The 53,079-nt window shown below is 41.0% G+C and overlaps 1 protein-coding gene across 1 annotated transcript; it reads right to left on the bottom strand.

Annotated features, from left to right (window-relative positions):
• Positions 1 to 17,260: 17,260 nt before the first annotated feature.
• On the bottom strand, positions 17,261 to 51,941 carry SMC5 (structural maintenance of chromosomes 5; the record flags this gene model as incomplete). The annotated part of the gene is given in 21 exon segments (XM_008944670.1): positions 17,261 to 17,401; positions 20,226 to 20,321; positions 20,410 to 20,589; positions 23,816 to 23,935; positions 24,146 to 24,250; positions 24,653 to 24,739; positions 24,741 to 24,755; positions 25,420 to 25,545; positions 30,220 to 30,342; positions 33,236 to 33,359; positions 36,510 to 36,679; positions 36,792 to 36,965; positions 38,393 to 38,525; positions 38,734 to 38,828; positions 39,949 to 40,062; positions 41,747 to 41,901; positions 43,011 to 43,266; positions 44,161 to 44,232; positions 47,202 to 47,363; positions 50,590 to 50,730; positions 51,807 to 51,941. Coding segments are annotated over 21 exon segments (2,724 nt in total), but the record flags the coding sequence as incomplete, so codon positions are not given.
• Between the last annotated feature and the right edge of the window lie 1,138 nt (positions 51,942 to 53,079).

The following is a 53,079-nucleotide window of genomic DNA, read 5'->3' as shown; positions in this document are numbered from 1 at the left end:
GTGGCTCTCGTGCTCCAGGGGAGCGTAGCCACTCCACTCTGCTCTGGCAGCAGCCTCAGCTGTGCCTGCATCCCCCTGCATGGCAGCTCTCCAGTCTCTGGCAGGGCAGGGCAGGTCTCTGCCGTGCTTCCCCCACCAAACTTGGGGCTCGTTTGCAGGGGGCGCAGCGCCCGAGAGAACCCCGTGTTTCCCCAGAGCTGCAACGGGTACACGGCGTAACCTACAAGTCCTTTCCCCTGGCCCATGAAATGGGTGTGCGGGGTAGCAGTGGTGGAAGTCACACTGCTCCTGTCATGTTTCAGAGGGCATTCCAGTAACCAGCCTCCATTTTGTCTTCTCTTCTGCAGTTCTGGGAACGGGGTGGGCAGGGAAAGGCTGAGTTTTTTGAGGGCTACATGAGGCCAGATTCAAAACACTGCTTTTAGGCACATGTATTGGATACCACTATGACTCAGCTAGAGATGCTGCACCCCAAAGACTGATCCTTGTTATCCAGCCTGGGCACCTGGTCTCCCTGTAGTACAGCTAGGCATTTCTGCAAGCTTAAAAGCTGTACTGAGGTTGATGGTTGCAAACGTGGCTTCTGGGGATAGAGCAGGATGCCTGAGCTGCTCCTGCTGCTCCGGAGTTTAAGTGCGTGACACAGAGCCATATACTACATGCCTCCACTAGTGCAAGATGTATAGCACTTCTCCCACATTACTGGGGGGATGAAGAAGGTTGTTCTGCACCTCCCACTGCTGCCTATTCCAGAAGTTGTGACAGAAACCATCAGATGGATAGCAAAAGAGCAGCACAAGTGAAATGCTTGCCTTGGATGCCAAGGGCAAGAGCTGGGCAGGGCAAAGCCAGGGGTGGATGGTGGGCTCTGATGGAAGTGCTCTGTGCAGCTCCTGGCGCTGCTCATCCATGTAGCTGCAGTTGCAGCCTTCACACACATGTGAATCTACCTAGTGGTTTAATACATTTCTTTTATACAGGCAGTGGTGGTTTGGAAAGGCTTCCAACCATGTGTAAAAGCACACAGCAGGGAGCCAAGAAACCTGTTCGAAAATAAAATAGCCTCAGGTCAGGATGGCTGGCAGCTGTGCCTCTGCCAGGCTCAGCCACCAGCCTGGCTTGGCCCCCTCTGCTACCTCTGCATCCCTGTCCCCTGACTGAGGACCAGCGTTGCTGCAAGGTGCAGGAAGAAAGCGCAGGGGAATCAGAGGAGCTGTGGCCGCCTGGGGGGCTGCTGTAACCCACAGAGTCCTCCTCATCTGCCTGCAGCTCGACTGCACAACGGTCACTCTGGGGTGGAGCAGCAGCCTGTCGGGGACCACCGTATCCTTAGCAGCCTGAGCTATGAAACCGGCTGCGTTGTTTAAGAGGGGTTCACTAGGGCTTTGAGGGCTCCTGGTGCAGATACATCTCAGCTTACCTGTTCTGTTCTAATCCTTCTGGGCCTTTTGGATGCCACCAGTCACTCTGCTGGACCCCTTTCTCCTCTCTGCAGCTTTGCTGTACTTTCCACTGCCAGCTGTCCTCCTGGCGCCTGGGCTGTTCATGCAAGCCCTTAGCCTTTTGTCACTGCTGTTGTGTCTGGGGAGGACTCCAAGGCACTTGGACTTTCTTCTTAAATGACTTTTTTTTTTTGCCATCTCTAAATGTAAAGTGAGCTCACCTGTTGTGCCAGACTTCACAGTACAAAGAAATACCAGTGTTCCTGAGTCTCTTTCCAACTCTTCCAAGCTGGAAAACTCCTGGGATAGTTTTTATATTTCATGCCTGACTATATATAGCTGTCACATAGCTGTCATTTATATTCCTGTCAGGACACTCTTAAGAAAGGGAATTAAAGCATCAGTCTGCAGCGGTACATGATGTTTGTGACCGAAAGCGTCCATGTGAACTTAAACACCTTTGATTTCCGTCTGTGCCATGGACTAGGGTCAGCCTTGCCAGTCAGGAGGCGTCGGGTCTTGGCGTCAGGTTTGCCTACAGGCAAAGACAGTGCAGCCTGCAGAGGTGAACTGCAGGGATGTGGGCTGCCACAAAAATTACAGTGAGTGCTGTTTGATCCTTGCACCCTAGTTTTTAAAAGCAAAGGTGCAGTGTGGTTTAGGTTAAGGTGTCTGGTTTCATTCTTCACAGTTGTAGCAAACATTTGTACTGACAAAGCTGTGAATAATGAAGTACTTTTCCTGTCATCAAATCAGCCATCTAAGAGACTGAGGGGAGACCTGTACTCTCTGGAGCAGCTTGGATTTCTGGGGGAAGGGAGGAGAGGAGGGCACGGGGCTTCTCTCTGCAGCAGTTTTGATTTACATGTCTGCAACCCCGAGTCTGCACGGCTCTCCCCAGTCCCTGCCTGCTTAGTTCTCCCCAGGCTGGAATGACTTACCCTGAGTGAAAGATTATTTTTGGCTTCTTTTCTAACAGTTACAAATAATTTTATTCAGCAGAAAAGAAGTGTCAGAGGAATAATACTAGTGGTGCTTTCCCAAACTGCTGTAGTGAGCCTGACATGAAAAATGTGCAGGCACAGGCAGAGCTCATCTGTTGTTTTGACAGTCTTCGGGGTCATGTAAGGTTCTGCACCGGAGTGCGAGTTTCGTGCGGTTGGAGGGGTTTTTGGCATCTGCTGGAGGTGAGACTGAAACCTGATGAAGCGAGTCATCAACAACTCCACAGATGCTGGCACCACGGCAGGAAACAAAAGCAGCTTTTTCCCCTCAGCAGCGTGTTCCCCCAGCTCGTAGGTGAGGCTGGTACGTGCTGGTCTGCGTTGCTCTACCCACTCACGTCTCTTGTCATCCTTTCCTCCCTGCAGGCGAGCGACCATTCCCCTGCACATGGCCTGACTGCCTTAAAAAGTTCTCCCGCTCTGACGAGCTCACCCGGCACTACCGAACCCACACCGGCGAGAAGCAGTTTCGATGCCCTCTCTGCGAGAAGCGGTTCATGCGGAGCGACCACCTGACAAAGCACGCCCGCCGCCACACCGAGTTTCACCCCAGCATGATCAAGCGATCCAAAAAGTCCAGCTCCAGCAGCTCCTTGTGAAGGCAGGGCTGGCCTGGGGAAGGGAGCGGGGCCTGGGGAGGCTGGCAAGGATGTGGGCAGCGGTGCTGGAGCGCAAGCCTCTGCTGTGGCACCGGTCACCCTTGCCATCCAAAAGCACATGTAGCCAACATTCAGAAGGAAAAACAAAAAAGAAAGTACTCCGTGCCTCGTCTTCTTGTCCTCCACCTCCCCATCCTGCACCGGGAGCAGCAATCTGAAGCAAGTGGGCTGCAGGGTAAGAGGAAGGAAGGGACGGCCAGCAGAGGAGGAGACCGCGTCCTCTAGCGGTGTACATAACATCTGACTGGATGGTCTGGCCTGTGCCACCACAGTAGTGTGACCCCAAGGTCTTTGTGATTGCTGTGTCATGAACATGTTTTGTTGAACGGTGTAATGCTGCTTGTATTTAGAGTTTGTCGAGTAAAACTGCTTTCCGGGTCACATAAATGACTCAGATGAAAACTCCATAGCACATTGTAGGAGTGGGTTTACTTCTGTCTCAGAATGATCCTGCATTTAAAGAGACTGCTAAGGGAAACGTCACATATATTACTAATAGCGTCTGATTGATATACTGAGATAAGGTGAATTTATACTCAAGAAGGCCCATTAAAGTAAATGGGTCTTTTTAATTTTTCTTTGTATTGACTATACTTTTACATATAAGCTGCACTTTTCCAGTAAAAACATGTACAATTCAAGAAGATACTTAAAGCAAAAAAACCCCACAGCAGCTCAGTCATTTTCTGGCCGTACGTGTAATTAGCTCTGTTATTCACTTCCCTGGAATGGAGAAATACAAGTCAGCCCAGAAAGTGTGGTGGGGGCATGGGAGCAGAAGCATACATCTCTGAGTTGATCCTATACTTCTAATCTGTCAATAAATACAGTACTGTACTATAGAAATGCCACTAAACAGTGCTTTATTCTGTTGTGTTTTGTTTGAATGGATGCTTAACAGCAGCTACCATCTTTATAAACTGCTGCTTTTTAAAAGGCTTTTTCTCATCCTACACTTGCCTTAAAGATTTATTCTCTTCATAGTCTTGCCTAACTCCTACAGAGTCCTATGGGAGTTGTGTGTGCTTACGGAGAGAGTAGACCTTTCCTTAAGAGCACTCTACTAATGGAAACAGCTGAAATTATTTTAAGGAGCACTTTGGAAGGGCTCCTGTATGTCTTGATCGCTGTTTCTGTACAGCATGGGGGAGAGCCGTGCACTAGTTGGGAGTACAGCACAGAAGGTGTGTTGTAGTACTGCTGACGACATAAGCTTCTCTTGGTACTTTGCGTTGTACCTGTGTCGTGCGTGGCACGTCAAACACTGATAAAGGCAATATTACTTTTATTTTAAAGCTATTCTATGCTCTTTAAGAGGAGCAAAAAGATGACTGAAGGAAAACTTTACAGTTGTGGTCATTAGCTGAGTATTTAATTTTTGTGTATATGTGTGTGTTAAAAGCATGAACTGTAAGCAGTTATCAGTGATTTTTCTTTCTTTTCCCCTCCCAGCTGCATAAAGAGGGGGGGGGAGGGAATTCTGTTTACACATTACCTTTTCCAGAAACATTCTTCTCCTGTTTGGTTTTTATCCCTTGCTCCAGAAGAGGAAGGGAAGGTGCAGCCCTACTATAGAGACTTGGGGCCAAATTCATCTTGTGAGTAGTCACGTTGAAACCCAAAGTGTTTCCACTGCAGATGAATTTAGGTAATCTTGTAAAATTCTGTACATAAAAAAAAACCCTTGTTAGTACACCCGCAATTGCAGTATCTTGCCGTTTTACCTGATAAAAAGCTTGCTTCCTAGAAACAAACAAACAAAAAAAACTCAGAGAATAGAGTGTTTTCTTCTACAGTTGTATAAGTCTTTCAGCATTAGAAATCAGTTTGCATATAGTGTTTTTACCTGTGTAGTTCATGATAAATTCCGTCTATGTGAAGAGAACTGCTTTTTTAAGGCATTGGGGATATTGAGCAGTCTGTGGAGTAAAAAGGGATGTGTTTTCTTCAGTGAAGACATCAGGAAACCGAGCACACTTTCTACCTCTGTTTCAGCTTTTTGAAACATTTATTTTAGAAACCAAACTTTTAATTTCTGATGTCCAAATTGAGTCATAGGGACATACGTTCTTCCTAATAAAAATAGGTAGCCTCGGTATTTCTATTGATCTGGAAATACAGAAAGTGTTCTGCTTACCAGTACTGTTAATGCTGCCTTGCTGAGTAGGGTCAGGGCCATGTGTAGCCCGGTGAGATTCAAAGGCGCATGCACGTTCATCATCTTCATTCTTCTCTGTGGAGATCATGCAAACTTTTGAGTCCATCCTGCAGTCTGGATTGTTGCCATTTTGTAGGACAAATGCAGCACTTGGAAAATTAAGGCCTAATCCTGTGAGTTGCAAGACACCCTCACATCCAATCAACCACAGTGGGAAGCCACAGCTGATAGGCAGCGCCTAAACCAGTACATAGATGTTCCAGTCGCTACAGGATTAACCAATACGTGGAATTAAATGGCCAGATTTATGGTTTCCACCTTGTATATTTGGGGTAGAATGCACATTTAAAGAAACATTGTTGTTCCTGCAAATTCTGAAAGAACCAACAGGCAAGGAGTACTGTGGTCCAGGGGACAATGGGACGTACGGATGTGTGTTGTCATTGTGTGTGACAAGGTCCTGTTTCTGAAAAAAACCTTCCTAAATGGTAACCCATTTTTTGTAACATATGCTGTAGTTCAGCATTGGACAGGCGGGATTAATGTGACCCATTAACCACTAACAGTATACGTTGGGAATAGTCAGGTTTGGAGATTTTGTTCTGTTGTGTTTTTTTTTTCATTTGGGGTTTTGGGGCTTTTTCATTTAGTAAAAGCAAACAATGGCTCTAACATATAAACTGCAGGTTAGTGCTTTGCCTCTTGAAGTTTAGTTTTGAACAGTGTTGCAAGTGTTGGGACAGAAATGGAAAATCAGGTGCTCTAATACCATATATACTTGTTGTACTATTTTGGAAGTAATAGTGCTGAAGTTAGGACAGCTCCTCCTTGGTTAAGGAAGCCTGTTGCTATAGAGAAATCATGGCTTTAAACGTATAGCTATACAACATACTTCTTTTCTGAACAGTTTTTCATGACCTGTATTACAGATCTGTTTTTAGTTTGCAGATGGATTTATCCCAGCATACACCAGACTGGACACATACTTCAAAATGCTGTTTTACAGACTAGTGTTCTGTAACACTGTAAAATACCAACTTCCAGCAGTTTAATCAGTTTTATTTTTGTACAGTATTCGTATCCTTTATAAGTTATTTTGCTGTCCTGTTTTGTATATCACATGAAATTGTAAGAAAAATAAAATAAAATTTAAAAAAAGTAGAAATAGATGTTTTTGTACATATGTGTATATATATTGTCCAAATAAAAAAAGAAAAAAAAGAATAAAAAAACCCCATGTTGTTTTGAGTGATTAGAGTGAAGCAGCGGTCACGTAAACCACTCCCAATGATTATGAAAAGAATACTGCTGCACACAATGAAACCTGTGAGTTGGGTGGTGTATGAACCAGCTTCAAAGGGCTTGGTGTTGCTAGTAATTATTTAGCTTGGGCCTTGTTTCTCTACTTTTCCCAGATGTTTTCACTGGTATTCATTCTGTCACCACTGCAGGAAGACAGAGACAGAACTTGAAGCAGGTAAAAAGTGTCCCCTCATCAGCACGATCCAGCCCCCATGAGGTCTCCCAATGCTCAATGGCTTTTGAGCTCAGACTGGTGCTCTCCTTTGCACCCTGCAGCTGCTCCACGAGCCAATCAGCCAGTGCAGACACACTGCTGCCTTGGGATTTCCATGGGTTTGGAGGGGTTGCTGGTATAAGGAGGAAAAATACCCAACATCTGCTCAGCCTATGAGGCCTGTGAAGGGGCGGAATCCAAGGAACCCTCTGCCAAAAAGCTCACTGACATTAACGGTCACTGACATTACAGTTGCTCAAAGCTACTACTGAAATGAACTAACTTAACCTGGTGCATGGGAACAGTGAGAGGGTGTGACTGCAAGATGAGACCCTGGGCCCAAGGGAACGTGTAACCCTCCAGCAATGCAGGCAGAACAGAGTGGTGGAAATGTGCCATCTGCATCAGGAACAAATCTTGTAAACAGCCTCCAGATTTGACGTGATGCTGAGTTCGAGGTTTCTGTCTCAGGATGGATGACCAGAGGACAGATAAAACAAACTCAGAACAGGGTTTTCTTTTTGTCAGCTTGTCATTGATTTTAGGAATAAGGGACACGGGGCTGTGGCATAGGCCTCATTGCCCTGCAATCCCATCATAGCAGACATCCTGTAAATCTGACCATTTGACACCCTGAAACCTTTAATAGTTGTCTAGTGCTCTAATTGGAACTGCTATCAAAATCTTCCTAGTGCAGAGAAGGCCTTAGAGACTTAGGAGGATGCTTCCAGCCATTGAGATCTAATACACTCTACAGAATATTCTTGCCAAAAGTGATGCAAGTTTTGGCTGGAATAGGTGTGACGTGTGAAGACTGGGTCCACCCCAGTGGGTGCTGGCAAATTTCACCAGTGGCATGTGGAGGTGTGGCCCTGAATATAGACCAACTGATTCAGAGGCCACAATTTCTACAAGGTGAAGCTTTAATCTCTCCTCGCTGCCAGGGACAGAAGAAAAGAAACATGCCATAAATTGCCATAAAAGTCCAGTTAAATACCTGTGTAGTGGTTGAGAAAGCTGCATACGAAGGTGGTTTTCTGAACCGGCCTGCTAGGGTGAATAGAATGACGTTGTTGGAGTCCAAAACAATGCTGCTGAGCACTCACTCTTTCAGGGCCACAGAATCAGTGAGGTTTCCTTTATGCATCAGAGTGCCATTAACAACTGCTACTTTCTCAGTGGCTTTTGTTCTGGAAACAAAATCTCTACCAGGTTGAGCTCCTCGCACCTCCCAGCCACATCTGACAAATCACATCACAAAAACTTAATGCCAGGCCACAACTGTCAGAACAATGCACTTACCGAAGTCCTTTTTAATGGACTGCCTTAAAGCAGGGGAAGGTTTCCCAATGGAAAGAATTTTGCCACTACGGTGCTTTCAGCACCATGTTCTCCTCAACTGAGAAACTCCCTGTCCCCTAAAATACCTTCTCAAGCATTTCCACAGGCATTAGGGAAATCTTCCCATTTCAACATGGGAAGGTCTGATTGGCATCAGTTCTAATCCTTCAATAGACACATTTCTGTATTATTACACTGTATCTGGGACACATATATCTCTATATGGAGGTCATATATGCCTTTAGGGGTGAGAGAGACTGGAGTTCCTGTTGATTTCAGCTTGTATTTTTGAAGTTGCTACCACAGTAAAACATCCTGTTGCTTTTCATGGCAAAAGCCACACGTCTCTGTTTTGATATTGCCACACAATGCCAGTCAAAGCAACACCTGAATGTCTTGCACAGCTGACGCAGCTGCATAGTGTTTCCAAGCAGAAAAGGATTTGGGGAGCCTATGAAAAACCCTGTGTAACTGATCTGTCGAAAACCAGAATGCCAGGGAAAGCCACAATTCTGGTGGTTAATCATTGCCTCTTACTAGATTACAGAGAGACAATCCAGGCCTCACCTAGAAGCTAAGCTACATTCAGGTCTCACGTCCAATGAGCCATTCTTCTTAGGGCTATAATTTTTAATGGAGACATTTCAAAGGGGACAGCCTTAATATAAACTCCTTCAAACAGAAATAAGGGAGATTCTCCCAGTGTAACTTACTCCAATAATTTTTCATGAGCATACTGATTTCTGATACACTGGTGGTTGAGGAGCTGCACACACAGTGAAGGCTGTGCCATTTTAATTATACTGGCATCAAAACACTACATTTCAAACAGCAAAGTTTATTTTAAATACAGATTTCTGATTAGAAAAGTCCTTCATGAGAAGCACAATTGCATTCAGAAGCAGACACAAAGTAGATCCAGATTCCTGAGCCACTGAGGCCTATAGAAAACATCAGCGGCTTTTCACCTGAACAGACCTTTAAGCATCATTGAAGCAGCAGCAGCGTAGAGTGGGGCTGATACTGTTGCTAGTGTCTGAGAGCAAGTCACTTTGCACTCCTTCTGCTGGTCTTCTGCTTTAGTAATTAACTTTGTTAATTAATTTACTGTGTTTGTAATCCTTCAGGAAAACCAAAACCAAAGAAAAACGCTAACAAAAATGCCCCAACCAACTAACCCCTGTTGTCCATGACAAGCCTATTACATAACCCAAACTGAGGTAAGCCAGTGCTAGTGGGCTACAGTCAGGATAAAGCAGCATAATGTTCACACTCTACGACTTTGGTGACAAACTGGGGAGAGGGCAATCTGAGACTTTTCACCTTTAAATTGCATGATCCCCATTACCTTAAAGCACGCACTCACTTAAAGCCATCCACACTGCGTGTTACCTGTGCTACCTTCTGCTCTCTGCTCTTTTCCAGGGCTCCTTGGTAACTTCTGCCACCATCTTCTCAGTTACAATCTGTTCCCTCCTTCTTGATTCTAGCAAAATCAGCTTTGCCTGCTTCTGTGTATAGTTCCTTTTCGCCAACAAATTAATTTTGTCATTCCTTTCCAGCTTACTTGCCATGTTCTCATCTCCATGCTTCCCAGAGGCTGTCAGTCTGTGAGCAGATGTCTTGCTCTTCTATGAATATATACTGGACGTATTTGCCAAGATTTCATGTAGCTCTAGGTGCAATATTTGATACAAATAGTCTGCACTAATAGACTCTAGCTAGTGACATGCCTAATGTCATGTCTGGAGACTAACACACACTTACGTCGGGGTCTAACCCTGGGTGCTACCCAGCTAAGCCCACACCCAGCCGCTTGCTCTCTCCCTCTGGTGGGATGCGAGAGAAAATCAGGAGGGTAAAAGTGAGAAAACACTTGTGCCGAGATGAGAGAAATGGGGAAAGCAAAAGCCATGTACACAAGCAAGGCGAAATAAGGAATTAATTCACTACTTCCCATTGGCAGGAAGGGCTTCAGTCATTTCTCCAGAAAAGCAGGGCTCCATCACACAGAGCAGGTGCTTAGGAAGGTAACTCCAAATGCCCCCAGTTCCTCCTTACCCCAGCTTTTACTCCTGAGCACGAAGTCATATGGAATGGGATATCCCCTTGGTCAGTTGAGGTTAGCTGTCCGAGCTGTGTCCCCTCCCAGCTTCTTTTAAACTTCTTATGCTGGTGGAGCAGCATGAGGAACAGGAAAGGCCCTGATGCTGTGCAAGCACTGCTCAGCAATAGCTAAGTAATGCCTATGTTACCAGCAGTGTTCTTGTCAAACACCCAAAACATAGCCACATAAAAGCTACTGTGAAGAAAATTAAATCTCTCCCAGTCAAAACCAGTAACTGTCAAAAAAACACTGGCTTAGTGAGGGTAATAGATCAACAGAAGGAAGGCTGGACAACGGGGGAATTACTTCAAGAGCAACTGAGTTGCAGGAGCATAGTGGTGAAAAGCTGGTGAAAGCACAGAGATGGGAATGGCACCACTAGAAAAGAGCTGAGCCACAGGAGAGGACGTTGGTGGGTAGGCTGCTATCGTGCCGGTTATCACCTCTTTTTACCTTCTACCTCTGCTGTTGCTGCTTGGCTTTATTTTTCTGTATTTCCTCTGCTGGCTTTCAACACTCTCACAGTGGTGCCTGAAGAGCTTTCAGTGGCTAAACACATCTGGTTCCTGCACTTGCCTCCCTTCCCCCTGGTTAGCAGTTCAGCCTTGTCAAGGGCTACAGCTAGCACTGAAGTAAAGCAAAGCATAGCAACTACTGAATCACCCCCTGCTCACAGAACCCACCTTTCATCCAGGCTGCCCTAACACAGCAAGGACAGCTGGATCACTGACCCTCACAGGAGCAGCATGGCTCCTGGCAAGCCTAGTCTGTCTGTGCAACAGCAGAGGAACATTCCTGCGATTTTCACATGTTCAGGCTGGGACAGGGGGAGCATTTTTCTTGGAGCAGAGGTGGAGTTGATTCCCTTCCCCACGTCCTTCCTTTCCAAATTATGATGTGCTCAATCCTGGTTCTATTCTTAATTAGCAAAGTACTAGGAAATAAATACTTCTGTAACAAAAAGTTCCAGGAAAATTTATTTTGGACATTGTGTTTCAGTGAGTCAGAACTGAAGGGAGTAATTCTGGCTCAGAGTTATTTACAGTAAAGCTAGAGTGCCAAGGTTCCTCCCACTTCCCGTGATGTAGCTCTCCTGCCAGACACCTCCCATCAGATACTGTGCCAATCAAATGAGAAGAAACTACAGTGCAACTTTTAAGAAGCAGGCCAAATAAAGACAGGAGAGAGGACAGGGAAACGATACGTACAACATCAGAAGAACTTCCATAAAATTACAATACCCTTTGATGTAGAGTCACTAGATATTGCTGAACCCTTATAGCCCTCCATCTCAGTGTGGTGCTCCTCCCCCAGCACAGGTGGTGTGGAAGGTTGCGGGGTGCAGGGACAAGAGCAGGATTTATGCACTCTGTGGGACTGATGCTTTGCCAACACCTGGGGACAGCCACAGGACCTCATCTCACCTTAGCAAACACTGAGCATCTTGAATTACAGATCTCCTTCCCACACTTCCTTCCCTCCCCCAGGTAAACCCCACTATCCAACGCCCAAGCACGGCTAGTATCAGACATATTAATGTTTACCATGTGTTTGTAAAATAGTGACAAATTTCAGATCTTGAGCTCCTGATTGCTTTCTAGAAGACACTGTGGAATGGCATAGGAGTTGGGCAAGGCAGGTGAAAAGGGTGAAAATTAAGGCCTCTTAGGAAGAGATGTTCAGAAGATTAGGAGGCCTTGCTAAGGGAACAAGCAGGTGACTGCAGGCCTGTGGAAGAAACTCAAGTCAGTTTCCACAACCTATAGGAAGCAGTGTTTGAAGGTGGTCCAGAAGCTTCTAGAAAGGATGCATCAGCCAGAGTGGTTAGTAACAAAAGAGGGGACGTCTTGGCATGAACCATACACAAGAGCCTCCAGTAGTGTTAACTCTAAGAAAATTTGCTATCAGGCCTGGAGCAGTGCCTATCCTGGCCTCTGAGGAGCACCCAGCGCTCTTTCTAGTACACATCCTGCAGCCTACACCAGCTCTGTGTGTCTCCTCATCTCTCACTTACTCCAAAGCCTTAAGTACAGATGTTCGTTCCCAGTCAGCAACAGGCCTCATTCTTCTTTCAGTAAAAGCCTAAGCTTCATGTAAGCATGTTAGAAGTACTCTAGTTATGCCAGGGTCCTTTCTCATTATGAACTTCTGCTTCATCCAACTCAGCAATCTCTCCTAGTTAACAAGAACAAACGTGCCTGAGTGCCACTTACAGTGATAAAATGCAGTAAAGGGTGATTTCTAAATGCTTCTCAGTATTTGGTTTCTCAAGATCTTTTTTATTTCTCACAATTTCCATGCTGCTTCTCTGTCTCAGTACATGAGCAGACACAGATGTTTGTCAGAACTGCAGATGGTTGTGGAAGAGGATCTTCGCCATAGTCTTCAGCTGGTCTAAACAACAGGGAAAGGTACCTATTTTTGGAGAAAGCTCAATTTATACTTCAGCTGTAGGACTATTTGGGGTCTTTCCACTTCTACATTTTTGCGAGGTCCTGTCTAGACAGCAGGACAACTTGGATACTTAACATATATTTAACCTAAATTCCCGGTCATCCACCCCTCTACAAAGTCACACTGAAATTAATTCCATGGGTTTTTAGAGCAAGAGTCCCTGAGGAGCTGAAAAGTAGCAGCAAAGCATGAGGAACAGCGAGAAAGGTGGTTGCAGAAGGCCCTTTAGGCAGGGAAGGAGTGCTAAGTAACGCTGTAGCTATGCTATGTGACTCAGTGTGGATCTTCATTGTTGAATACGCTGTCCCGTTCAAAAGACTTCCTTTTAAGCCAGAAGGACTCTATGTGTTTTGGGAGATGCACTGGTGAAGAACATGTTTATGGGCGGCACACAGCCGTGTCGTACAGCCCACTTGTGAACAGCGATGGCTCCACTCCCCCGTATACAAAGTTGGTTTTACCATTCTGTTGGTGTGCAGCTCGTTACACTGACAGGAGTGAGTTAATATGAATCATAGAATGGTTGGAAGGGACCCTAGAGATCATCTAATCCAACCTCCCTGCCATGGGCAGGGACCCCTCTCAACTAGACTAGGTTGCTCAAGGCCTCATCCAATCTGGCCCTGAACACCTCCAGGGCAGGGGCATCCACAGCCTCTCTGGGAAATCTGTTCCAGAGTCTCACCACCCTCGTACCATAGAACTTCCTAGGATCCAGTCTAAAAATCATAGAACCGAGGCCACCCCCCCTGCCAGAGCAGGGTCACCTAGAGTACATCACACAGGAAGGCGTCCAGGCAGGTTTTGAATGCCTCCAGTGAAGGAGACTCCACAACCTCTCTGGGCAGCCTGTTCCAGTGCTCCGTCACCCTCACAGTGAAAAGATTTTTCCTGATATTCATCTTGAACCTCCTATGCTCCAGTTTGCACCCATTACCCCTTGTCCTATCACAGGTCATCACTGAAAAAAGCTTAATCCCATCTTCCTGACACTCACCCTTTACATATTTGTAGACATTGATGAGATCACCCCTCAGTCTCCTTTTCTCCAGGCTAAACCTATTCTCCTTCAGTTTAAAACCATTTCCTCTTGTCCTGTCACTGCACATTTGTGAAAAGTCCCTCTCCAGCCTTCCTGTAGGTTCCCTTCAGGTACTGGAAAGCAGTTAAAAGGTCACCCCGGAGTCTTCTCGAGGCTGAACAATCCCAGTGCCCTCAGCCTATCCTCATAGCAGAGATGCTCCAGACCCTGCATCACCTTTGTGGCCCTCCTCTGGACTCATTTCAGCAGAGCTGTGTCCCTTTTATGGTGGGGACACCAGAACTGGACACAGCTATTTGAGGTGGGGTTTTAGAATAGCAGGGTAAAGGGTCAGAATCACCTCTCTTGATCTGCTGGCCACCCAGCTCTTGTTGCATCCCAGGATGCAGCTGGCCTTCCCGGCTGCATGAGTGCACTGCTGGCTCATGTTGAGCTTCTCAACTCCCAAGTTCTTCTCTTCAGGGCTACTCTCAACCAGCTCTGCACCCAGTTTGTAATTGTGCCTGGGACTGGCCTGACCCAGGTGCAGGACCTTGCACTTTGACTTGTTGAACCTCCTTCAGTTTGCATTGGCCTGTTTATTAAGCCTGTCAGGGTCCCTCTGGATGGCCTCCCTTCCCTCAGGTGAGTCCACCGCACCACACAGCTTGGTGTCATTGGCACACCTGCTGAGGGTGCGCTCAGTGCCACCGGCCATGTCACTGACAAAGACATTAAACAGCACTGGACCCAGAACAGACCCCTGAGGAACTCCACTTGTCACTGGTTACCACCTGGGCTTTGAGACATTCATCACAACTCTTTGAGTGTGACCTTCTAGCCAGTTCCTTATCCACCGAGTGGTCCCTCCCTCAAGTCCATGTCTCTTCATCTCAGAGACAAGGATGTCACATAGGACAGTGTCAAATGCCTCACACAAGTCTAGGTAGATGATGCCAGTTGCTCTTCCCAAATCTACCAGAGCTGTAACTTTGTGTAGAAGGCCAGCAAATTGGTCAAGGACAATTTGCCCTTAGTGAAGCCATGTTGGCTGTTACCCATCACCTCATTAACTTTTATGTGCCTTAGTGCAGATGCCAGGAGGATCTGCTCCATCATTTTGACTGGCACAGACATGAGGCTGACTGGTCTGTAGTTCTCTGAGTTTTCTTTGCTTCCCCTTTTAAAAACTGGGGTTATGTCTCACCTTTTCCAATCTGTGGGAGCTTCACCAGTCTGCCATGAATTCTCAAATATGATGGCTAGTGGCCTAGCCACTTCAGCCACCAGTTTCTTCAAGACCCATGGATGTATCTCATCAGGTCGCATGGACTTGTGCACCTTCAGGTTCTCTCTGGATTCCCAGAATGAGCGTCATACGAAGACTGCACACAGATACATGGAAATCAGGGCCTCCAGGCAGTAGCTGACAGACCTCCACAGGAAAAGCATACACCCACCAGCCCATCATCTTCTCCCACCTGTGCAGTGTGTCAGGAATATAACTCAGAAGATGTAATTTTTGAGAGATGATCTGAGGTTCTATCACCTTTAAATACAGCACACTTAAATGTCATACCTCAGCCTGAAACATGAGAAAGGAACTGAACTCTAGGAAGAAATCTCACAACGATCTAAGAAGACAGCATTAAGAGTAGATAGTCAGTGCTGCCTAGCCGTAGAAGAACTGAGTCGTAACACATGTTCATGTAAGTAGCTTCACTTAGACACTGAGAACAAACTGCACTTCTCATATCATAATCCTTGGAGACTAAACAGAATCTATGTTTTTCCATTCAATTAAAAAAAAAAAAATCCTTAAAAGTTCAGGGTTATGAGAAGCCGAATATTTTTAAGATCAAAGAACACATTTAAAACCTAGATCTGGTAATGCAGCTGAGAGATAGGCCTGCAGCCTCAATTAGGTTGAGGCAGTTCTGCTGACCCACTCAATCCCTGGACTACAGCCCGAGTTTCCACACTCTAAGTTCTGCTGTCAAATGTTTGTGTATGGACGCTAATCCTCATGGAACTTACTCCAGGAACTCATTTCACAGTCAGACAGAGCTCCATTGATCAGTGGTAGCTTGCAGAGTAAGAAAGTGTAGTTCTCTAGTCCCTTAAAGGCTCAGCTACTCAAAACAAGAAATACAGCACTTAACCTTTAGCACCTGAAACCTTGCAGATCCTAGTGTATATTTTGCAGTGGGTTATTTTATTCCTAACATTCTAATGTAAAAACCCTGACATATCAATTCCATTGGCAAAGCTCATTGACAGGATAAGAAAAACTCTCACTCAAAATCTAGTGGACACAAAATTTCGTATGAAATTCTATTGAAGGCTACCTTCCCCACAAAAACAAGGATACTACGTGTTTTCAGATGGTGTCCTGGGGCTCAAATCATTTTTATGTACCTTTCACAAACCAGTCATAGCTTCCAGTTCTTTACAAATCATGCTCTTCACAATTAGGGTGGTTGGGATTTTTTTCCCAGTTAACTGAATAACCAGGACTTTATTTTAGGTATTCAGCATTCTGTTGATACCATCCACTTTCAAATGCTTAGCGGCTAAGGTCAAAACTCCACTAATGAATTTTATGGCTATCTGTTGAAAAGCCATTGGCTATACCATCACTCCAATGCAGATGAACCTTTCTAAAAAAGCCTCTTGGTTTTAACTGTCACGTGAAATCAGCAGACTATTCCTCTCCATCTATTACCAAAACTGTATCAAGTCTTACTTAAAAAAAACAAACCAAAAAAAACCCCCAATAAAAATAACCACCAAACCCCAAGAAGGTATATATTGCTTACTTTTACTTCTGCAAGCTAACTAACTCATTGTTTCAAAAACATCTGCCTCTTTGTCAGTATCCTTGTGACACAGCCTTGCTAGAAAAATAAACACTTTCTTTTTCCAGGAATATAAAATGGAACATTCATTCAAAAATAACAAATAACAATAATAAAGTATATTACTTGAACAATAGCATATTCTTTATATTAACTTCAGGTATATTTTCACAAAAAAACCCCAATGCATAGCTTCTTACAAGCTAGTCTTTTCCTATTCCTACACATATTTATTAATTCAAAAAGTTGACATTTCAATAGGAAAAGTTTGGAGAATGTCCTCCACTGTGTTAGCGAAGCACTAATTACTGAAAGCACATTCCAATTTTTGGAAAAAAAAACCGAAACAAACAGACACAGACTTAGTCCAGTATAACCCAGAAAAATTAACTGAACTTCTGATCTTACATTAGAGGTAAAGTAACAAAATACAAGAAATTTCCTTTTTATTTAAAATGAATATTGAGAAAAAGTAGGTTCTTGGGAGAAAGAGGTCACTATGAAAGATTTGAAAAAACATCAGGTACTTCAAATGTGTTACACTTCTGCACAAGTTTTAAGAATCAAAGTTCTTAACCTCCAGTTCTTTGCAGGTTCTCACGTTTCACAAGTTCTCAAGTCCTTAAAACCAGACGCTCCTGAAAGTTCTACAAACCCTATATAAATATATATATGCATATATATAACCAATATGTATGTATCACTGTTCATCCATCCTTCCAAGCCGCCGCCGCCGCCTACAGAAAGCCTTTAAGTTCCATTTGTCTGCCTCCAACATAAAAGGTCCGTTGTAGACAAATAACACTGTCATCTTGTCATTGTAAGTCAGATTCTGCAGGAGCTGGTGAAAAACACAAAAACCAAAGTCAAAATAGCTAGAGGAGATTGCTTCCCATTACCTAAATAAGGTGAAGGAGGTGTGCTTAAAGACTTAGATCTCAAGAGTTCAGTTCCAGCAGGATTATACCCCTTCTGACAGATGGTGTGTATTTGTTCCTAGAACAACCCGAAGAGTCTCCACCCATTCTTCAAGCCATTTCCATGCTTCACTGCTCTTACTGAGAACATCTTTGTATCTAACCTGTACCTTCTTGCAGCAAATGAAGTCACTACTTTCTTGCTGCATCCAGAACGGTCAGAGAGGACTGGCTGTTTTCCCATTTTTTTGCCAGGGCAGAGCAGAAGTCAGTTATTTGGGTGTAATTATTATGTCTCTTTTCAGCCTCGCGCTCCTCTGACCTAAGCGATTTCCACTAGAGGAAACTCAAAACTTTCAAAACTTCTTAGAAGCTGTAATGCTGTCTTCTGGAGTGACTCAAGCCACCATACTGCTTTTCTGAAGTGTAACAGCCAAAGCTGGACACCTACTGCAGTCCAAATCATGTCAGGCACAAGCCCAGCTGACTCACAAGTGTCATGCAAGCTGTAGAGTTCTCTGCAGTGCTCAGGATGACTTTTAGCAATGTACTTGCAACGGGTGCTCAACTTGTCATCCACAGTGACTTCTCTCTCCCCAGTCATTTAGTATGCCTTAGGCCAGATCCTGTTGTTGACTTTTCCCCCTCAAATACCACGTCCCATGCTTGTCTGCGCTGAAACGCATCCCATTTTCAAATGAAGTTACCTAGTCTAAGATGTTTTGAATTCTAATCCTGCTCTACAGCAAAGAAGCACTCACTCCCAACATGGTGGTTACCCGCACATTTAATAAAAGTTACCTGTTTCAGCAGCATAGATATTAAAAATACTAGTTTTCAAGCCCAAGACTCACTCCTAAGGAACACATGCAGTTCATCCACTCATTCTGACAGTGAATCACAACTATTCAGAATACAATTTTCTTCACCAATTCTACTGCATAGTAATCGACACCCCCTACCCTCTGCAGCTTGTTTAAAAATGTAACTGGGGAAAGTGTCAGCATACTGAAAACCTCCATGATAACAGCTTCTCCTGTATCCACTGGATACATAGATGGAACTTTGCTTAGGATGACAATCTGTCATAATTTCTAGTATGTGATCACATACCTGCTTCCAGTGATGACAAATAACATAGGCTCAGGAGCAGCACTAAGCCACTGGAACTGAGGAATGTGGCCTTTTCTCAGCCTGCTCTGTACAGCCTTTTAACCATCCTCTGATGCAGCTCACTCACACTTTCTCATTGGATAAAACTTTTACATGAAGTGCTAGCTCAGTAGTGATCTTTGTGGTAGGCCACTGCAACTTCACCATGTTAATGGCTGTGATTACCTACTTGCAGTTCATTGAGAGAGAGCATGAGAAAGAGGAAAGAATGAAGAAATACCTCCAGCCACCTCTTCACGGTGCCATCTCTTGCTGCTTGATTAGGTTACTGGGGCAACACATTTCCCGATCTTCCTCTTACCATAATGGTAAATGGACTTTTGTTTTTTTTAAGCCTCTGAAATTTTAACTTCAGCTCTTTCATTTTTACTCTGATTATTCTGGTTAGCTCTGCACACTCAGTTTCCCCCCTTCTCTGGTATTAGTAATTTGACAATGAGTACAATTTGTAAAGCAGACGCTGAACCCTAGACAGTAACTTTCTACAGTTCCTGATACATGAGAAGCATTGTTGTTAGTAGAACCATCTCTATCCTTTCAACATGCAAACCACTCTCATTTCTCAAAGTAAGAGAGAGCACAGAAAAGCAAATCCAATAAGGAAAGAAATCACAAGAAGGCAAGAGGGGATAGATAACACACAGAATAAGAAAGAAGTCATGTGGACAAGAGATGACAAAACTGTGTGGTGTAAGTATACTGCAAATAAGAAGGAGCAACATGCATCACCTGCCACTTTTCTGTCCTATGTGACTGAAAAGTCAGGTAAGTGCTGTAGTTGCTTTTTCTCAGGTCCTTCAACTACCGAAAAAAATAGCACACAGCAGCCAGATTTTCTAACATACAGTGAAGGATGTGATGCAGGAGAACTGGTATCTTGGAAACTGCATCGCCCTTTCCTGAACACTTGCCTCTTCAGTACACAAGTATCCTTTACAGGTTCAACCTGTCTTGGATCAAGTTGAACATAACACCAGCCTCTGCTGAAGGTGCAGGTGAATGGCCACACTATTGACTAGTCCTCTGAAGCCACAGCACCACATCACCTAGTATGTAAATAGTTTTAACAGAAGAGCACAATTAAGCACTGGTCATTCTTGACTGAAAAGTCCTCTCCAAGCCATTCTCCACCGACCGTTTCTGAGCTTATAAATCTCAGGTTATTACTTTAATAGTTTTCCCCCATTACTGTGGGATTCCTTTAGTTCTTTTGACATCATCAGCACTACCCCACTCCACTATCAGTATCTGATTTGTTTGGAAATTGGTTTCTGCTACAATCCCAAATCTGTGTGAGCTAGAGGCGTTACATTTGACAACCGTGTTACATGGTACCCCTATGAAAACCGGTGGTTAACTCTGTGATACCTTCCACAGAGGCCACAATTTCAGAATGTGTCTCTGATTAGACAAGCCTTGGTATAAGTTGTCTGAATTCCTGGCAGTGCTGTCCTTAAAATGGACAAATTCTCTCACTGTTACCATTTCAGTTTTTAGGTAAAAAAGAGGTAGGTTACACAGCATTTATAGGAAATATTATCACACAAAATTTCAATTCTATTTTCCACCACGCACCTTTGGTGTAATAAAGAAGTACTGAGACGTGTTTTCTTTACAAGCAGTTTTCACAACCATCTCAAAAACTCTTCTCTCATTCATTGGATCCATTCCCTGAAAGAAACAAAAATGGTCTGTTCTTTCCACCACGTCATAAGGATTTGTATGGTAAGAAGCGATATGCTGCACTATTGATCCTCACCTGATTTATTTCATCTACAACCCTGAAAGGACATCTGTTGAGTTCCTGTAGAGCCATCAGGTACAACATGGTGGAAACACTCTTCTCACCCCCACTCTGATGGTAGGGAGTCAACTCACGCAGCTCAGTGCTGCTGTGGAATTTGACTCTGATGCGAATCCCGTACTTGTCGTACTCCTCCTAGAAAAGAGCCAGTACCTGTTAAACTCATCTTCTCTGTACTGCTGCTTATTTAATAATGACATGCAAATTAAAGAATAAAACCCACACTAAGTGCTTGCCAATTGTTTGGTCTACATAAGGCACAATCTTTATGTGCACCTATCAAGTTAATGAGAGCTACAGGGAAGATTCGGAGGTTTCAGGAATATGAGTTCCAAGAGGTCTATTCATAGTCACTACCATTCTAGGGTAGAAGAAAAGAGTGGAGATGGTTCCTGATGATTACTCACAGAATACTTCAGGATGTAGAAGGAAAAATTGCAGCAAGGAGACAGTAAGAAGCCCATCCCATAGAAGCTGTCACATGCCAGTTTGGTTCAGACTGCCACATTCCACAGTCACCAAAATGCATGTGAACCACAGTAACCTGACAGAGCAGAGTCCCACTGAAGGGCTGGCTTTTATGAAGAACAAGGTCTAAAAGCCACCAGGCAGTGAAAAAAAAACCAAACAAACAACACACCAAAACAAAAATCACTGCCTTAAGAGACCTCAGGTCTGTAGGAGCAAGTTTCAGTTTCTTTGCTACCTTCAGGTCTTGCTTTGCAATGGGTAATGTACAGACCATATAACACTGGAGAGCATTTAGTAAATCCTCTCAGACCAGTTAATCTGCTAAATCAGAACAACAACCCATCTTGTGGTGTTCCTTGTGTTTTTCTACACCTGCAGGTGGACAAATATCCTCAGCACTGAAAAGCGTAAGGTCTTACACTGGTATTTACTTTTAATGCACTACAAAACTCTGGTGCTCCTGATGTACCACCTGAGGCAAATGCATGCACGCTATGGGAAAGAATGGAAGTGACCTGACAGTTATAAACTCCTCTTTGCTAAGTGCCAACTTTTTTCCAATTCTGACAACAGGTCACCTTTCCTGTCCTCAGTGTTTCCCCTATTAGCAACAGGTTGGCACTTCCAAAGACAAACTGAAGACCTGCCTTGAGAAGGACTGCAGTATTACCATGACAGACACACTGGAGGGAAACAAAGCTTAATGCAACTAGAACTATTTGCAAGCTGGTACTGGTTACCATTTCATTCTCCTCCAATGTGGAAAAAATTTCTTCTTTGGCATTTAATGCAGTTTATCAGAATAGTAATTAGCTTCTTGGATTTGCAGATTGTAGTTTGATAGCCATGCTTGATAATCAGGAGCCAAACAAGGAAAATCATGGAGCAAATCTTCAAAACCAAAGCATGTTGCTGCACTGACCTTTATGGAGGTGTTACTTTAAGAGGAACTAATAAGAGACTCTCCTAATCTGTGCAGATAACAACACCATAGCTTAGATGAACTTCCTCCATTCTATGAGGATTTGGTACTTGACTGTCAGGATAAATCTCAGCAGGACAACAGTCTGGCTTTGTTATGAACAGGAAGACTGAGCACAGTGAAGTTCACAATTAGTTGAGTTCACAGTTCAGTTCCTCTTTCTTCTCTAACACACACTTGCAGAGTTTTTGCTATACTCTTCAGAAAGGGCTGGGGCTGTGGGACATCAAGAACACAATGACTTCATGTAAGGAGAAATAAAAAAACGGGATCTAAGGCCTCTAGGCCCACTATACTTTCAGAAGCATTGGCACAGATTGACACTAGGCTCTGAGAAGTGTACAAGGTAGCCTGGCAAAACCTCCAGTAAAAAAGATCTGCCTTCCAGCACAGCTGCAATGGCATCAGAAAGTAAGGCCTTTGTTGCCAGACAACTGGGAATGCCAGTTCATATCACTGACAGATATTCCAGGACCCATCAAGAATGATGCTCACAACTCCCTACGGGGAACTGAGGACTGTAAGTGTTACTCACTGCTAGCACTCTGAATTCTGGTTACCATGTGCTACCAAGGAAAGTCAGAATGTTCACTGAGGTTTCGTCTAAGATGTCAAGGAAGAACTCAGTGAAGTGTTTCACACAGTAGGTACTACCACCAAGGACATCGTCAGATCTCTAGGTTCCTGAAGGGCAGGGTAACAGAGGCTTGAATTTCAGTGTCACAGGAACTCTTCTAACAAAGATAATTCTCCCTCAAGCGTCTCTCCTTTGATATTAACAGGTCAGGGCAAAAAAGTCTCCTGCAGAGAAGACAGGTAAGTAGTTCAAGGTCTAGAACAGAGTATCCACCTCTCCATATTACAGGCATTGAACCCTTGAGGAAGAAGTGAGTCATTGGCACATCACCACTACCTAATCTCTTAAACCATTTGTGACATCTTTGCAAGAGAAAGGCAAGACCTTCCAAAGAAGATATTCAGAAAGACAGCCCAGGCTTCCTTTGCTCTTAAACTGCTTTACTGTTTTTCTGTGTACCCTATCCCAGCTCACTTTTAGATAAAAGATAGTATTTGTGTAATGTGGATCTGACACTCTAAGTAACTAACAGAAAGCACTGAAAAGCCCACATTTTAATGTCCTATTGTTTCACAATACTAGTTTCTTTGTAAAGATTTTACACAGTACATGTAAAGAGCCTTGTCAGTCACTACTCTGCCCTCAATAATGACTACGACTTCAGATATTCTAAGAAAAGCTGCCTGAGTAATTTACAACAGGAAAAAAAAAGTTTAAGTGTCGACATACACTGTTGTGGAGTTTATGCACTATGTATCAAAGTATTAAAATCTTCATTAAAGAAATCAGTTTAAAACAAGATACCCAATTTCTCTTCAGTCTACTGCACTATTTCTCCCCAGTACTGGTACTTCAAACTCTTCATCAGAGATAAACCCTGCCTATAAACATTACTGAGAGAGTAACAGATTGGGCCAAATGATTCCTTCTTTCAAACAGGACAAAATGCCAGCGGGCTTCAGTAGAAACTACATGTAGAACCAAATCAATACAACACTTGATAACAGTAGATTCAGCCACCAAATGATAATAGCACTAATTAGCTAAAAATGTAAAATTAAACTGCTAACTTACTAAGTCTGAGTTACAGCTAAAGTAAAGCTTCCAAAAGTCAGTGAGTTGAAGTCCTATGCACCTGGACAAAGACCCATTTTCCTTTAATCAGACTGGTAAGTCATTTTAGTGTAAAAAAACCCCATGTTCATCAGTTTTCATTATTTTTTAAAATAAAGTCTTTTCTAGAATCCAGATGACTTGCTGTTTTTTCTTTAGCAATAGATAAGCAAAAATGATATGTGACATTATTCTTCCATATGAAGAATAAATCATACCTCATTTTCCACATGCAGATCAACTTCACCAGCACACTGCATAGAACTGAAGAAGTTACTGAACTTCTCATTAATTTTCTCAATCAGCTTTTTCAATGGGTTTAGCCACCTTTCTTTGACCTGGAGGAATACAGAATCATGTAAACCTGTTTTTAATTAACAGAGTTTTCCTTCAGAGATAGTACTTAAATTAAAAAATACCACAATTACAGAAGCTAACATCCCTGTTTACACTCAAGACAACTTGGAATCCGTTACCCTTTATTTCTGTACATACATTCTACTCTAATAAAGACATACTGATAAAGGAGCAATAATTTCAGTTATTACCTTTGAAATGTTTTGCTTATAGTTATCCAATTCATTTTTCTTTTCCTCTAGATACTGTGTCAACTGCTCTATTTCTTGTGTCTGCTTACTGTATTCATCAACAACCTGCCAGAATAAAAAAACCCAAGCAGTCAACGAAATGTTTGCCAATTCTAACCTTGACTATAAAAATATCACACTGCATTGATTCTGTTGAAACACAATTATACAGATTATTGCACTGCCCACTGAACCACATACATTTCTACCTTCTAAGCAAAGAAACTGTAAAGCATTGCTTATTTCAGGTTACTGCAACTTCTTTTTTTTTTTAAAAAAAGGCACAGAACACACTGTTCTTTTGGAAGAACCTACTTAAAATTCTAATAGATGCAGAATCTGGCATTTACAGCACATTGTTCCTGCTGTCTAGCTTATTATACCAAGAGATCTAGCACCGAGTGGGACGCAAGTACAATATGAGTGGAGGGGGAGGAAGGGAGGGTACAGGGAAAGCAGTGAACATACCGAAGCATTCAGGCCTGTGAAACAGGAGGCCCTGGTTTTCTCTTCATTCAGAAAAGCTTCAATTTCCTCCACTGTGTTCGTTTTTTTTTAGAGCCTGAAAAGCCTACAAGAGAGAGGATGCATGTGTAACACAGCAATGCTAATGAAGCTTGCTAAAAAGAAATCAAGTCAGTCATAAAATATTTGTATTACTTTTAACTAGGATGTCAAATGTTCAAAATTAAACACAGCACGATTCCCTCACAAACTATTCTGGACACAAAAGTGCTACTACCTAACAAAGATACACAACTAATTGCGCCTTAGTTGCCTACTTAGTGGAGGTATAGATGCTCACAGACTTGGTATAAGCCCGGGCCTATACTAGTTAAGCCATTGAAATGTTTCCAGAGGCTGGGAAGACCTCTGGGAAGACCAGGCAGGCCCAGGTTTCTATTCTTTTGTGTTGCTCCACTAGAGCAAGAAGCTAGAAAAATAAGGCCTCTAATTATTTCTGTGAACATGAGACTATGTATTTTAACTGAAATTTCAGATCAAATTTTCTCTCCTCTGTACAGCGAAGAAAATGATAGTTGGAGGATATCCCAGCATTATTTAAAAGTACTTTAAAAGACTAAGTGACAACATGTGAGTCAACACTAGAAGTACCCATCATCCTTTACTGGTAGCCTTCTAACATAAAATATATAATAGCCTTTGCTTGAGAAGTTAGAATGTCATACATCACTCAAAATTTGAGATAAGTGAAGATAGGTTTTTGTACATACAGTTTGAAACTCTCTTGGAAGTTCTTGATATGGACTCATTTTGCAGACCTGTCGAGCTTTTTTCAGCATTTCCTTGGAGTTTTCTGCAAGAACTCGTTTCCTATCATCCAGTTCATGGAATTGTTGCTGTTAGAAAAGATATTAATACATACATTTTGTTCTTTACTTTGTTATAAATTTCCAGGGGTGACACTAGCACAGTGACAGCAAACAATATCTGAATCAGAGAAGGTAGGTGAAATCAGACTGCTTAAAGATTGAAAACCTTTGTTTCAACACAGAGAACTCATTCTGCCTCTCTGCTCAAAGTCAATAGGAATCAAGGAAAACTGATCAAAAGCATATTCTTGTAATGTAGGTAAATTTATTTTCTCAACTAGACAAGTGTGCATGTAGATTCAGGATATGTCTCAAACCAGATTATTTTACAGGAAATTCCCCCAGAAGCCAAAGCACAGCTACTGCGAGCCTTTTTTATTAGCTCCCTTTCAACTGTGTTTATCTGCTTGGGAGAACATAGTGGACATGATGCACACTGAATGGTATTTTAGTTGAAATTCTACAGAGTGAACATCATAATTTCACAATCAGAAATGTTTCCTTTGCTGTTTTCTGTTCTGCCTGTGTAATACAGCCAGCAAAACACAAAACGGGAGCATATAATTTTTCAACTAGTGCTGAAAAGTAAGTGAAAAGCAGGTATAGTTTCTAGTTTTGAACCGTGGCCTCAAGCCTAAACTCTCTGGAACTTACTACAGGTAAGTGACCAATCCAGCTCTAAGACTTTTTGTGTCTTGTAGTTTGACTACTGTTGTGATAACCTTGCATTTATAAATGTGATACCTTCATGAAACACCAAGATTATCTCAAATAATCAGTATTCAGGCAAAAAAACTTGGAGAGCCTTAAGTATCTCTTCCCCTTTGCCCCTAGAAATGTCAGTCACATGCAGTCCCTACCTCAGAACTCCTGCTTCCTTCAAACTGCTGCTGAGCTGGCAGTGCCTGGGAGTAACTGCTTGATGTTGTCCCCCAGCTCAGGTGATCACTCAGTTGCAGACAGCTGGGAACCACCACCACCACTTAGAAGTGGAAATGGGTACATACCAAGACACTGGAGCTTTTAATTCAAGTGATTTTACTATACAGTGATTACACATGCAATCCATCTTTTTAACAGGCAGTTACAGCTTAGGAATACAGAGTTTTAACTTTTTTCAGAGGCACAAAGTTCTAACTCAAAACCTATATGCACTGTATTTTGCTTCAGAACTTTCTTCTCACAGGTTGAAAAGTTTAGTTATATTTCTAGAGCTGGGAGAGCTTTATATTCCAATTTTTTATTGCTCTGTATACTTCCATTACATATGGGAGCCCTCCAGTGTTCATTTGGAGATGATGCAGTTAGATAAATGTCGATGCCACATTTTTAGAACACAGGACACATGCACTGATAAGCAACTCACATTACTTTCTGGCAATTTAATTAATCTTTACTTACTAAATACAACAGAAGCAGTAGTAACAGATATGATCATGAGTGATCATCAATGGAGTTCTCACACCTGACTCAAGAATTAGGGCTGCTGTTCCTTACAGCATATGTCAAGTCAAAAATCCTGTTTTTTATTTAGCCACATGCTAAATAAAAGCTAGGTAAATATAAAGAAATAAAAACACAAAAGGTTTGATTCCTTTTCCCTTTCCCTCCTATATATCCCTACGTGCATGGCAATGTTAAGATCCCTGTTGATTTCCTGAGGGTGCCTCAGTAAAACCATCTAGATAAAAAAGTAACTGTCAGTAGACAGAATTACTGTTTTGAACAGAAATGAAAAAATCTTAGCCCAGAGAGAGCTTTACATGTTTCAGTCAACACAGTAAGAACCAACTTGGAAAGAGCTTTGCCCAGGTACTTCAGGAGAGTTCTGTACTAGTGTGAGGCTGCAACTACAGCTTCCTGAAAGGCACCTACTGAACAGCAGAAACCAATTATATTCTGCACGCACAAGAAATTCATATTCTGTCATGCCCATCAGTGCTGCAATTTGGTTTGTGCAAAATAAGAAGCTGGGTAAAGAAAAGATAGTTACTATTATCCAGTGTTTTCTCATGAAGTTGTGTTTGAATGCATGCTTGGTGACAGCATTTAGTTATTTCAAGTCTGGAAATTTATACACAGAAAAACAGAATCTGCATTTTCTTAAAACTTGGCTTAAGGAGCAAATTCTGCGATGTACATAATGAGTATTAATACCTATTACTTAAACAAATTTACACGAAATCATCCAAAAATTAACAAGCTATCAAAGCAAGTCATTTAGGAAGACTTTCAAAGAACCATCATAAACATGCAGGCAACTGTGCCAATTAACCAATGAGCAGATGGGACTAACAACCCTCCCTAACGTTCAGTACGGGTCACAAACACAGATTTGCATTTTAGACTCATTAAATAAATTAAATACAAGGAGTTGTTAAAATAGCACTAAGGCTCCCACTTGAACTGCAATGACAAAATGTAAATTCCATAAATCTGTTGTTGTTAATTTGACTTGTTGGAAAATGTACTTCTTTGGCCTTTCTACCTAAGTGGTTTAAAAAAAACCCAACACCATAAAGCAACAAACATTCTCTCTCCACAGTATCACACTGCCAGGACCTCACAGAAGGAACATATGTGATCTTCTCTTAGATGTAAGAAGTGGAATTTGTATTTGCTTCAAAACTTAATCAGATGTCTACTCAGGTATTATAAAGACTCAAGATTGCTTGGCAGATAAACACCAGGAGTGCTAAGTATTTACAAAGTTTAATGATTTTTCAGGGCTGGTACCCACCACTCCAATTTCAATGAATGCATCATGATCAGCTAATGACCTACAAAAATGCCTGATGATTATACAGCATTTACGGCTCCATAACTGTAACATTTAGGCTCCAATGTAGTTCACTACACAGATTTTGTATAATACACTTATTTCTATTTCTGTTTGGCTTCCTCCGTTTTGCAGGCCTATTTATTTTGTAAAAACATGCAGCAACTGTTTGCAAACTTTCTTTCAGCACTGTGACAGCACCCTCAGAGCAAGGCCACCTCAACAGGACACTGCTGTAGAAAAAAAAAATTATCACACACAATGCCACTGTGAAGTTGGAGGGAGGGCCCAATTTAAACATACTATTTCAAATAACTTAATTTGAGAAAAAGAAAATACTGAGTTTTCCGCAAGAAAATGCACCTCTTAAGGCAGAAAATAAGAAATAAACCATTGTGTATACAATACACATTATATGCAGCACAACACAGGCTAAAAAAAGTCTTAAAGCAAAACAACAACAACAAAAAACACAACAAAAAAAAAGGGCCAAAGACTTAATTCAAAGACTTAACATGCAGTATATGGGGAAGCATGGCTTTGGATTTCCATGTAGATAAAAAGCTTGATTCACTTGAATACTCAGAAGATTTTTAACTCCAGAGCAGTGAAACTTCTCAAAATTCTAATCACTGGGATTAGTGATTTTAAAGGTATTTTTCTGTCCTAACGTTCCTAGAAGCAATCATCCAAAACACAAGCTCTGATATAATTTCCTCTATTTACATGGTCGAATGTAACCCACTAGTGACGACTATCGGGGCCTCAGCTGACTCAAAGACCTCTTCTCTAGGGAAGGAGACAATTTTTGTTTAATCAAGCATTTAGCTTACAAGCTCTACCTACTGATCTGACCAGACATCTAGCTACACACCACCCCAAGCTACTCCCTAAACAATGAAAATGGGGACAGAGAGAACTAAAGCGTGAAATAAATTTCCCAGTGACAATACACACGACTCACACGAGGCTCATGGCTTTATAATAAATTCTGACTCCTTACTCAGCTCTAGCAATGAAGTGATTTGCAGTGGATCTTTATGAAGTCGGAGTAGCAGCCGCATCCTGTGAGCGAACTGCCGCAACTGTGACTTGCCAAGTAACACGCTGGACTTGTCTCTGTCTTCAAGTTAATTTTTGCTCATTAGTGAGTTCTCCTGTTCCTAATTTCCCCGCAAGTGATGATACCTGTAACCTCAAGTGGTTTTCTAGACACATGCCAAAGTCATTCTTTTTGGAAGCAGATATCCATCCCAAATAAGGATCACTTACCTTTTGAACTGCTTTCCAACTTAGCCGCAATGTTTGGGGTTTTTTTTTGTGGATCAAACTGAATTAGCTTATTATTAGCTGAATTAACTGGTTATAGTTCACCCGACTCTTGCAAGATAAGGAAAAAACTTACCACTGTGTACTTTGACAGCCTATTCCCCACTACACTGAAAGATTGTACTACTACACAAATACAAAAATTGGCCTCTGTATTTAATCACAGTATGAGAAAATAAGCTATGAAAGAAAGGCAAACCACCTCTGCTCTACTCTGATACATGACTTTCTGGTTCATCTTGAGCTCGCATCTCCCATGTGGATTTGGGCTACTCGTCTGCAACACACTCAGAAGAAAAATAATACTTTCAAACAATAGCTAGCCTTTTTACGTAGACTATGCATTATAAGAAAAATATCCGGGGCATGACTGTTCAGCACAGTTTCACAGAAGCTCAGCTGTCTGAACTGAGGAAGGCCAAGCTCCTCTTCAGCTTTAAATGAAGAGGCTGAAATCAACCCACAGAAATGAAGTCTGAATATTTAACAATAATAATTTCTAAATAAACACAGAAGCATCGTTTTCTACATCATAAAGCTTCCACAGAAGATATTTTCATAGTAGATATGACAGTATTCAAGGAAAACGTTACCTCTGCAAGTTTTAGCTGTACACTTGCTGCTTTATACTCTGATGCTAGTCTGTTCTTCTCAGCAGCCACTGTAGTACTCTGAAGAATCAAATCTGCTTTAAGGATGTTCATTGACATGCATTTCTAAACAGGAAAACACAAAAAGTTGGGGTTTTTTCCCCACAAGAGACCCAAAACTGATACAATCAATATCAGGCTTTAGAAATCATCCATTTTCTAGTCATGGCACATAATCTCACACTGTGTTCAGCTCCTCAACACTGCTGTCTGTCAGATTCCATGAAAAAGAAAGATGACTTACTAGTGACCCAAGCTCTTCAAGATGTTTAGTGCCCATGTACTTTTAATCTGTAAGCATACATATATTACTTGCAACCAAACCATTTTACACCAAAAAATCACATTCTCTTTCTTTACACCATGTACTCACAAGTTAAATATAAGAAAAGACAAAGCCATCTCAATTCCTTCTGAGAAACAGAATCCAACAGGTGGATTTTGGTGAACTTCACATGTCACACAGAGATGGAAAAAGGTCAAAAAATAACATGTAAGACAGATGTCTCTCTCACTTACAGTGCAAGATGATTGACATGATGTACAGTGACTCTAGTGTCTTGTGTCTTAACTGGAATAGCATATGACAACAGAAGGAGGTTCTGCTTTGGAAGTTTCACAACAGCCTTTAGTGATTCCCAGAGCCTGACTTGACAACTTTGCCATAAATCAGCAATGTATTCTTGACTGTGCAAAGGGTAGCTTCAAATGTCAAATTATGGGGCACTGAGAACATGGAGTAACCTTGTTTTTGCCTTGGGTGATCAGCATATAAATACAAAGAAATCCTCTCTCTTAGTGAAAGGGAGGACAAAATACCAACCACAAACCTAGAGGACCTGCAGGATGAAGTTTTGAGAGTGTTAGCTTCTGATCACAACAGCCAGCCAAGGGCTGAGATCTTTCCTGTTGCAATACAAACTTCCTGCTGTGTGAACTTGGACACAGGAATAAGTTTATTAATTTCCAATCCACTTAAACAGTTTAAAAACAATTATCAGAGAAGTAAACTGGAGAAAGAAAAGTAATAATGAAAGGAGGTGAAAGATGGAAAAAGTTAAGATTATTCAAAGACAACAGCACGAAGAGAGCTACATGCAAAAGCAGTGCCATATTCTGACACAGTGGAACAAGGCTGTTTCTGTCAACTGGTTGTGAAATATTGACATGTACTAGGCACGTGCCAGCTACACTCTGCCTTGTGTATTTGTGCAGATATACATGCAGCCTGTCACTCTCATCAATTGCTCCACACAAGCTCCAGAACTCTTGAATACCTGATCATATTGCCACCAGACAAACACACACAAATCCCATACATGCTTTAAATTTCCTTCTGTGGCAGAAGTGAGTAAACCTGAAACAGACAACTAAGTTTTTATCACTTTAATAGCCTACAAGTACTATAACTACAAAACCTGAAGAAAGTACAAAGACTCCCATAAAAGTGGAAGCATTCTTGAAGTTTGGTTTGATGATAACAAGAAATGTATGGATTTCAACAGTTTTGACAAAACATATCAGACATGTTTTTCTCTTTAGTATGTACTAGCATGCATTTCCTACAGCATACAAGTGAAAATTAAGCTGATACACAACCAAAACGAATCCCTTTTGTATCAGTAACTATTTCAAGTAAATATTATCCATCTCCCCTACACCCCTTGCTATACTGAGAAATACACAGTATGTGTCAAATTCATTTTCCCACGGTGGCTGAAAAAGAGATTCAGACACTGCTTCAGGCAGGTCACACAGCAGTCAGTGAACAACTTAGGCTGTGTTTTACAACAGCAACACGCTTGGAAAGTTGATGTCCTGGGAAATGGCTATCAAATACAAAAGTCAAAAGCTTATTCTAGAAATTCCTGTTTGAAATAGAGCACTTGCAATAGCTTTGAGAAGAGTGACTTTTCAGTAGTGTTATTACCTGCACAAATTCTCTAAGTTCTGTAAAGTAATCTGCAGTCTAAGCAACCCTTTTAATGTGGCAGGTGTCTTCTGCCATTTGGCATTTTCAAAATTATTTTGGCTAGCTGACCTAAGTGACCTCTGAAACACTCCAGTTGTTGCAGTCCACGCCTATCAACAAGCAGAAACAGTCCACCTCTCTGTAATATTTTTTATTTGTTTATTATATAAACACCAGCAATTGAAGTTTACTGAAATCGGCCTCACTTCAAAGGTAATATTCAACTCTTTTCACAGGTAGGCAACAACACATTTCAGTATCCATAAGGCATGGCAAAGGAACAACGTGCATGCTCCAAGCAGTTTCAAGAATGGCACCATTTCTTGCACAGTGGAAAAGCACAAGCAGATTCCCTTGGAACTAAAAGTAACCATTTCCTACTTCTTAGCTATTAAAAATAAAAGTAAGCAAATTCACTTTGTGCTAGCACCCATTATTAGGGCTCATAGGCTAAGCTAAAGCAACAATTAAGTCCAGACTGCTGTCTTCTTCTTTGAGTTAAAGAAAACGTGACACTGGAGCCTGACATTTTAGTGCTTTCCAGTCCTAGCCCTCTCCCACGAGCACGGATCCTTACAGTTTCAGATCAGTTTTTCACATGACTAATGACTACCATTTCTCTCAATAAAAATAACAAAAAAGAGGAGATTATGAACTAGGGTGAAAGGAACATTTCACAGAATTGCACAGTATTCAAAAAATGTAGCAGCTGAAATGGTTACACAATTAATTTCTGTATTCACTGAATCAGACCATGGATTATAACACTTTAGTACAGAAATCAATGCAAGCAAATGATCTACAAATTCAATCAATGACAGATGGACAAATTCACCTTTATATAAGCTGCAAAAGATGTTTATCTTGAAGCAACTTAGCTTGTAAACATTTACAGTAACACATCCAAATGTTGCAGACCTCCTACTTTAGTTACAAGAAGTGGACTTTTCACAATAGTAGGACGCATATCAAGTTGAAAATACATACCTTTATGAGATGCATTAATTCAGTAACAAGTTTTGCTTTTTGGATATTTATTCCTTTGATCTTTGCATTTGCCTGTTGAGATTCCTTCTCTAAGTTGATGGCATCTTGTTCCAGCTGTTTTAAACTATGGAAAGAATCAACATTTGATTAATCCAATTAAAAATAGATCATACAAAAATACAAAAATTCTTCATCTTGGTGAGGCCCAACAGTCAGAAAGAATAGGAATTTATATACCTAAACATTGCAAACATTCCCAATCTATTCACTTTAAACCTAAGAAATTCAAAAGACAAAAAATTAATTAAAGAAACTCTGATTTTAGCTACTGATGGCATCACTCAGTAACCATATTCCTTTACTTCTGTAAAAGTCAGATAAAAAAAAGAAAATCAGTGAAATCAGTGTAATTATTACATATTTATTTCTGCTGTTAGCTCCTTATAACAATACAACACAGGAGAGTTCAGCTGGTTTGCTCAATTCTTACTATGCATACTAGCAAATGAATTGTGTCCTCAATGTATTGCAGGAAACCAGAATTTTCACTCAAACACACATAACTATGAAGAAATTCATATGAAATAATCATGATGTTTAGTGAGCTGCAAAGCACCTGGAGATCTTAAAAAATGGCCAAAAATGCCAAGAAGATGATACAAGAAACTAAAAAATAACTGCTCTTACTTTGATCCCTGGGAAGACTGTGGAGCAAGTCCCCTCAGAAGACAATTCTGGGGGCAAAGAATCAGCAAGCATTTACCAAGGGTACATCATACCCGATGAACCCAACTGTAAAACAACTGGATGGCAGGAGATCAAGTGGCTTTCTGCTAGGTTATTTAATTAAAGCTCACCTGCCCACCCCAAAAAGGAGAGACAATAGCAGGCAGGGGAAGGCCAAACAATGCCCTTCCCTGGTCATCGCCCGCCCCATCACAGGAGCCATCAGCCCATGAAATGCCCAACTCCATGAGTCCAGAGGATCACCCTAGCAGGCAGAAACCCAAATGAAGTGACACCCTGTCCCAGGACAGCCTCAGCACCAGTGTCCAGGTGTGAAACTCAACACCACAGCACCCTCTGGACTGCGAGGAGTTGCCTCCTGCGTGTACAGGAGACATTATGGGATGCAGTAGAAAAGCATTTTGCAGCTGTGCAGAACTTACTATTGGCTATTGAGGGGAGAAACCAAATGAGGGGAAGGGGAGGAATCCTCTACATTGTATGATGTAGAGGCCTCCTACAAGGACAGGCTGAGAGCACTGGGGTTGTTCAGCCTGTAGAAAAGAAGACTCTGGGGAGACCTCATGGCAGCCTTCCAGTATCCGAATGGGGCCTACAGGAAAGCTGGGGATGGACCTTTTACAAGGCGTTGTAGTCATAGGATGAAGGGTAATGGCTTCAACCTGGAAGAGGGCAGATTCAGATTAGATGTAAGAAAGAAGTTCTTCTCTATGAGGGTGGTGAAATGCTGGGACAGGTTGCCCAGGGAAGCTGTGGATGCTCCAGTACTGTGTGTTCAAGGTCAGGTTGGATGGGGGGTTTGTGAAGCCTTGTCTAATGGACGACATCCCTGCCCATGGTGGGGGGGTTTAGAATGATATGATCTTTATGGTCCCTTCCAACCCAAACCATCCTGTGATTCTACGATCTTATCAATGAAGGGCAGGGGTCAGGAGGATGTCTAGTCCCCCCAACAACCCTGTAGCCCTATTTTTATTTTATTCCCCCCACTCCCAACAAGCTCTTTTCAGTTTAATGCACCAGAAGTAACTCAAGATCTGTGTACACAAGAACCAGCACAAGCTTTCAGAAAATGAAGAGTCTTGTGGCAAAAGAACATATCAAAAGGTACCAGGACAGTTTTAGAGGAGTGGAGGGAGTGAAGTCTGGGCCAATCTCATCTACACTGCCTTCTGGGAGTGCGAGCTTCAGTCAAGTACTTCTCAACCATGCTCAGGTTCTCTTATGACAAAGCAGTGTCAGAACTGCAGAGGTTCACAAAAGCCAAAAATATGTTTAGACAAATACAGTGGGCAATCAGGCTCCAACTCAATCCCTGACATGCTTACTTAGTACCATTTATGTACATTATGGTGTTATCTAGCTATGTGTCACCACGACAGAAGACTATGGTAATGTTTGAGTAAATAAGTGCAATGACCTCTAACTGGAATCCTATGATTTTACTCAGGCAGCCATCTGGAACATCGTTACACTGTTTCTCAAATACTGTTTTCACCTTCATTTCATAGAATCATAGAATGGTTTGGCTTGGAAGTGACCTTTAAAGGTCATACAGTCCAACCCCTGTGCAGTAAGCAGAGACATCTTTAATTAGATCATGCTGCTCAGAGCCTAGTCAAACCTCACCTTGAATGTCTCCAGGGACGGGGGTGTCACCACCTCTCTGGACAGCCTGTTCCAGTATCTCAACACCCTCATAGTAAAGAGCTTCTTTCTAATGTCTAACCTAAATGTACCCTGCTTGAGCTGAAAACCACTGCCCCTCATCCTACTGCCACACATCCTTGTAAACAGCAGTTCCCCAGCTTTCCTGTAGGCCCCATTCAGATACTGGAAGGCCACCATAAGGTCTCCCCAGAGTCTTCTCTTCTCCAGGCTGAACAACCCCAGCTCTCTCAGCCTGTCCTTGTAGAAGAGGTGCTCCGGGCCTCTGATCATTTTTCTGGCCCTCCTCTGTACCCACTCCAACAGGTCCATGTCCTTTGTGTGTTGGGGGCTCCAGAGATGGACACAGTACTCTGGGTGGGGTCTCACCAGAGCAGAGGGGCAGGATCACCTCTCTTGATCTGCTGGCCACGCTGCTTTGGATGCAGCCCAGTATGCGACTGGCCTTCCAGGCCCTAAGTGCGCACTGTCGGCTCATGGCCAGCTTCTCACCCACCAGCAGCCCCAGGTCCTTTCCTGCAGGGCTGCTCTCTGTCACATATCTCCCAGCCTGTATTGACAACAAGGATTGCACCGACCCAGGTGCAGGACCCTGCACTTGGCCTTGTTTAACCTCATGAGGTTCACATGGACCCACTTCTCAACCTTGTCCAAGTCCCTCTGGATAACATCCCATCTCTCTGGCACATTGGCTGTACCACCATTTCTAAGTACCTTCTTTGTCTTGATTATCACCTGCATCTGATGCTCAACAATTGGCTACTTTCTAAGGGTAAAACACACCGCAGTAAGAGGAAGCCAAAACACCTTTGTTATTAAAATTGTTCACGTTTCACAGATAATATGGCTTGATTCCTACCTATCACATTTCACACCAATTTTTGATTCCAGCTGACTCCTCCTGTTTGCTCGCTGTAAAAGCTCCTTCTTCTGTTGCCTGAGCTCATTGTCCCTGTGTTCCAGATGTTTCTGTCTCTCAAACAATGTAGTCAAACGCATATCCAATGACTTCAATGTGTTATTGATGTCCTGAAATAAAAGAATACACACAACTAAAAGCATACCATACTTAGGCAACACACTTTGTATGATAAAATGGGTTATAGTTCACATCACATAGAGCACAGAAATAAATTCCTACCCGTTGCTGGTTTTCCAACTGTCTTCTTTCATCTGTATCCACTGAACTAGTGAGAAACTGTGCCACCCTCAGGGCTGTGTTAGTAGAGACAGTTAGGTTTGTATAAGCAGATAATCTAACAACATATTTTTCTTCTGCTGTGTATATTTGCTTAAGTTTGGTTTCTTGTATGACCTAAAAAACACACAGAAATATTAATCTGATGAAAGTGTTACTTCAGGCAATGTTTTTCTGAACAAGCAATAAACTAGCTAAAATCCGCAGTAAAGAATTTCAAGTTATGCAAGATTCTAACTTGTTAACAAGCCTTTGCAAAAAGATGATGCTAAGTTTAATGCATCATTATATTTGCAATACAGACAGGCCAGCTAAGAACAGTTAAGATACTGTAAAACATAGTGTGTTCCCATAACAAATTAAACAGGTTCTGTTCCTTCTGATATTACAGACAGACACTAGAAAAACCCGTTAATATTTGTACTGCAACATGAACAAGGACTGTACTTGCTGTAGATGTGTAACATGCAAATGTAGCTTGTGTACTGAGGAACCTAAACTACTTAAGAAATTAACTGATTAAACCACATGGTGAGCTGTAATGCATGAACATGCATTTGCTTCAATGAAGCAAATTTATCTGTAAGCAAAAAAAAAAGGAGGTACAAAAATACCAGTTTGTTTCTAACTTACTTGTGTCAAAAAGGGTATTATAAATAGTCAAAGGTTTACCTTTGAGGTTTACCCTTATACTTTTGAAGTATAGCGCTTCAAAAGGACAGAAAGTGTCCAGTAAACCAGGAACAACAAAAAGCCTCATAAGGTGATAAACACAAAGTGGTGGAAGAATTGCAGTTTAAAGACAAAAATACTTAGGAAAGCATTAAGAGAAAAGCTTTCATCTAGGACTCCCTCCACTTCTACTTTCCTCTTCCTCATTCTTACAGCCTCAGAAATATAGAAGATAGGAAGGAGCAACAGTTTGCCCAATTAAACAGTAACTGTTCTCTAGTCACAGCGCTTGTTGCCCGGAGATTCTTCTCAAAAAAACAACTGTTACTGTTCTCAGAGAACTGCAAACAGTCTTCTGAATTCAAAGAAGAGTTCACTCTCTATACAGGTTAGACAACAACGTCCAGCATAGACAGAGAAGTAAGAATTTAAGTTGAGAACTGTCACGTGAGTTAATCATTATAACCCAGGAATGATGAGTCTGCGAGAACTCCTGAAAGACTAAGGCAGGGAGATTACTCTTAGTGGATGCTCTTAGTCTGTTTCTAAGGATACATAAGATCTACATACTATTTATCACATAAATCCTGACTGAAGCTATACAGCTGTATTTGCTAGAAACTGAATAGGGTTGGAACAGTATGCAGGTAAAAGATTTATTTAACATTCTGTGAAGAACTGCACTAGACTGACTGGATTTGTTAAGATGTCTTGCAATATGTCTGTGTGTAACTAACCGTTCTCACTTCTAGATGCCAAATTAAAAGGCTAAAGCAATTTTTTCTTTTTTTCCCTCCACATTAACTTGCCAAAGAATTTCTGAAATAAAGCTCTAGACCACAGGTGTGTTTGTGCTGTTTAGGGTATCTCACTTTTTCAATCATGTTTCTGGTCTTCTCTGTTCCCACAGGGACATCATGAACACGGTACTGGGAGCAAAGATAACTCATCACAGGAGAAGGAGCATCAAATAGCTCTCGTAAATACGAGAAAAATCCATACCGGCTGAAGAGGAGGAAAAAAAAAAAAAAGCATGCATTAGAAATAAAATTTGGCAGGTTACTTTTGGCTGAAGTTACTGAAAGGTCAGAAAAGCACCACCACTAACCCAGAGCAGAACTAGTGACAATTTGATTTGTGTAGAAAATTCTAATGCACAGCAACAACACCAAAACACAACATCTAAGCCCATGTCCCCCGGACTGATACATACTGTAATTGTTCAATAGGTCTGGAAGGCAAGCTTTCAGCACAGGACTGAGCAGGGGCACACACGGCGTTCACCCTCAGCTGCTGGCGATCGCGCACCTGAACATACATCAGGTTAGGTTGCTTAGTGAATTTGTCAGCTCTTTTTTACCATCTGAAAATCCAGTATTTGTTCTTGATTCACACAACTGGAATTATTTTAAACTGACAGCCTCTGGAAGAATCTGCAGAAATGCACTCTGCCTGAGGGATGACAGAGTTCTCTAAAAGCCAAGCTCAGATAACCTCTCTCCGTGAAAGTACCATGCATCAGAGAAGACAAAAGCAAACATCCAGAGCCAGGTGCTCAATCTAAATAGCCATACTTGATGTAAGAAGGAAGCCACCCCGTTCAGATGGCATTGCCTTTTTGTACAGATAATGGCAGAACACTTGCTACAGAAGCTCTGAAAAGCCTGATCCTAACAGGGCACAAAAGACTGAAGATACAAATGAAAGAGCAGTTTAGCTGGTTACAGCACCCTTGCACTGGGTTCCACAAACATGGAGGCCAGACAAGCCCCCACAACCTCAGGTGTCACCTCTACTGATCACATATATAAAAGTGACTAGCTTCTGTAAAGGGCAGATAGGTCTTCAAAAACTGCAGGGCTGTCTGCCATTAATCACACTGTTCTGTGGAGAGAGTTGGGAAGCATCAAGACAGTTAATGCCATATCTTGTGGCTTTTTTTCTCCTGCATTATCTGTCTGGCTCTTAAAAGGAACAATCTCCTTATCACTGCAGGAAACAGCAGCATTAAGAAAATATAAGCCAGACTTGCTGCTTGGACCATTGTCTTCTCACAAAAGATGTCCCCTCGCCTTTTCAGTCAGGAGGCACTACAAAAGCGTGGTGATAAATTTGTAGCTTCCTGCTCTTGTAATTTTCTGGTACACAGTGTTTTCTCCACAGTGATTACTGCCTTTCAAGAAAGATAAAAAAGTTATTTCTAGAACTAAATATTTTCTTAATATTCCTGCATCCCTCCAATTGGTCTAGGCTCAAAAAAAAAAATAAATCTTACTCCAGAATAAGAAAACCTTTGAATAGTTTGTATTGGCTATTGTTCTGATCTTGCCAACAAAAACTTAATAAATACAGACTTATATGGTAGTCTCTGATATTTAGGGTTCCTTTATCAATATTTAAGCAGTTTTTAAAACCAGTGCCTACTTGCCTCTGCAAGAAACATTTCCATATCTTCTTGACATTCAAAAACGAAAGCCCTCATGTCATTGGAGGAAATGTGGTTTTCAACATATTTAGCATGTCTACTGTCTTTCATATTGATCTGATAAATAAAGGTAATGAGAAAGCGTTTTAATACAATTGCACTTAGCACACCCTCCCCACACTCCCCCAACGTTTTAAGCCATCACATAACATCAAGACCCACATTTAATGAAAATGAAGACATGTTTACAACTCTTTAAAGACATGTTTCCTGACATTTTTTTCAACCAGATCTCTTGGGAGGAAAGGTACAGTAACTCATATTGTCACTATGTTTAGCTTTTAGCCATCCATACCCTTTCTCAGCATTCCTGGAGCTATCGCTGTCTTCACCATACCACCACCCCTCTTCTGCTCCACCCTAACCTTACGGCTGCAGCCACCATCTCTTGTCTGTTCATGTGGCTATGCTCCAACACTACTAAAGGTGTGGTCACTGTTTAGACACAATTAACCAAAGGAATTAAAACCTGAGAATGCCACAATCCACACACTATTCATATGCAGTTCCCATTGATTTGGACACAGTGAACATCATGATATGTAAATACAGTATTGTGAAGCTGTAGAAACCCAGAGATTCTCTTCAGATTATTTAAAAAAAAATTATTTTTTTAAATCCATGTTTAACATAGATGAAGCTTTCCATATATGAATGAAATGTCAATGTTAGAATTCTTTGGTAACTCTCACTAGTAATTAGACATTATGTCACTATACTTGACACACAAAGGTAAATTGTGTAGGTCTGTATGATTTTAACAACCTTTAGTTAGCCAAATGCTGCGTACACTTACTAGCAATTGGAAAGCTACAATTTAGACATACAGGAGACTAACTTGTATTGTATTCAAGAAAACCAATCCAGACATTAGTGGATGTTGCAGAGGTTAATGAGGCCTTCCAAAGGTGGAAGTGATCTTCCAGGAAAAACTGGAAGTTCTGGGAATAAAAGGAAATAACTAGTATTTTATATTGAAGAAGAATAGCTGAACAGTTCTAGCACATGCACAAAGTGTACAAACTGGTATAAACATTCAACTAAATTAAACTGTGGCAATGTACTGTTAAAAGAAGCTTGCAATTCTGGAGAGGAAGAGAAGATTTACACTAGAGTTCCTCATCCTCTTCACATTACATTCAGCACATATTGCAAGAAGCTGGGAATTGTGGAGGAATGTACTAGAAAACAAATAGCCTCTGAAAATTTAGCCCTGCTATTCCTACCTAGTACAGCATCTGTCAAACAAAACACAAAACAAAACTAGGGATAGATGAGGTATTGCTGTGCCTACAGCTGGAGGTTGAAAGCAAACCATGAAACACCTGCGGATCCTCGTTGTCACGTGCCACAATTCTGTAACCATTGCTGAGCAAGTTGTGCTATAAAGGAAGGTATTTAGTTACAACTACCACTGCGCTTTTTTAAGCAGTAAGTAAGAACTGCTGAAGCCTAAGTAACTGGAGGTACCTTAGAGGAAATCTACAATTGGCACCTTAATAAAAGCCCACTCCTTGAAAAAGGAAGGGGAAAGAACCACCCAGTCTTACTCAGTGTTGAGTACCACTACACTGCCTACAGAAATAAAATTACAAATAGCTCACCATGCTAATGTATCTTGTATGTAACTGGCAGCTCATTTCAAGATGCATCTTAAAACTCTTAAAGTAACCCTCAAAGTCTTGCAAAGCATAAATAAACATTACACTGGTTAGAGTGATACGTAAGTAAATTTTCTTACCTCAAGCATCATAGGCTCACAAACTCTTTTTTTAAACTTGTCTTTGTTGTTTCTTAGCCACATGAGAGCAGAGTATGTGTCGCGGAATCTCCCTTTAAGATTCTCTTCCTTCATATTCATTATATTATTAAGTTGTCCAAGGTGATCAATTATTCCTGTAATTTAAGGCAGTTTCTTAGAGTAAATAGATATTAGAACGGGCATTTTCTGCTATTTATTGACTATGATACACCAGCAACAGGGATGTCAGGACATTGTAAGAACTAAGAGTTTTGGTTCCCACAGTCAAGATACTGCCTATTCTAAGGAAATATTAAGAACTTTTACAGCTTAAAATCTAAAATAAAATCCAGACAAACTAAGAGAACGATGAAATGTGGTAGTACAGTAAAACCACAGTATTTTAGTCCTAAAAATAGCTCTCTTCAGAACTTGTTGTACCTTTGTATTTAAAACCAAAAATGCGCCAAGATGAAAAATGGTAGTGGGACTAGCAACCTAAATGCAGAAAGCAGAAATTGTGAAAATAGACTGTGTGCAAAAGCATCTGGTATTCAGGAGAAACAGGATTGAATACTTCTGTGCTTCTCAAGGCAAAAATACATACTGTCTCATTTTCTAAGTCACTTGATCTCTCTGTGCCTCGGTTTCATCTTGGATTCTCCAACACGTGACAGGCAGGCAGGCAGGTATGCGTGAATGTACTGCATTCACTGAGGAATACACACAGCACACCCTGCACACCCAGCTACAGTTTTTAAATCCTGTTTCTCAGAAAGAACTAATTGTAAATCCTAAGTTATTGTGAAGGAGTTTACTATAACCAAGGTTAGCTCAAGTTCATCTAGAAAGGACTAAAGCAGCATCAATTTTAAACACTGCATCTTCAAAGCAAACCCCTTTTTGCTTTGGGTTTATTTTTTTTTTTTGTATCCTGCTAACACTACACACCCTCATTTAGTAACAGGAAAAAAATGAAGCAGGTAAAGCACTCGCTTACGCAGAGATCAGAGGAAACTAATTTTTCAGAAGGACAGTTTTAAGGTCAATTGCCACTTTTGAATCTTTGTTTTTCTATTTTGAAAGCGGTTTCTGCTACTTCTAATAAAACTGATAGCAGACAAGAGAATTGCTGTACATTTAAGCTAGAACTGTGAGGCTTGAGGTAGATGCCTCAAATTATTTCACTACAGTAGGACAAGTACATTCTGTACAGTTAAGAAAAAAAAAAGAAAAAAAATCAACAAATCCTCAAATAACTTACTTCTCTTTTCCCTGTCTTGGTTCATTTTCTCTGCTGTTAGATCACTGATATCACTATCAATATTTGCCCTTTCTTCTTGCAATTTTTTCAGCTCAATATTAACAGCATCTACTTGTGGCTGAAGATTCTCACAGACTGCCATTGTACTGAGCTCATTCTTCCAGTCCTCTATCATCTTCCGAGTGTCATATACTCTCCTCTGTCTGTCCATTTCTTCATCTTTTTTCATTCTCAAAGCTTGATGAATTTCTTCAATCTAAGAATTGGATTTCCAACATTAAAGTAGTATACAAAAATATACAACAAATACTGAGGAAATCTGTGCAACTCTTATTAAATGCCAATGTAACAATGCACTAAAGCTGTAACAGTCTGTTATAGTTCCAATAGCCCCAGGACATTTGAAAAATTGACAAGATTTTATTAATATTTACAAACATTTAAGCAAAAATACTAGCAAGCCTTTAAATCAATTCTTGCAATTTCTTTATTCTTACAAAAGCAGAAGCTTAGAGCTTAAGATTTCCTCAACACATACGAAAGTTATATTAAGATTGTATAAAACCTACAAGAACACATGATGTACAACATTGGCTCTGCACCCTTATGTATTTAATTTATACATTTCTTGACTGAGTGCTTAGATGAAGTTCTGTAACTGTTTTACCTATCTTTAAAAAAAAAATGCTCCACATATACACTTAACAGAAGCAATAGCCCTAGTTTCATTTGAGGGCACATTTAATGCTGAGTACATACAATACTACAAAGGCTGTACCTTTTCAAGGAACGTCTGTAATATATAGTATATATGCACACACTTTCTAGTCCTACATCTGTGGCATCAAGGGAACTGATTTCACACAGCATGCACCTGTCTGTCAGTAGTACCTGTTTGACTATTAGGTATTTTAAAGATTTACTGTGTACTGGAGGGAGTAAACAGTGCAAGCACTTGCAACCTCTTCAGAGAAATTTCCTTCTCCAATAGCAAAAGAGCAGACAAAAAAACCCCAAACACATCTGTGTTTTACTGCAAAATTTAAGAAGTAGCATTTTGCTTGAATATGCTACAGCATATGCCATAGCTAGTACTGAATTAAAACACTAGCAAAGAAACACCAAAAGTTAAAAATATCAAGACTCTTACTTGTTTATCTTTCATCTCCAGAGCATCTTGCTTCTCTTTACATTTTTGAGAAATATCTTTGATTTCAGCAGCCTGCATATAGCAATATATTTGTATTAGTCATAAATTCAATTATAGCTATATTTTTTAAAAAAGCACATTCTGCATGTATATGTAAAAATAACATTCTGTATATGTATAACTAAGCATTTACTCCACATTTTACTACTGCCAAAGTCATACTTAGCCCTTTCTTATTTTTTTTTTACCTGTAACACATCTATTTTCAGCAATTTGTGAAGAATTGAATAATGGCATATAAACTTTGCACAACCATTCAGCTAAAAATCTGCAAGTTCAGACATGACAGATAGTGGAAGCCTCCTAACCAAATCTGAAATTAAAATAACTCCATCCTTGATTTCAATGAAAATGTTACAGTCAGATCCTTACACATACAAAATGTTCTTGCCTCTTCTTCCAAACTATACCAAGAAAAGCTTATACTTGGAGCGAGAAACACTAAAGTTCCTAGGCACAGGACAACCAAAACAGAATTGTCAAAGTCATCCTACCTCTCAAGTGTATTGTGCTGGAGCCACATCCTACAAAGCTGAGCTTGACAACTTGCTGGCTCATGTGTAGGCACTCATGTCTCTACTCTTTATTCTTCTCAGCTTGTAGAATAATAGAGGTTGGAAGGGACTTCTGGTCATCACCCATTCCAGTTCCTTGCTCAAAGAAGGTCCTACCAGGCCAGGCTGCCTAGGCACTTGTTCAACCAAGTCCTGAACGCAGCAGAAGTGTACTACACTTTCTCTACAAACTTAATTCCTCCTTCCCTGAACCCTTGAGCCTAAAACCAGTGCAATCAGAATACTAGAACACTGCAGAGGGATGGAAGGACTGTAAGGAAACTCCAGTGCAGACACAGAAAGAAACACACACAGCACCCTCTCTGGAAGAACTGTATTCCTAGAAACCAAGTCACACTGAAAATGCTAACATAGATCAAGAATGGAGAAATAAAACTATGCAGAATCTTTTCCTTCCCACAATGTGAAAGATGCACATACAATTAAGATCCTGACTCTACAATTGTTTGCACAAAGCCAACATGGAACAATACACCTCTATGCTATGCAGTGCTGATTCTGTGACACTCCCTCAGACCTCAGCCAGGCACCATGAAGAGGAATCTCTTCCACATGAAACTGATGCAGAAGATTTACAAAACAATTCTGAAGGCTCTCAAAATAAGAATACTAGTAAGGAACTGAAACTCAAGTTTTCAATTAGCATTACATTTTTGGTTATGATATTTATACATACATTTATCTTACAGAACAGATTTATCAACCCTAATTGTCTTTATGGTTTTCATGGTATGACCACAACACACCACTTTATACTGTCAAATATTGCCAAAAAAAGTTGCATTGCACAGTCCACTCTGTTCAAACGCCTTTAAAGAGCCTAACGTGAAAACTATTCTCAGCTTCTCCCATTTATAGGAATATAGCTCAATGCTTCTCAGAATTGTGGCAGCAATATTTCAGCAGAATTCTTTCATATTTGTATAAATTACATTAGTATGACATTAATTAAAGTAGAAGACATGAACGAAAACGAGCAGGATAATACCATGTGGTGAATATAAAGCTGAGCACTTCATAAGCATGAAGGCCATTACTGCATTATGAAAACTAATTTCAAGCTTCCAGCTGCTAACTCTCATCTATGGAAGTACACTTACATTTAAACAACAAAAAACCCAGAAAACAAAACCTGCAACCACACCCCAAAAATCCCATTTCAATAGCACTGTAACTTTTTAAAGCACTTAGGTGTTTTGAATCACAGCATAATAAACTCTTGAAGTACTGTGGAGCACAAAATTAAAAGGATATATTTAGCAAAGGGCTTTCTTAATAATGCACTTGCATGAGCACTATCACCTGGTACAGTTAACATCACAACAAAACCATAAGTAGTGTAAACAACACCTGTGCTTTTTGTTTCTCTGGTCTTTTTGTTTTGTTTTATTTCAGTTTTTCTGGTTCTGTGGTTTCTTTCTTCTGTTGGTGGGGGAAAGTGCTGGTTTTTTAAGGAAAGCACATGAATAGTGTACTAGCTCTCAGCGGACTAAATGCAACTGGAGCTTTAGACCCTGTTTCTGTAAGATGCTTTATCACAGCAGTCCTCTACAGGTGTGACACGTGTCTCCACACCAAGTCCTTTGATGTGATCAGTTCTCTTCAAACAGAACCCACTGCAGAAAATTTTCATGTTGTCACTTAACTATGATTATACCTTAAAATTTTGTGCAGCCAATGCACAGAATGATTTCTGCAGCCTTAACAGCATATGATAGTTAAAATCCTGCAGAGAATTAACAGTACTTCCCTATTTGTTGCACAGAAATGCTAGTTTTTGATACCCAAGAGAGAAGCTACTCAAAAACCAGACAGTAAGCTGTCAGACATGGCTGTGTTTACCATTACATTACCTCATGCTTAGAAGTATTCTGAACTGATGAAGGATTACTGCTTAATAGAAGTCACACTTTACTTATTGAATTAGGTTAAAAATTAGAGGCAAATTTCTATGCCAGAGGAATTGCAATTTAGCTTAAAAATTAACCAGCCAAACTAGCTACATTTTGAGAAAATAAAGAGCATAAGCACATTAGAACAGATTAAAAGAGGCAACTAATTCAGTGTAAGTATCTAAATTAGATGTTGTATATCCTTGAAGATTTTGAAAGTTCTATGACGAGAATTACAGAATGTGCATGCTCTTGCAATGCCAAGAGAGTGGCTTTTCAGAGCTGCTACTGAAAATTTACCAGAAAGTGTACTCCATGATTTTTACTGTTTTCAATGGAACACAGACATGGAGAAGGCAGGAGAAGAAAGGGCACAAGTACTTCAGAAAAACATCTTCTGAAACACATCATTATGGTGCAGTAGAAAGAAAGAGATTATTGCTTTATTTTGCAAAAGCTGAACATGGAACACATGAAATATTGCATACATCAGCTGAGAATTTGAAACACCTACCTTATCTCTGATTTCCATATCCAGATTCTTAAAACTTTCTTCAGTTTCTTGGATTTTTTTTGTCACTGGGGACTGCATTTCTTTCAGATTCTTCACTACTTTCTTGGCTTGATCTCGGCTTTGTTTCACCTTCTCATGCTGCTGACGAACATTTTCATATTCCTTGGAGGAGTTGAAACTAAAATAAAGACTTGTTTCCTATTTCAAGATTTTATACTGCTCTAACATTTTATTCAATTGTACATGAGTTTTAAGAGAAAACCCTCATTCAGAAGCTAGTATTAGAGCAGCTGCTGAAGTAATCTTCCTGTTACTAGCCACTATGACTAGGAGGTGTTCACTGGGGACTAAAAGATCTCTATAAGCACACACATTTAGTAGTTCCCATATAACACGCAATTCAAGTAACAGAAGAAACAACCAATTTGTCTGCAATTACTTTGCCTCAAAGTCCACCTGGGATTGGTGTGGAAAAAGTAATTCTTTAGCCCCTTCTGGCCCTAGCTTGAGCCCTACTTAGGCATAAGTCCTCAAACTACGGAGCAAATAACCACAGAAACTCCAGGAGAAAGAACAGGAAGGAGCTGGACATATCATCAGAGCCAGCCACAGAAAAAAAAGCCTAAAGTAAACCAAGGGGAGAGAGCAGACTAGAACCTCAGAAAACAATCAGGATCTCCACCACACACTACAAATAATAGAGAAGTCACCATCTAAGGAGTTTAAATGGAGATGCATTCCTGAGAAGGAGACGGTAACCAGTGTGGTGACCAAGAACCTCTGCTTCAAGAAACTGGGAATTTGGAGGAGAAAATAGTTTGGGCTGAAGGAATCATTACTAGTGAATTTTTTTGGTGTTATACTCTCTGGAGGAAAAAAAAAAAAAATCCTAAACCCAAAAATGAACCAACTAAACAAAAAAAAGAACATGACATTTAATGACTGTTAAGTTTAAAATTTAGCTCTGCTTTAAATAAGGTATTATATTTCAAGACTAAAGCAAATGCACACACATGCAATTACACCTCGTTTTGTAAGATACAAGCATCTTACATTCGGTAAGATAAGCACAGGCAAGTTTCCCTCGAAATTGCCTTGACATGGTTTTTATACAGCAAACCCCTTTCACACTTTAAGATGACCCGACTTTCACTAGACATCTGTATTTTGATAACCTCTAAGCAAATAACCCTGATGCTTGTAATTATGCACTTAGCTAAAGATCTGCATAACTTCCAAAGGATTTGATCTCTCCCAAGAGATACCTGCACCTAAGCTACATAACAAAGCTCTTCTCAGCTGTGAACGAAAGAGAAGGAAAAGAAGAATGAGCACCACGTGGTCAAAACACACTTCAGTATTACATGTTTTCAGGACATTTACAGCAGGAGGAATAACACCTCCTGTTGCTATGCTACTTAAAACAGTATACCTTATGGGGTACTGTACTACCTTAAGCTTAAGTTTGGAGAGTAAGAACTGCCTTTTCTTTAAGGCCCTGCAAAAGAAGGGCTATCAATGTCAAAAAGACTGTAGTTCTTTAAATCTGCTCACTGATTGTAGATGACACAATCATTTGATCGAAATCCCGTTACACAGAAGAACATAAAATATCCCCAAAATCACCGAGTTCACATTAGTAGATGTGAATCTAACGCATGCCTAGGGTTCATTTTATGGAATTTAAAGCAGATGCTCAAAAGCCTATTAGACATAGACATACACAAAAATAATACGTAGTCCTGCACATGAAGAAGCAGCTGGCACTAACTATAGAGAAAACACCTGACTAGAAAAGCATTCCTCAGGCAAACAGCAGTGGGGCCTTCAGAACAAAAATAGTGTTCTACAGTGGTCAAACAGTAAAGGAAGTTCAGCACTAGACCTTCTCTTTTACATCAGGATCAAGAGACTACTGTCATATTTCAGTTCACCTGCTGCTACCAGTTGAGGCTGAGATGGCAACTAAACGAATGACAGATGCTCCCTACTAACATCTCTCCCTTCTCAGAAGGGAGCCAATAATAAGACAGCGGTGAATGAGTAAGGATGAAGAAGTCAGTCTAAATTCATTTAAGAAACATGTACCTAACAGCAACGTACCCAAACTTATGGAAGGCAATTTAACTGACAGCAGATAAGATTCCTAACTTAATTTCCTCCTGCCAGCTTCCAGCCAGCCTTCAGAGTTCTGCATCTGCAAATATCTTAGAGAACAACCACTATCAGTGTACACTAATTATGTGAGACCTATATGTCTCCTAATAAAACAACTCTCTCCTTGCTAACCCAGCCAGGCTAATACATGTGTAGTAAGAAAAACTTGGAATCATTCAGCTAGTGCAGAAGTCCAGTCCCAATGGCACATAGAGGATACAGCCCACCTCCTTAACACCCACCACTATCCATCTATTTCAAGTACTGCTCCTATAGCCCTCTGTGCTGAAGGCAGTGAAGGTACATCCCTTGAATTTTGCTGCTCCTCAAGACAGAGGGACATAAAGTTCTTCGTATACCCCTGTGAGGCTTTATCTGCAGAAGTGCTGCAGAGTACCTCAGCAGTCTTCTGCATCCTCCACAAATATTACACACAGGTTTTTGCAAGTTCTACATCTGTGTTTCATTAATTCTGTAAATCTTGCAAACAAAACAGACAGCATATTGCTTCAAAACAGTACAATCTACATCAGTTTAAACTGTTTATTACTAATTTGCTCTAACTGATCATTAAACTGAACTACAAGCACTGAGGTGTTCTTCAGAAAGACTTATTTTACTTTGTATACATGACATGTCCTTGACTCCAGGCTCTTCAAAATTTGCTTAAAATTTTCATCTCTCTAAAAGCCACTATTTTTGACTGACAACCTATATTCATTATGATTTTTTGTCAAACACACCAAACCTAAATTAATAAATAAAATTAGCAAAGGGGGAAGGCAACCTGTTAAAAAAACCAACCAACCAACAACAAGAACAAAAAACAAACAAAACTCACATTCTTTTAAAAAAACATTTCAGGTGAAGTAGCAAGCAGAACCGTCCAGGCACTTAAACTAAAGTCAGTTGTGTCTGCAAGGAATAAAAAAACGAGTACTGCTCCTGACCCATACTGCTGGCTTTCCTAACTGGGCAGTGACTATGTAAGTTAAATCTTAAGCAACGTCTCCAGACCAGCTGCATATGCAGTCAAACCTCTGATCAATGGTAGGCCGAGAACAGTATTTCAAGACCTGTTCCTCTTTGCACTAAGCGACTGTAATGATGTTCATGTTACTCTGGTCAAGTTCCTTTTAAAGAAACTTCTGGTGTACGTTTGACATTGCAGTATCAGAAAAATGTTAGGGTTACGTAAGAAAAACCATGAAAGGAAAATTAAAAAACTTACCACCCAAGGCCTTTTCCTCTCAAGCATATCAATCAAGTCCAGGTGGCGCTTGCGCTCGTGGTATCTGTCCACATCTTGTTTGTACCGTTCAATCCTCTGTCTCATCTTCTCCAGGGAGTTAGCCTTGTCTCTGCACAAGTTCTGCAAGAAAATACATTTTCATGTTTTGCAGTATCCATTTTGTGAAAACACTTTTCAGAAAGTGTCCACATCTGACCTGCACATTAAAGCAGAAATTTAACACTAGAGAGGACATTCTAGTATAGCAGCAGAGGTGAACAAACCAACTGGGGATAGCTCTCCAGACTTTTAAAGTCTGTTTACTACATATTTTCTGTGAAAACAAATCCAATTTAAACAGAAAGTGTAACATGAAGAATATATATATATATATACACACACACATATTTAAAATTTTTCTCAAGAAGTTAATCCCTACAACTCAAGCCTCCATTAATCTAGATGCTTCGAAACCACCATAACTTGTTCTGACAAACACAGGTAGCAAAAACAGGTCTGAAAGACCTTGCAGAGATTTAAGAAATTATTAAGGTTGCTAGGTGAGCACAGCCTGTAGGAGTGGGAACGCATGCGCGTGCAAGCAGGAGAAGCAGCAGCAGAACAAAGGTTTAACAGAATGGCCCGTACAGCTAATGACAGGCACTCTTCCCAGAACATGGCTCCCAAGGCCTCATTCCCAGCCCTAACAGCCAGGAACAGGTTATTTCTGCAAAGATCTCTGAGCCTGAGCTCTGGTAAGATTGCAGCAGTAGTAACTGCCAGGGAAAGATGTTGCCTCCTAGAACCAGCATGGCAACAACATTGCCGCTGGTTGCAAACACTCTCCCTTCTCCCCTTTGCCCGCTCCCATTCCAAACCAGCAAAAACGGGTAGCAGGCAACAATCATCCCTGTAATTTATGGACCTCTAAAGCAAAGTTGTTGCTAATCAAGAATCACAGAGAAGCTATGAGCACTTGGCAACAGGCATCCCTTATCCTCTGTTCCCAGACAAGTGCATAAGTGTCTTCATGCTTATGAGCACCTGAGTGTTGGAGTGAATGAATTCTGAGAGAAGACAAGCACAATGTGGCAAAATCAACTTACCACAGACTCTGTAAAAAAATACCACCTAACTCTGTAAGACCTCACATTAAATGTTATTAAGCTGATTCTCCTATAGTCACTGCTTTATGTCTTTAGAGTGTGCATTTTTACCTCCAGCTCTCTTTCCTTTTCTCGGAAGTTTTTCAGTTCACAGTGAAATTGGTACATTTCTGGAGGACCAACAGATTTTTCAGTAGCTTCAAGCAGCTCAATCTTACTCAGTTTTGCAAATTCTCCAACTTTGTCCTACAAAAGGAAAAAAAAAACAGTTACAGAAGTAGAGTATTAATTAGAACAGTGCAATACAGTAATACTGGATTTATATACAACTTGCTTCTCATGATCATCACCTGATTTACAGTTCTATGCCAAATAGCTCTTAAGCACAGGATGACCATCTCATAGACCAGCAACGAAATCCTCCTGAACATTTTTACAGCTTTATACATGGTTTTCTTGGAGCTGTTCTGGAAAGATCTAAGCAGAAACCTTAGCTGTTCTTAGCTGTTTAGCAGCTTTTGAGTGTAGCTGTTGACGACCTGCGTTGGTTCACTGTTTTTGAATTTGCTGTCATTCTTCTGAGGCAGTCTAGGACAGACAGTCAAAGGATTTAGTCTACTGAATTCTTAACTTTGCTTCTCAGGCTGCTGAGGCTACACCTTTCCAGTATAAATGCTATGATCAACTCAAAGGTTAAGCCATGTGGAAGTTAATATTAAGGCTGGCAGCCAGCGGTATCAGGAAGCTTTGCTGCTTTGCAAGGCAGAGGAACAGCTCAAAACCAAGTCTGAAAGTGTGTTTTGCAACTGCTACAGCAGCAGAGAGCAAATAACCCAAAACTTTAAATGCAGTAATATTCACTGGATGTTTATGTACTAAAGAAAAAAGCTGTTTTCAACAAAAAGGTTATGCTGGGAGGAAAGTTCTGCTCTCAAAAAATACTGTGAATATGTAAAAAGAAAAAAAACCAGCACCCTAGAACATGTTTTCCCAATATTAGCTTTCTAAATGTTAATGTTTCTCAGTGTGTCTTCTGGAATGCACTTCTGCTTAAATACAACAATAAACCCATGGCTGGCTAGGGTCTGATAAGGATTCCTTTTACTACCGTTCCTTATGATCCAAATAAACTAGGAAGGTCTTAGGAAGAAACCCTCCATTAACTTTCTTTAATGTGCAATCGTGAGGCAGATTAGCTATCTGCACAGAAATCCTGACAGGCCTGAGCATAGATCTGGATATGGAAACTGCTTGTCATATCATTTAATATTCTGTCTCCTTTAAGAGCTATCTTCCATCAGGATGATTTTACACATACATGATTTGATCCTAAATATCTTTGAGTCCTGCGCTATGCTTAAGTGTTGTGGTTTGAGGCTTGGAA

This window comes from Merops nubicus, unplaced genomic scaffold (genome assembly GCF_000691845.1).
Source record: "Merops nubicus isolate BGI_N331 unplaced genomic scaffold, ASM69184v1 scaffold4557, whole genome shotgun sequence".
Classification (NCBI taxonomy): Eukaryota; Metazoa; Chordata; class Aves; order Coraciiformes; family Meropidae; genus Merops; species Merops nubicus.
The sequence above is the reverse complement of the archived record's forward strand: the minus strand, read 5'-3'. Positions and strand labels throughout refer to the sequence as shown.